Source organism: Capricornis sumatraensis, chromosome 11, assembly GCF_032405125.1.
Source record: "Capricornis sumatraensis isolate serow.1 chromosome 11, serow.2, whole genome shotgun sequence".
Classification (NCBI taxonomy): Eukaryota; Metazoa; Chordata; class Mammalia; order Artiodactyla; family Bovidae; genus Capricornis; species Capricornis sumatraensis.
In genome coordinates, this window is record NC_091079.1 from 57,456,984 (window position 1) to 57,529,072 (window position 72,089).

Here is a 72,089-nt window from a genome sequence, read left to right on the forward strand (position 1 = left end):
ATGTTATCTGCACACACAAAAAACAACCATCTACAGACCTAGCTTGACCACACAGGGACAAGAAAACTCCCCTGCCCAACCTGGAGGAGGAACAGACGATGGAAGCATGATGTTTACTCAAGAAAACAAAGAAATTCTCCTCCTCCCCACTTTTCCTTTGATTATAAAACTGTAGCCCAGTAAGTTCTTGGGTCATGGCACCCCTCACTCGCCTGCTTATAAGCTTCACAAGCAGCCTCGTCTAATAAATCACTTCTTATCTATCACTTTGTCTCTTGCTGAATTCTTTCCATGCTGAGACAGAAAGGTCTCTGGTACCAGACTCTTTGGAGCCCCAGAAACAACATCCAAATAGTTTCACATGTGCTTTGTTTATTGTTTATAAAGTTATTATTTATAAATTATTTGGTAGTTGTTTCATTTTCTTTTAATTCCAAAGCATTTCTAAAATCTCTGTTAATTCTTATTAATAGAGATTATGTGCTTATTATAGGAGAATACCTAGAGGTAACATATAACAGGTAAAAAGCAGTGACTTTTCTTCCATTATTGCAGTGTTTCTCTATAACTTATCTAACTAAAGTTAAATTTTCTTTAATCTCTCTCATTAGCTAGTGAAATAATGTTTAACATTCAATGACTACTTACACATATACATGTATGTATGTAATTTTTGTATTTTATAATTATATAAAACTAATTTAATTGTAGATGATATAAATTTTCAGGAAAAAATCAGGGATTTTCATTTTTTTCACTTTTGTTAAATGTGCTTCTTTAAAATTGCCATTAAAAGTGGGCTGTGAGGCTTTTGTCAACTATTTCTTCATGGGTTAGTTAATGTTGAGGAAGTTTTCATCTTCCTTTTATAAGGATGAAAAGCCTGTCTCTGACATTAATGCTGTAGATGAAAGAGTACGTATTTTTCCTTTTATAATGCGTGCCTTTCAACAGCCCTTCCAGGTAAACCTGAAAGGCAACCTCTAACCCAGGCACATTGTGAAGCACTTCTGCAGATCTCGAAAGAAAAGTCATCATCAAAAGATGAAGCTGCAGCCAGAGTTCTCATGTCACCCTGAATGTACTTCAGAGATACTTCTCCAATTTAAAAAGAGTTTAGTTTTACCTACTGGTGGCTCAGCAGTAAAGAATCCACCCACAAACGCAAGAGATGCAAGTTCAGTTCCTAGGTTGGGCGGATCCTCTGGTGATGGAAATGGCAACACATTTCAGTATTCTTGGCTGGGAAACTGCATGGACAGAGGAACCTGGCCATGGGGTCTTAAAAGAGTTGGACACGACTTAGCAACTAGACAACAATTACAACAACTGTTATGGATATTCTGATTTAAAGAAATTAAAATGCAGTGTTTCAACCACGATGGACAGTTATATCTTTTCGGTTTTGCATCTACAGTTCCTGCTATGATCTGCAAGTTGCAGATGCTAACAATATACAGGTGCCAGATTGTCATAAAGAGGCTGACAGAACATAAGCCATCAACAGATAAAAGTGACAAAGTAGAACATCAATCACGTAGCGCGATGTTCTGAAAAATACTGTTTGACAAATGTTTGACTTCTTTTTTACTTTAGGAAACATCACTTTCCTATGAATTTAAAAATGATAAATTGAAAAGAATAAGTGGTTTAGAAGTGGGTTGCATTCTTTTTAAAAAAATGTTCACACAAAAATTTTGTCAATAAGTGGTACAGGGCTGTACTCAAACTCTTCCACTGAAAAATGGTTAATGGTAATGGGTCTGGAGATATTGTAGAAAACACTTATGCCATGCCTGGTTTTCATTTTAAAATTAATTTGAATTACCTGTCTGCTTCTGAGATCATTTATGACATAAATGGCAATTTTTTTTTCAATATTAGATACTTTCCCTCAAAAGCAAAATTCCTAGGTGAAGATCATCTCTAGCATGATGTGGAGTTTTGTTGATTTTGTGATTTTTTTTTTTGCTCCTGTCCACAAGCTTGTACATCTAGGCACATGGGTGCACTTTTCTGGGCAATATGGAATATTCCAAAAGTCCAAACTCAATTGTTCATTTAACATATATTATCATGTTATATGTATATATTATATGTATATGTTAGTATAAGTAATACAAAAGTCACATAAACATGATCTCTTTTCTCAAGGAGCTTTTAGCATTGTTGGAGAGATAAGGAAATATATGAATAGTTATAATTTATATAATTGAAATTGATAAGATTCAGAGGAAAATAGAAGAGAGAAAATACGTCTTTGTGGAGAAGAATGATTCAAGTGTGACTTTTCAGAAAAGACTTTGACAAGTGAGAACTATGCCAAGAAATGTACAAAAGCATATGCAGAAGTTACTGAACATTTTATTTTTCAAATGCATAGAGGTAGTATTGGTGGTAGTAGATAACTTAAAAATGAATCACTGCATTTAGTGATTGCAGAGCAAACTTGAAATGGATGACAAAAAAATAGATCCTCTGCAAATCTAAAAAGAAGCTTAAAATAATTACTTTCCTAACATCAGGAGACAGATTAAGGACTTTTCAGGTTATGGCATCAACATGGACCTCAGCATTTATATTTCTAAATAATCTGATTAAAGCATCATAACTCTGGATTAAAGAACAATGAGATTTATCTATCTCTTAATTCTGAAATTTATATTCTTTCCAGAACAAATTCATAGAGTTTTATAGTGATGCTTATAAGATATGCAGGCTTTTAATTTAATCACTCAAATATTTCTTTAAAAATTCAATCACTTTCTTGTCATAACATAAAAAGCCATTCCAGATGGAACAAAGATCTGATTGTAAAACATAAAATAATAAAGCTAGAAGATAACATAGAAGATTTTTCTTTATCATTTTGAGATAAGCAAATATTTATCCTATAGGTCACACATATCACTAACCATAAAGGAAAAGACTGAAAAATTGGACTTCATTAAAATTAGGACATTCTACTTACCAAGAGTGTCCTAATTTTAATGAACTCCAATTTTTCAATCTTTTCCTTTATGGTTAGTGATATGTATGACCTATAGGATAAATATTTGCATTCTACTCATCAAGAGTGGAGAAGGCAATGGCAACCCACTCTGGTACTCTTACCTGGAAGATCTCATGGACGAAGGAGCCTGGTAGGCTGCAATCCATGGGGTTGGTAAGAGTCAGTCATGACTGAGCGACTTCACTTTAGGAAATGGCAACCCACTCCTGTGTTCTTGCCTGGAGAATCTCAGGGATGGGGGAGCCTGGTGGGCTGCCATCTATGGGGTCACACAGAGTTGGACACGACTGAAGCAACTTAGCAGTAGTAGCACTCATCAAGAGACATGATTAAGAAAGTGAAAATGCAAAAAAGTGAAAGTAATTAGAAAATTAAGATATTTTTAAAAGGAAATACAACAGTTACAAAAGGTTGCTACAAATCAATAAGAAAAAGGTATATAATTCAATTTATCTACTCAAGTTTTACATAGATATATGTTAGTACCCAGAAGTTCTACTCTGAGCTATACAGCCAATAAAAAAAAGTGTGACTATATGTTCAAAAAGGCATGTACAGAAATGTCTTTAGCAGAATTATTTTAATAGTCTAAATTAGACTATTAATATTCAGCAACAGAATGGGTTTAAAAAATGTAGAATGCTCATCAAAAAAAAAAAAAACAGAACAAAGTGTTGCTACATACAACAAAATGGATAAATCTTGTAGACATACTGAATAAAAGAAAAAAGACACGAAGCCAGACAATAAAATTGTCTAGTATATGATTCCATGCACGTAAAGATGCAAAAAACAGGCAAAACTAATTTTGAATAAGAGATTAGAATATTACTTACCTTTGGAGAGAATGCACCAGGAAAAGGCATTTGAGTGGTTTTCACGTTGTGTGTTCTGTTCAGTTCAGTCGTTCAGTTGTGTCCGACTCTTTGCGATCCTATGAACTGCAGCATGCCAGGCCTCCCTGTCTATCACCAACTCCCGGAGTCCACCCAAACCCAAGTCCATTGAGTCAGTGAGGCCATCCAACCATCTCATCCTCTGTCATCCCCTTCTCCTCCTGCCCTCAATCTTTCCCAGCATCAGGGTCTTTTCAAATGAGTCTGTAAAATTTCCTTGAGCTGTACACTTAACATTTTTTCACTTCAATGCATGTATGTTACATTTAAAAACTAAGGTTTAAATAATTATTTTCACATTTGTAGTTAGAGTAGAAAGATGTATATGTAACTTTCTTGAGGTGGGGACAAGTTGCTACTTTGGATAAAAATGGGAACTGTGTCCTACCATAAACAGAACAGGATCCTTTATAAGCTGTGAGAGGAAAATCCGCTGAGCATTGCCAGAGACATTACAGATTGTTTTCATCATGTTTATGACCAGTTATTTCAATCTTCTACTTAAAAATTAATCTCTTACATGGCACAATACTTTGATTAAAGCCCATTGAGTTTATAAAATAGCAACAATAAATCCTCTACTTTAGTTCTTATAATAACAATAATATTTAACTCTTCTTGAGCACTCTCTATGCATCTGTTTCAAGTGCTTCCATGTATTAATTCATTTTAATATACAAAGTGACAAAGTGAGATAGCTACTGTTATTTCTTCCCTTAAAGGGAAAAGGATCCAGGGCTGGTAGAGGCCAAGTAGCATAAACAAGTTCCAAGGACCCAGTGACACTTCAGGTATCTAATTCAGGTACCTAATTCAGGTATCTTAATTTAAAATTGTGTGTGTGTATGTGTGTGTTAGTCGCTCAGTCATGTCTAACTCTTTGCAACCCCATGGATGTTAGCCTGCCAGGCTCCTCGGTCCATGGGATTCTCCAGGCAAGAATACTGGAGTGGGTAGCCATTTCCTTCTCCAGGGGATCTTCCCGACTCAGGGATTAAATCCAGGTCTCCTGCATTGCAGGCAGATTCTTTACCATTTGAGCCACTAGGGAAGCCAGATTTAAAATTACATGTTTTAAAACACTGACTACATTGATTCCATCTCCCAAAACACACCACAAATTCTATTCCTACATCTCCCCAGCAGAGGATGGACTTACTAACAATATGGTGATGAAACAGCCAGTGTGCCTGTTTGAGATTGAGTTTTGGGGCTATGAAACTATGCAGTGGGTTAAATACCTAGGGATGAACATATACCCAGTTTTGAAACATGGGGATAGAAAAGCCACAGACGAATACACTTAAGATAATTCCTAAGTATGCAGGTGAGCAGAACATAATAGCAGCAGCACAGAGAAAAGACAACACTGTCAAAGGAAGGTATCCTCTTTGTAGAAATAGATTTGTTAGAATGCTCTGAGCTGCAAGTAACTGAATTCCCAAGTCGGTGTGACTTAAACAATACATTTCCTGTCTTTCAGGGTTAGTAAAACGGAGGCTACGTATTCAATGACTGCTCAGTGGCAGAGAGATCAGGCACTGTCTGTCTTTCTGCTCAGCCAAGATGATAAGCCTGTCTTTAGGCTTGTCCCTCTTTGTATGATAACAGGTGCATATTTAAATTTCACAAACTCATACATTAGCACCTGAGGCACATTTTCTCTTTTTGTATCTCTTTTTATTACAAAATAAAACCCTTACCAACCTTTGTCTTCACCCAAGCAGATTTCTTCCTTCCTTTTAGGATCTAGGGTTGCAAGTCATATATAGACTAAGTCAATTACTGGTAGCTAAGTTATGAGCAACCTAGACGGCATATGCAAAAGCAGAGACATTACTTTGCCGACTAAGGTCCGTCTAGTCAAGGCTACGGTTTTTCCTGTGGTCATGCATAGATATGAGAGTTGGACTGTGAAGAAGGCTGAGTGCCGAAGAATTGATGCTTTTGAACTGTGTTGTTGGAGAAGACTCTTGAGAGTCCCTTGGACTGCAAGGAGATCCAACCAGTCCATTCTGAAGGACATCAGCCCTGGGATTTCTTTGGAAGGAATGATGCTAAAGCTGAAACTCCAGTACTTTGGCCACCTCATGTGGAGAGTTGACTCATTGGAAAAGACTCTGATGCTGGGAGGGATTGGAGGCAGGAGGAGAAGGGGACGACCGAGGATGAGATGGCTGGATGGCATCACGGACTCAATGGATGTGAGTCTGAGTGAACTCCAGGAGTTGGTGATGGACAGGGAGGCCTGGCGTGCTGCGATTCATGGGGTTGCAAAGAGTCAGACACGACTGAGCGACTGAACTGAACTGAAGTCAACTACTGGTAGAGTGTGAGGATTGCCTTTCACTAGTCAACATTCATCTTCTGAGGATAGTGTGACAGAATGTGAGCACGTGAACACCCCCAGTAAATTGGCAGCTATGGGCTTGGAAGAAAAGGGGTGGAAGGCTGGTTTTGGGTTAGGCGACCACAGTGTCTGCCACGAGAAAGTAGCAATGCTAAAAACAACCGTGGCTTTACAAGTATCAGTCTTAGCCGCAAAGCAAAGTGCACCTTATATATGAATTCTCTGACATTTTCTTAATCTCCACACAGATTTCCCAACAAAAAGTTGAAAAGTGAACAGTATCATCTTAGACTATTCCAGAACATTGTGTTTGATTACTCTTTAAAATGACATTCCCAGCATATACATGAGATATGACATATTATCAAAGTGTTAATGTTTGGTATTGCTAATGTTTAAATCATTCCCTTTATATAAAAATATGACCCACAGGAGCAGATTAGAAGCCAATAGAAACACTAAGACGAGGAATGCAAACTTTTATTTTTTTGCCTGGAGAAAGTTTGGGAATTAAAATCTTAAAACCAAAGTTAATTTTCTTTAATGTAAGCCTTTAGGTGTGTGATCTGTGTATTTTGTGGAAAGTTTTATGACGGAAACATTCAAGAGTCAATGCATTTAACTTCATTTTTAACATCTTAATTCCGTTTTTCCCAACTTAAACTCTTTGAAAATGTTTCAAGTAATGTTATTACTCTTAGCTGTTTTTTATATGATACTCTGTATACTTTTCAACAGGGCTTCCCAGGTGGCTCAAGTGGTAAAGAATCTGCCTGCCAATGCAGGAGACACAGGTTTGATTCCTGTGTAGGGAAGATCTCCTGGAGTAGGAAACAGCAACCTGCTTCAGTATTCTTGCCTGGAAAATTCAATGGAGAGAGGAGCCTGGTGGGCTGCAATCCATGGGGTTGCGAGAGTCAAACACTACTGAGCGACTGGGCATACATACAGACATAATTTCTGGTACATTAAAATTGCAGTATATAAAAGTGTTCTTCATCTGATATGACAAATGAAAATTCTTGTATCACATACTTTGGGGTCTTTCATCAGTATTCAAGACGGAAAATCAATGTAAAAAGTTATAAATATTTGAAAAGTGCAAGTGTAATAAGTTACTAAAAATGACACCTTCTATGAAACTGGTTATGTGCATCAATGCTTTTCACCTTCTGTGTTCTTCTGCTAGGCCATATTTCATTTGAGAGGAAGCAAGTTCTCATGTTCACCAGAGGCATAGATTTGACTTTTTTTGGTTTGATGAAGTAATTGCGTGGTGGGATTTGGGAATTACTTTCAGAGTTTTACGTTATTTGATCATATGCTATAGACTGTAGCTTCCCTGGTGGCTTAGGTGGTAAACAATCTGCACACAACGCAGCAGTGAAGTTGCTCAGTCCTGTCGGAATCTTTGCGACCCCATAGGCTGTAGCTGACCAGGCTCCTCTGTCCATGGAATTCTCCATGCAAAAATAATGGAGTAGGTTGCCATTTCATTCTCTAGGGGATATTCCCAATCCAGGGATTTAACCTGGGTCTCTGGAATTACAGGAAGATTCTTCACCATCTGAGCCACGAGGAAAGCCCACAGAGGGAAAGTAAAGGTAAATAAATTAAATAAACGCTTAATAAAAAATGTACTTGTAGCACCACATTAATTATGGTGAGCCTTTATAAACTTAAAATTAGTAATTTTCCTACTTCGAATTTTACCATGAACATCTAGGAGACTGACTCTCATTTCACTATCACTTCTAGGTTTGGGTATTGAATTCCTGTCAAGGTAGCTCTGATAAATTGAGGCTACTCTTTGTATCAACTCCATAAATGTTTACATCATTAGAAAGAAAAAAAAAAAAGGGCTGCTGTCACTTTAGGAAGCGAATGCAACATATTTTAAGGATGAAGTGGGGCTCTCAACTGTCAGCCAACCCTGAGTCACAGATCATCCGTCACTCTATGAATCCTTGTCCCATTTGTTCATCATCATCAATGTTCTAACGCAGCAAAAAAAAAGAAAAAGAAAAAAAGAACTTTCTAATTCTAGACAACCGGTCTTGGTAATGGAAGTGATTCCCTGGAGAAAATAAAAGGCTACGCGCGCTCTCTGGGACAGCTCCTTGTTTAGCATCGAATCTGCAACGAACTAGGAGACGGCTCTCTTGAAAGTTGGCGGAACTGCGAGGGGGCGTTGGGAGTTTGATCCTCCTTGCACATGGCCTCTCACGGGGTCCAGACCTTCCACTCTGGTCCCTGAAGCCAAAGCTACCGCCACAAAGGCGAGGCGTCCTGACGGCGCTGGGCCGGGGGGCGGGGTGCGGGGACGGTGAAGTGGGTGGTGAGAAGCCGGGCGGCCTCTCCTCGCTCCCGCCGCGGGCACGCGTCCAGGGCTGGGCAGAGGTGGGGGTGGGCGAGCAGGGGCGCTCACGTCACGTGCGCGCGCGCGGGGACCGCAATAAATGCCCGGGCGCTCACGGGAGCGGCGGAAGCGCTCTGCGCCTAGCTCTGCGCGCCGCGGCTGCACCGAGCGGGAGCGCGGGGTCGCCTGCAGCCTTCGCCGCCCAGCCTGACCCGAGTCCCCGCCCCTCTCACTCCTGCAGCTTCTGCTCCGAGACGCTCGGGCGCCCACCCTGCAGAGCTAACCAGGCCGCTGCCGTTCCACCCCAGCCTCGGCCTCCCAACTTCGCCGTGCTTTGCCCAGCTCCGGCTTTCAGGTCCGAGGGGAGCCGCCGAGGCCGAGGATAGCAATCCCACTGCAGGCAGCGCCGGAGGACGTGCGACGCTCGGGTCCTCCCGAGCCGGGCCGTCTGTGTGCAGGCTGCAGGCGGCTGGGGAGGCCGGCCGTCTGGTTCGGCTGATCCATCTTAGGGAACTTCACACTGGAGAGGTAAGTCGTCAAGCCCCCACCCTCTTCTATCTACTTTTTTCTTCTTAAACTCTACTTAAAAAAAAAAAAAAAAAAAAATCCGCTTGCAGAGAACGGTCGATCACGGAGGGGTGGGTGTGTACTCGGAAAGCAGCCACGATGGAGAACTCTGGGCGCCCCTGCTTCTCAGTGAGTTTGTGAGTTTCACCTCCTTTGGTTTGGGTGAACGGTGTGCGCCTGCGGCGTGTGGCCGGAGAGGCTCCAAAACCGCCCGTGGGCTGTTGTCTTCATCGGGTGCGGGCTACAGGTTAGGCACAAGCTTTCTAGGAAATAATGATTTTTTTCTTCTTGACCTGTGCCTGTATGCGAAGATACTTCCCCCAGTGACCTTAACTGTTCACTTGCATTAATTCTCTGGTCCCTTTAGAAGTCTCCGTGGACATATGTATGCGTAAAATTTTGTACTTCTTTAAAGCATTCGCCTTCGATTTCATAATTTTGTTGACATTCTGAATGTTTGAACCAGAGATGGGGCAGTGAGATAAAATAATACCTTGAAACAGAGAGAGAAACCTGGACCTCTGGATTGCCTGATAAAACATTCTAGGCTAAAGCATTCTAGGATCCTTTGCAGGCTCTGTGCCATAAATAGCCATTTAAAGATTTGTAATTCAGAAATCTCTTTCAAGCTTTAATTCTTCTGGGTTGCTTTTGCCATTTGTTTTTAGCATCATGTACATTATCTTGGAAAATGCAGTTTTTTGTTTTGTGGAAAAGGTGCACTGTGAAAAGTCCTCTGGAGTAAAAATGGATTGGAGAAAATTCATTTCAAAATTTATTCCATTTCCTGGAATTATGTAAACAAATCAAACTGGCTCCATCCCTTTGGGACTGTTGTATTATTTTTATTGTTAGAAAATTAATGTGTGCCAGGATTTTCACCCTAATTGCACTACATGTCCTTATAGCCAAAAGGAGTGGAAGAGCCGGTGTTGGAGATTTTCCCGGGGAAATCCTGAGAGCATTCATTATGAAGTGTACCGTGCGGGAGTGGTTCAGAGTAACCACAGTGCTCCTCATGGCCCGAGCGATTCCAGCCATGGTGGTTCCTAATGCCACTTTATTGGAAAAACTTTTGGAAAAGTACATGGATGAGGATGGTGTGTGGTGGATAGCCAAGCAAAGAGGGAAAAGGGCCATCACAGACAATGACATGCAGAGTATCTTGGATCTTCATAATAAGTTGCGAAGTCAGGTATATCCTACAGCTTCTAATATGGAGTATATGGTAAGAACATTTTTCAAATGGTGTGTACATAGAAATGTTTAATGATGCTTTTAGCTTCTGTGGTTAAAATCCATCCTGCTGGTATTTAATATTTTAACATTTGTCCTGTATAAAACTTTTAAAAAGATTTTCTTCAAGAGTATTTTCTTCTGCATATTCCTTTTTTTTCATTTTTTAAAGTTTTATTGGACTATAGTTGTTTTACAATGTTGTTAGTTTCTGCTGTATAGCAAAGTGAATCACTTATATATGTAGCTGTTCTTTTTTAGATTCTTTTCTCATATAGGTCATTACAGAGTACTGAGTCAAGTTCTCTGGTACCACCGTTTTTTTATCCATCTTTGATTAAAATCCATCTTTGCAATTTTCCAATCTTGTTATGCCCACAAGCAGTGGTCTAGTCCTGTATATTTGTTTTTTTGGCTATGCCACAAGGCTTATGGGATCTTGGCTCCCTGACCAGGGATTAAACCTAGGCCCTGGACAGGAAAAGCATGGAGTTCTAACCACTGGACCACCAGGGAATTCCCAGGTCCTATATATTCTTCTCGGAGAAGGCAATGGCAACCCACTCCAGTACTCTTGCCTGGAAAATCCCCTGGGCGGAGGAGCCTGGTAAGCTGTTGTCCGTGGGGTCGCTAAGAGTTGGACACGACTGAGCGACTTCCCTTTCACTTTTCACTTTCATGCACTGGAAAAGGAAATGGCAACCCACTCCAGTGTTCTTGCCTGGAGAATCCCAGGGACAGGGGAGCCTGGTGGGCTGCCGTCTAAGGGGTTGCACAGTCGGACACGACTGAAATGACTTAGCAGCAGCAGCAGCATATATTCTTCTATATATTCTATCAGTGTTCCTTTCATTTTAAGAGCTCTTTAAATTTCAGAGTAAAATAAATACCTTCAGATATAATGTTCTAACTAAGTGCTTTAAATTCTGCTCTTAGGAAAAAGATTCCTGTCCCAAAAATGCTGAACAGTTGATTTATTTGCTTTTAACTGACTTAGTAGAAAAATTGTTTCCTAATTCCTAATTGATGGAATCTTCTTATGAATGGTGGACCTGAAAAAAATCAAGGATGAATAATTTGAAGACACTTTCCAGATGACTGATGTGTGTGTATATATACACACACACACATATGTGTATGTAGACAGATAATAGATAGATAGGTATAGGGTCTCCCAGGTGGTGCAGTGGTAAAGAACCAACCTGCTAATGTAGGAAACACAGAGTCACAAGTTTGATCCCTGGGTCGGGAAGATCCCCTGGCTGAGGAAATGGTAACCCACCCCATTATTCTTGCCTGGAAAATCCCATGGACAGAGGAGCCTGGTGGAGCTACAGCCCATGGGGTCACAAAGAGTCAGATGTGACTGGCATGCACTCATGTTCATAAAGTATATATATATATATATATATATATATATATATGTAGTTTCTAATGGGCCATTGTTTCTTAGAAGTATGCAAATGACATGTTGTAAAGTATGCATTTCTGTGGTTGCTTTATGTTAAGGAATACTTTGGCAATAACTTTTTACCCTCTGAATTTATTTGTGAACTTCAAAGTGTGAAAATACGTTTGGGTAAAGGATTCAATAAAAATGCATAATATACTTAATAACCTTATATGAATTCTGAGAGTAAATCAGTAAGTTTGAGAAACAAAATTACTTTTTAAAGACTGTTAAATATTACTTTTTCAAGACTGTAACTCATTAATATTAGGATACTTCATACCCTAAATACATAGAAAATTTTTCAAAAATCTTACTACTTATTAGGAATGCACTAGCAAAGACCAATAATCTTCACTGATGACAGCAAACTTAATGAACATTAATGCTAACATTTCTCCTTTGGACACATTGCAGGGTCCCGTCAATTTTAATATATTCTAGTTTTTCCTTTTTTTTTCCACTTACATTAGTTTGGATAGATATTCTCTATTTAAGTAACTTTGATGAAACATGGAAATTCTAAGTTCACATTATATATTACAAAATATTTCCTTATATTATTTTAACTTTTACTAGAAAAATATTTTACCCTAAAGAATGTAGGTAGTACGCAAGAGAAGTCATCAGAGATAAGGAATCAGTCCCAACCATCAGGCTGTAGGGGTTTAAATTCTGGCACTGATACCCACTTCTGGCTTCTCAAGTGGCTCTAGGAGAAAAGGACGCTCCCCCAAATGTAGAAGATATAAGAGATATGGGTTTGATCCCTGGGTTGGGAAGATCTCCTGGAGAAGGACATGGCAACCCACTCCAGTATTCTTGCCTGGAGAATCCCGTGGACAGAGGAGCCTGGCGGGCTATGGTCCATAGGGTTACACAGAGTCAGACACGACTGAAGCAACTGAGCATGCACGCACGCACCCACTAGCTGTGTGACTTTGGGCAAATCCTAAATTGCCCTCTACTTCAGTTTCCTCATGTCTAACACATGCTCTTACCTCAGAGGGGTGTTGTGAGGATTATGTAAGAAATGAGATGATCTGTGTAAAGTTTAGCTTATTATCAACCATGTTGCAATTACAAGGTCCCTGTAAGTATCACTAAGACATAAAACCAATATTATATTTCCTTAATACCGTTTAAATAGCCCATCTGAAATTTGTTTGCTCTTTTCAAAATTCTGTGCCATGCATGATATGACATCAGTAATGTCTCCATTTTCTGACTATTTTAAAACGTTTGTTCAAAGTACAGGATTCTCTGACTTCTTCATCTGTGAGCTTTCAAACAGAAAGAGCCAGTTAATTATGGAGTTTTCCCAAGTAGGCCACCCTATGCTTATTCCATGTTGATAGGTACTCAGTTGCATTTTATTCAAAATAAGGAAGAACTTGGGAGTTCAAACCCGCAAAAAGAAATCTGAGAATATTTGTGTGTGTTTTAAGTAATATGGAAGTAATGAAAGAACAGTTCTGTGATTCGTTTTCTATGTCTGACTTCCAAAGAAAATAAGTGCCTATTGTATGATGTCTGGTCTAGAATGTTTATATGCATTTCTTTTCAATTTCATTGCTTTCATTCTATCCTTGAAATGTAGATTCAGAAACCAGCCAAGGTTTATGTTGTGTTGCCCTTAGATACTATGAACACAAGAACTATGTCTTGGCTAATAACTTGGCTGCAGAGGAGTTTGTTTCCCGATGGTAACACAGGAACACATTTTCTAGAATACACAAAGAAGGGGAAGTCTAAAAGAACGATACTGCTTTATTTGAAACACTGTTGATTTATATTTTATATAGTAATAATGTAAGTACAGATGTTGCTCGACCCATGGAAAGAAAATTGGTTCAAATAGTTGACTGAAGTGTATTTTTGAGGGAGAATGGATACATGTACATTATATGACTGAGTCCCTTCACTGTTCACCTGAGCTATCACAGCATTGTTAATTGGCTATGAAGTGAAGTGAAAGTCACTCAGTCGTGTCTGGCTCTTTGCAACCCCATGGACTGTGCAGTCCATTGAATTCCCCAGGCCAGAATACTGGAGTGGGTAGCCTTTCCCTTCTCCAGGGAATCTTCCCAACCCAGGAATGGAACCCGGGTCTCCCACATTGCTGGTGGATTCTTTACCAACTGAGCTATCGGGGATATCCCAATACAAAATAAAAAGATTAAAAAAAATTCTTTCAGGGGACTTCCCTGATGGACCAGTGGCTAGGACTTCATGCTTCCAATGCAGGGGGCCTGGGTTCAATCTCTGGTCAAGAAACTAGATCCCACATGCCTCAATTAAAGATTCTACATGCTGCAACCAAATATTTTTTAAAAAGTGTGTTTTGATAAAATGAAAAGCTAAAGAGCCACTTCCTATAGAATCTGCAGTGCCATGTGGTAAGTGCCGCCGCTTTTGGCCACTTACACTCCCCTTCTCCAGGAGATCTTCCTGATGCAAGAATGCAGCCTGGGTCTCCTGCGTGGCAGTCAGATGCTTTACCAGCTGAGCTAACACAGAAATCCTATACCCTGTTATACTGCATTAAAAGTTCGAATAGCCAGTTACCTTATGTACATTTGGTGCTTATTTTAGTCTGTTTTTTTGTGTTTGAATACCGCAGCCAAGCCACATCCATGTTTATTAACATCATAACCCTGCCCCCACTCTAAGGCTCATTAATTAATAGGGTTAAAAATGACCTCCAGAAGGTCACGTCTTCGCTGGAAGAGCTTATAGGCTGGTTGAGAAGAAAGAACAGACACATTTGAACATTTTCAAGTAGGCAGGGACACGAAATTCTTCGTTCACAAGTGTGATTGATGGCAGGGGATCACAGAATATTGGAATATTCCTACAGGAGAGTTAATCAATGGGGAAGATGACGTGTATGTTGCTTCTGGCAGATGGTCAGGACCACGAGCTGTGGCCAAGAGTGAAGGGCATGTCTCAGCTGGAAGAGGAACCAACATGTGGAATCTAAAAAGCAAAGATACAGAGTAGCTTATTTACAAAACAGAAACACACTCAGAGACCTAGAGAATGAACTTACTGGTTGCCAGTGGGGAAGGCTGGTGGGGAGGGATCCCTAGGGAGTTTCGCATCACATGTACACCCTGCTATATTTAAAATGGATAACACACAGGGACCTACTGTATAGCACAAGGAACTCTGCTCAGTGTTATGTGGCAGCCTGGATGGAAGGGGAATTTGGGGGGAGAATGGATACATGTATATGTCTGGCTGAGTCCCTATGGGGTCCACTGAAACTATAACAAAATTGTCAATTGGCTGTATTCTAATGAAGTTAAAAAAAAAAAGAGAGGAATCGACAAAGTGGAGTGGCTGACTGTTTTTGTAGGAAACGAGAAGCAGAGTAGGTTGATGAAAGCAAAGCCCTGTGGTAGAATCAGGGAAAGGAGAAATGCATTAATTACAGAAACCAGTAACCTAAGCAGAGGGATTATCAGTGTTTAATTCAGGGTACATTGAAAAACTGAAGCTTTTAGGTCATCAAATGAAGCTGTTACTGAAGAGGCAGTGGATATTTGAGGAGGAAACATTGCCTTTAGACCTGTGTTGTCTCTGCTGCTTACTGGCATGTGAAGTCTGACAGCAACGATTTGGGGCATTGTTTTTGTCGTTGGTAGACTTGGTATAGGGATACCAATTCTATACCAGCCCATGGGCTATATATTCCTATGTATATAGATTTAGGAATATATAGCCTATGGGCTGCAGTGAGATAAGAGATTTGATCCTGTTGAGTATACTGTTATTTTTCTTCAAGCCTTTTCTTTTTGTGGGTATTAGGCCCCATCACTTGGTTCTTTTATTTATTTATTTATTTTTGGTTATTTCTTCATCATGTTGTTGTTGTTGTTCAGTCGCTAAGTCGTGTCTGACTTTTTGTGACCCTATGGACTGCAGCACGAGAGGCTTCCCTATCCTCCTCTGTTTCCTGGAGTTTGCTGAAGTTCATGTCCATTAAGTCGGTGATGCAGCCTAAGCATCTCGTCCTCTGCCACCCTCCTCTCCTTTTGCTTTCAGTCTTTTCCAGCATCAGGGTCTTTTCCAAGGGTCTTGCTCATCTCTTCAAACTTTACTTTTGGCCCCCATGGTTTTACTTTTGGTTTTCTCCCTTCCTGGGGAATTTTATCTACTCCTTTGACTTTAAATGCCTTCTGTCTGTTGATGGCTCCGTGGTGACACTCCATCTGACAGTCTTTGAGCATTGTTTTCATGTGTCCTACTGCCCACTGGGTCATCTCTTGAATCTTAAAGTAATATTGTAATATTGCTTCAAGTTTACGATGTCTAAAAAGAAAACGAGCTGCTTTTGTTCCGCTCTTGCCCATGGTCCTTCTTGCCTCCCTGCATTCTTTCTCAGTGAATGTCATAGACATCTGCTACGTCCTGTCCAAACAAAAACAGATCGTCAGGGACATCTTCAACTCTTGCCTTGCTTTCATTCCCTCTGTCCACTTCCATGTAATATGTACACACAAATACAAATACACAGTTACTCGCCAGAGTCTTAGATTCTGTCTTAGAAATGTTTGAATCCATCTCTTCTATTTCATCAAAACCTGTGTTCTTTGTCTCCCCGAGATGGGCATCACAGCTTCCCCAGCAGAAGATTATACCATCTAGTCTTAGGTTATTTCTACTTTAATCTACCTTTCTCACTGCAACACAATCTGTCTTTTCCCTCAAACAAATCTCTGGTGCTTACTTAACTGTCCAAAGCTTCTGTTAACTTCTGGCTGCTCACAAGTTAAAGCCCATCTTGAAGAACTTTCAAAAGGAGGCAGGTCTAGTCCAATAAGCCCCATAGCCCTCGACTCCCTTTGCTGCTGTTGTTCAGATTCATGTCCATTGAGTCGGTGATGCCATCCAACCACTGCATCCTCTGGCGTCCCCTTCTCCTCCTCCCCGCAATCTTTCCCGGCATCGGGCCTTTTCCAGTGATTTGGCTCTTTGCCTCAGGTGGCCAGAGTATTGGAGCTTCAGCTTCAGCATCAGTCCTTCCAATGAACATTCAGGGTTGATTTCCTTTAGGATTAACTAGTTTAATCTCCTTGCTGTCCAAGGGACCCTCAAGAGTCTTCTCCAGCACCACAGTTTGAAAGCTCAACTCCCTTGCATATAATTGAATCTGTGTTCACATTAAGCTACTGTTCTTTCTTTTTTATTTATTTAAAATTCATTTTGCTGTGCTGGGTCTTTCTTGCTGTGTGTGTGCTGTGCTTAATTACTCAGTTGTCTCTGACTCTGTGACCCCATGGACTGTAGCCCACCAGGCTCCTCTGTCCATGGGATTCTCCAGGCAAGAATACTGGAGTGCGTTGCCATGCCCTCCTCCAGGGGATCTTCCCGACCCAGGGATCGAACCCGCATCTCTTAAATCTCCTGCATCAGCAGGTGGGTTCTTGACCACTAGCGCCACCTGGGAAGCCAAAGTAATTTATTTAAGCCTGTTTATAGTATTGAAGTTTTGTTACAATTGAATATATACATGTCCATTTTCCTTTCAAGACTGAATTTCCTGGAAGGATAGGATTTTCTTACCTTTATAACCGTATGTCTGATGCACAGATGTACCCAGTAAATATTAATATTTGTTGATTGAATACTTTTGAATGTTCAGTAAATATGTGTTGAATAAAGGCATGGATGGAAAATAGATAAAATTATATGAGATAAATATAAAGGACAAGAAAGATGAATTAAAATAAGAAAAATTCTATAAGCAGGATGTCATCAACACCAGAGATAGATGGAAATATCAGAGATGAAGAATAAATCAAGTAATTCAGAATTATTTTTTCTGTTTTTAAAAATATTCATGGTGTACTAAAAATTGTCGTATAATATAGAGCTGCTGGACAGTGGTAAAGATGTTCAGATGCTCTGGAATTTAAATAATAAATTAATGCATATTTATCTCTTGTAACAACTCTTTAATAAGTCTCTTAAATTATAGATTGGCTAAAATCCAAAACAGCTCACTGTGATAGAAAGTGTATCTAAGTCTAGAATGTCCTTTAGCAACACTAGGCCATATTCCCTAAAAATTTTATATGTGTCATTTGTCTTTGTAAATGCTCAGTCGTGTCCAACTCTGCGACCCTGTGGACTGTAACCTGCCTAGCTCCTCTGTCCATGAGGATTCTCCAGGCTAGAATACTGGACTGGGTTGCTGTTTCCTTCTCCAGGGCATCTGCCTGACCCAAAGATCATGTCTCACAATGACAATTATACAAGCTATTTCCCAGTATTATAACTATTTCCATGTCAGTCACAGAACAGTTGACAGACACTTTGCTGGGAGGGTTGATGGCTGTACCTGCTTGCTGTTACTTCACATATGATGAGACTAGGGACAGAAGTTTTGCACAGCATTTTTCCGAATGTAGAACAAAATACATCTAGCTACCTGTCCTTCCACTGGGCAACCAGAGGCTCCAAGGCAACATCCAGTCATACTTGCAGTCCATGGTACATGTTTTGATACAAACAACAGCTTAGTACCAGTTTGTCACTTAAATTCTTTATATGGCCATGCTTTACACTGGAAATGAAGTGATTTTTCTTCTGTGCAGATTTTTCTTCTATACAGCAGATAACTGCAGAAACTGGTCAAGGGACAATGTAGCCCCCATCCCAGGGTGATGTTAGTCAGGGCTACTAGCTGTAGCCCTGAGTCCAAGCCTAAAAAATGTTAATTTTAGCTTGTGAGTTGCTCTCACAAAGCAACTCTTACAAATATACATTTTCTGACATTATCTGCCACCAATGACATATATCATTGTCACTGAATAAAATAATATATGGATATTGTATTATCCATATAATACCCTGATGATGGGAAAGATTGAAGGCAGGAGGAGGAGGGGACAACAGAGGATAAGATGGTTGGATGGCATCACTGACTCAATGGACATGAGTTTGAGCAAGCTCCGGGAGTTAGTGATGGACAGGGAGGCCTGGCAAGCTGCAGTCCATGGGGTTGCAGAGTCAGACACAACTGAGCGACTGAAATACACTGATACAATATCCAGAATAAATGCAATTAATAAATTGATGGCCTCATAACTCATTTACCTAGAGCTTAATGATGACAAATTTCTTACCTTGCTAAAAGTGGCAGGAATTCACTGCAAGTGAGGTTTTATTTCAAGTGTTGATTCCTAAAATGATTATTTTTCTATGTACTGGCACTTGCCTGGTAGTTTTCAAAGTTAAATATTTACATCTTTTAAGGGTATGCAGTGTAATCTATATGCACTTAAAGTTTCATGAAATATCTGACTCAATGTTAGTCTTATTTAAAGTTTTTAAAGTTTGTTTCTTCTTGATTTACAATAACATTTAATTTTCTTAAACAGTTTTTATTTTACTTCACTAATATTATTTAGATATAATAAAGCTTTTTTTTTGTTTGTTTTGGTTAATTTGTCTACAGAGTGGAAAAGTTTTTAAAACCTTAATTTGGATACATAGCTTTTTTTTTTTTTTTTAGCATTGCCATTTCAAATTAATGTAATTTTCTTTTTGAAAGTTGCACTTGTAAATGGCAATACCTGTAGGAAGAGAGTGACATTACAGCTCGGTTCTGTTGAATTTGTTAGCTACCCTATAATTCTGGGAGATTAAAGATTCCTCATTAAATGAAAGCAGCAGATCTAGGATCTTAGAAAGGCAAGACATGAGAAACAGTTTCATCAGGAGAGTGCAATACCCAGAGCCAGAAAAGTGTCACAGAATTTTTAAATTGTTATTGTTGTTTATTCCTTCGTTTGACAAGTATTAGTTTACCAAATGCCGGGCACCATTGAGGGCCCAGCTGTAAATACAACAAACATTCTAACTTGCCTAGTATAGGTGTAAAAACCCTAACTCTCCCAACTCAGCAAGTGGCCTGTGTGGCTAACACGAGTGTGAAAGTCATGTAGAAAAAAGAGGTCCCAGCTTTCACTGAGGAGAACAGATACACGTCACTAGTCATTGTAAACACTCCCTCTGAGTCCAAGTGACAAGAAGTCATTTGAACAGAGGAATATCATGATCTTATTAATACTTACACTACTCAGAATCAACTTGAATTTGTTGAGAATAGACTTTACATGGTTGGAGGTGGGGCCATAGTATGGGCAGGGATTCAAGGCTATTGCAGTAACCAGTCCAGTAGTTGATGGTGGCTAGGAGTGGGATGGTAGCCTTGAAGGTGATCAGAAGTGGTATAGTGTGAATCCACACTAAATCTCATTTGTAGTCATGACATCAACTTTGATAAGTTCAAGGAAACCTTGCTGCAAGACTTGTGCAATTGGCTTGGCCAGCCAGGCAGCCAAGTTCCTTCATCTAGTGCAATGCCTAAATCCACCCGAGCCTGGACTGCAGTTTTTGAACACTGGTGGTACTTTCCATCCTGGTTTGAATATCAATGGGGAAAAAAAGGAAAGAAAAAAAAATCAATGGGGAAATTTCAACTTGTCCTGACTTCTGGAATGGTTACAGAGATTCTGGAAATCCGCAGGTTACCCGTTGACATTTTGCCCACCCAATTCCAAGAACGGAGAAGAGATGGAAACAAACTTTGTCTTCTCACTTCCCAGGGTACCAATGCTTGCTGTTTCCTCACGTGGTCTGCCCTCACTTCCACTCTACTCTCCCATTCCCTCTAAAAGCAAGAGGAAGTGAGAACCTTAGCAGAAAGAGACAGTGACCTAGTTCCTGCTGTTCATTAAACACCCATTGCACCATCGTGGGGTGTCTCACTGGGATTTGATTCCATCTTGGAGGTAATATAGACATATTTTGGATGCTCAGTACAGCTGAAAAGATTTTACCTGAGAAACTGGAAAGTATTGGAGTTACCATTTTTTAAGATATGGAAGAATGTGGCTTGAGCAGCTTTTGGTAGAGAAAGCTAGAGCTCAATTTTGGATAAATTAAACCTGAGATTTCCCTTAAATATCCAAGTGAACTTTTCATGTGTGCAACTCGATGTATGTGGTCTAATCTGGACCATAAAGTTAGGATTCATCAGAATTTAGATGATGATAAAGCCACAGGAGAGAAGTCATCAGGGGAACGAGTATAGAAGGAAGCTGTGCTTGGTTGCTCAGTTGTGTGACTCTTTGCAACCCCATGAATTGCAACTTGCCAGGTACCTCTGTGCATGGGGATTCTCTCGGCAAGAATACTGGAGTGTGTTGCCATGCCCTCCTCCAGGGCATCTTCCCAACCCAGGGATCGAACCCAGGTTTCCCACCCTGCAGGCGGATTCTTTACTGTCTGAGCCACTGTAGAAGGAAGAGATAGTCACAAAGTGATCCCGTGACATACTTAACAGTGTAGAGTTAGGGAAGGAGAGGAGGAACATCAAATGGAGTTGAGAATTAGGGAAAAAACAGTGAAGTAAGAGGTCCTGAAATCAAATGAAGAAAGGCAGAAAGGATGATCAACTCTGTTAAATGTTGCTTATAAAGATCAAGTAAGATGAGGACCCTTGAATTCTGAGATATGAAGGCTATACCGGAGGTCTCATAAAACAGTTTGGGTATCATCCTAGTAGTCCAAGGATGGTTCAGGGAAGAATGGATGGGAGACACGATCAAGCTTGTTCACCCACTCATTCATCAAACATGAACTATCTCCTCTGGGCCAGGTGATATCTGCAGCCTTAACTCTTTTTTAATCCAAAGTTTTCAGCTTAGTTTTAGAAGATGTAAGTCAGTTTGGGAACATATCCCAAATTTATAATTATAGTTGGTAGGGAAATGCAGTTTCTTTGCTTAATTGTTTCTTGGCTACCTTTACTGGGTGCCTCCATTAAAAGCAACATGGTCATTTATAATCATTTATAATAACAATTAAGAATGACATTTAGTTCAAGAACATTGTTTGCTATTGTTCACCTGTGTTCTCTCACATACTTATCTTAGGAATTTATGCAACCGAGTAATTATACAGGATTTAAAACTTAAATTCTCATCTTTTTAGTGATTTTTACTAATTGAATTTAAGTTTATAAAACTAACATTTTATGGTTTTCTGTGTTGTCGTGTATAATATATAAATTGTTGTTAAGTCACGTAAGTTGTGTCTGACTCTTTTTGAGGACCCCATGAACACAATATATGCATATGTTACATAGAGTATATAGTTCATTGGAAGAAAGTGTGAAAATTCAAGTGGTAATGAATTGTCTGGTGAAGGTGTAACAGTAAGTATGTTTAAGTAACCCTTTCTTTATTTTCCTAAGTATCTGTTGCTGTCATAATTTCAAGAAGGTACAGAAAGGCATTTGTAATTGAGTAAAACAATTTTTTATTCTAATTGATAAATTTGTGATTTACAAAAAATTTAATTCAACAAATACTGATTGAGCATTTTTGTACCAGGCACTGTTTTTGAAAAAGTTCAACAAGTTAATGAAAATAAGCAAAGTGAGATGATGGAGCATGACAGATGTGGGGCCTTCCGAGGTGGCGGTAGTGGTAAAGAACCCACCTGCCAATGCAGGAGACATAGAAGACATAGGTTTGATCCCTGGGTCAGGAAGCTCCCCCGGAGGAGGACATGGCAACACATTCTACTATTCTTGCTTGGATAATCACACGGATAGAGGAGTCTGGCAGGCTACAGTCCGTAGGGTCGCACAGAATTGGACACGACTGAAGTGACTTAGCATGCATGCATGATAGAGGGGGAGCTAACATACTGAGTAGTTGGGGAAGACCTCTCTAAATTAATGACTTTTGAGCTGAGAGCTAAATTAGAATAATGAGTCAACTAAACAAAGCTATAGAGATCTAGACAACAGGAATATCAGGTAAAAGGTCTTTAAGTCAGAAATGAGGTGGGAGTCTTCAGGGACCACAGAGAAGGCTAGGACTGACCTTTGGTCTTATTTCCAGTTTTATATAATTACTCTGTGCCTTGGGGAATGGGTTGCAGGAGGATTCATAGTGAAAGCACAAAGAAATAGGTAGGAAGCTATTGGTATATTCTAATGAGAGATGATGATGGCTGGGGCCAGGGTGACAGTGGTAAACATGGAGAGAGGTGGGTGGTTTCAAGTCTGTTTAAATAGCATTGCTGATGGGTTTTTGATAAATTTAATATGAAGGGTGAAAGATAAGGAGGGCTTTTTAAAGATTTTTACTTAAGCATAAAAGTGAAAGTGAAAGTTCCTCAGTCGTGTCCCACTCTTTGTGACCCCCTGGACTACATTAGTCCGTGGAATTCTCTAGGCCAAAATTCTGGAGTGGGTACCCTTTCCCTTCTCCCGGGGATCTTGCCAACCCAGGGATGGAACCCAGGTCTCCTGCATTGCAGGCAGATTCTTCACCAGCTGAGCCACAAGGGAAGCCCAAGAATGCTGGAGTGGGCAGCCTATCCCTTCTCCATGGATCTTCTCAACCCGAAATTGAACCGGGGTCTCCTGCATTACAGGTGGATTCTTTACCAACTTAGCTATCAGGGAAGCCCAATATGCTTACTTAAGCATATTGATGGATAACAAGCATTTACTGAGACAGGAAGAGAAACAAGAGAAGGTAAGGATGAAATCAGGGGTTTCCTTTTGGCAAAGCTTATTTTGCATTGCCTTGTTATCCTCAGCTGAGTTTAATGGTCAGTGGAGAAGTGGGACTTGAGATAAAAGTGTGGAAATGATGTATGGATGCTGTTAAGAACCATCTTAACTGACTGGATAAAACCATCCAAGAAGATTTTTATGGATGAAGGTTGAATGCTTTAAATTGGGCCATGGCCCAGCAATATGTAGAGGTTGAGCAGAAAGGAGAAATAAGCAAAGAAAGCTAAGAACGATTTGAGGAATGGAATTAGGTAGCACTGTATGGGTATATGGCAGTGTTTTTGGTTTTGTTTTTTAAAGAGTGTGCTTGGAAGTTGATGGAAATACACAAATTGTAAAAGCGCTTGACATGAGAGGGAGAAAATATAAATGCAGAGTCAGTTTTTTCCTTCTGACAGGAAGGGCTGAGGCTGTAGGTACATTTGATGTATTTAGTGGAAAAAGAGAATTTTTGTATGAATAATTCTGTTTTTCCCAGTGAAGTATGGAGCAAGATTGTCAGCTGAGATTGAGAGCGTAGGAATGGAGTGTGGTGTGAGGATGGGATATTATGAAAAGGTATTTTTGGGGTTATTACATAAAGATCTCTGTGGAGTCAAATGCATGAGATGTTTTGAGGTACTTTGTATTCATTTATTTCACTATGATTTAAGTTACAAAATCTGATAGGGAAGTTTACTATAGTATGTATTCCTATCATATGTGGAGTGGGGTGCCATTGCCTTCTCCCCTATCATATGTAGTAGTCAAGAATTTCCAAAAAGCAGGAAGATTTAAAGTAATAATTTTTCTGGTTTGCCATCGGTCACACCACTCTTTACAGCCGTTGCACGTGGTGTCACCTGCTTGACCTCTGAGGGCATTTGACTAGGCAGCTCCTAGAGACCTGAATGAGATTAAAGTCATGTTAGCCAGGGTGGGAGAAGAGGGCTGATTTTAAAACTGTTCAGATATTCTGTAATACAGTCAAGTACAGATACAGACCACATAATGTGTTTGAGGTTCAAATTGCAGACTGGAGGTTAAATACAACTAATTGTATGGGAACTCCAAAAAATAAATTATGGGAATGACCCAGATATGTGACTTGAATTAGTGGGTTATTAAACTGATGAGTTTAATATAAGAACCTAGAACTAGAAGCCAATGAATCTTACTTTTTCTTTTCATTGATTAACAGAATCAATAAAATACAATTAAGTTAACTAAGTCAACTTTTTCTTGATAGCTTATTATGAAAAAGGCAGCAGATTTTCTGATTAGAAGCTCATCAACCACAAAGGCAAAATATGAACATGGATATTATCTAATAGGCTAGACGGGTTTTATGTTTTAAGTGTTTAATCAAAGAAAATTTTCAATCACCAGAAAATTAAGGGTAGCAAAAATGTTTTTCATGAAAAAGCAGCTAGGTATGGTTTGGGGAATAGAAATCAGGTGCTTTAGTCCAGGGTCACTCAAGCTTCACTGTGCATATGAATTCCCTGGGAATCTTGTTAACATGCAGATTATGACTCAGGAGGTCTGGGTGGCCCCCAATATTCTGCATTCCTGCCAAGCTCCCAGGTGATGTGGCTGCCACTGTGGCGGTCCCACAGCCACTTGAGTAGAAAGCTTGAGGCTGTCCAGAGGAAGTGAAGTCTAAAAAAAGACATTAAAAATTGACGCTAGGATCCAGATCCTTTTTCACCTCAACTCTCACATTCACTTTCTCTTTTTTCTAAGGGAGCAACTCTTAATTATTAGTGCAGGAAGATAGAAATCACTCCCTTTCATGAAGTGCTTAGAAACCAAAAAGATAGAGAAGCTTAAACAATAAGATTTCCCAAGACCCACTGTTTAAATCTATCTACTTGGAGGAGTGGTGGAAAATGGAATCTCAAAATTAGTTAATGGCACAGTTCTGTGGGATAGTGAAAACAGGTGCAGTCAATGACAGGATAAACTCAAAAAGCCGCATGAATGAGAAGGAAGGAAGTAGAATTCAGAAGTGAGCAAGAACAGAGGTGAGGGGTGGGGGTAGAGGTGGGGGTATAGAAAAGGTCAGCTAGATCAGATAATGAGCTGTTAGATAAGACCCAAGAATGAGCATGGGAGTTATTTTTTATAACTCTCCCCTTTGTGTTGCTGTTGCAACTCAAACAGTTCAGGTAACCTTATCTAAACAGGAGACAATCCAATAAAGGTGCTAGGAATAAAATATGAAACTGTATCTTGTGTTTGTTCAAAATGTGGCAAATCCAAATCTGAAATATTGAATGATTGACTGATGGGCTCAAAAAAAACTATAGTGATATCAGGTGTTGTCCAGAGACAGGAAACTAAAGCCAAAAAAGAAAGAGGTGGGGGAGGGGAGGCTTTTGAATGAAGATGAAGTAAGAACCTCAGAACTCCTGTCTAGAAAGAAAAGGCTGAGAGAAGAGTTTTGTTACTTGAGTTCGGTGAATGCAGTGAATACATCTAAACAAATGAAAAGCAGTGCTCTTTCATAAAATCATCTGCATCGTTATTCCATATACCTTGGGCTTTTTAGGCTGTAGGCATCTTGCCAAGCCGTTGCTTTTGCAGATGCTGGAATGACTTATGTGCATCTTGTTTTTTCTCCAGTGAATTTCTGCTCTTCCTTCAGGACTCACCTAAAGACTAATCTGCTTTTTTTGTCTAAACCCACCTGTCCAAAGTTAGGTACACTCTAACCCCAGTTCCTTGGCTTTTACAGCATTTCATACCTGTCCCTGCCTCTGTTATTTACATCCTTCTCTTTCTCTTGCCTTACCTTCCTTTGTGGGAAGGAACTGTGCTTTAGTAGTTTCTGCATTTCCTCAGCTGAGAGGCTGACACGTACTCTAAGCTCCATTTATGTTAATTGGAAGGGGAAAAAATGGAATGAATAAAAAAGTAAAAAGATGACAAGATTTTCAGCAGTGATTCTAAAATGGGTGGAATGAAAAAGAATTTGATTAATTCTATTTCAACAAGGAAATGCTGTTAGTTTTAAAATGCTTTCTAGGTTGGTCATAACTTTTCTTCCAAGGAGCAAGTGTCTTTTAATTTCATGGCTACAGTCATCATCTGCAGTGATTTTGGAATACTAACAGATCAAGACTTAGAAAACTGATAGATGATATTGTACTTTCTCAATTACTAAAGGATTTCCTTAAATACTGAGGTCTCTTAAATATAATCTTAAAGATTAAGTGAAAGAGGAGAGTGAAAAAGTTGACTTTAAAGCTCAACATTCAGAAAATGAAGATCATGGCATCTGGTCCTGTCACTTCATGGGAAGTAGATGGGGAAACAGTGGAAAGAGTGTCAGACTTTATTTTTTGGGGCTCCAGAATCACTGCAGATGGTAACTGCAGCCATGAAATTAAAAGATCCTTACTCCTTGGAAGAAAAGTCATGGCCAACTTAGAGAGTATTCAAAAGCAGAGACATTACTTTGCCGACTAAGGTCCATCTAGTCAAGGCTATGGTTTTTACAGTAGTCATGTATGGATGTGAGAGTTGGACTGTGAAGAAAGCTGAGCGCTGAAGAATTGATGCTTCTGAACTGTGGTGTTGGAGAAGACTCTTGAGAGTCTCTTGGACAGCAAGGAGATCCAACCTGTCCATTCTGAAGGAGATCAGCCCTGGGATTTCTTTGGAAGGAATGATGCTAAAGCTGAAACTCCAGTACTTTGGCCACCTCATGCGAAGAGTTGACTCATTGGAAAAGACTTTGATGCTAGGAGGGATTGAGGGCAGGAGGAGAAGGGGACAACAGAGGATGAGATGGCTGGATGGCATCACTGACTGGATAGACGTGAATCTGAGTGAACTCCGGGAGTTGGTGATGGACAGGGAGGCCTGGTGTGTTGCAATTCATGGGATCGCAAAGAGTCGGACACGACTGAGCAACTGAACTGAACTGAACTGAAAGATTAACAACTTCTTTCCTAAATGGCAACAAAAACAATGAAAGCATTATAGCCTTGAATTTATCACAAAGTCAGTAAATAGATATGGCCTTTACAAAAATAATCCATGTTCAACTATTCAAAAATTTATCTTTAGCCTAGCCTAGGTATGTCAGGAGTTGGGCTTCCCTGGTGGCTCAGTGATAAAGAATCCACCTGCCAATGCAGAAGAGACAAGTTTGCTCACTGGATGGGAAGATCCCCTGGAGAAAGAAATGGCAGTCCACTCCAATTCTTGCCTGGGAAATCCCATGACAGAGGAGCCTAGAGGGCTATAGTACAGGGGATTGCAAAAAGACTTAGCTAATAGCTAAGACACGACTTAGCTAATAAACAACAGCAGCATCATGAATACTCTTTCACCTGATTTTATAGCACACTAGTATGTTTGATGCAGGGTATTAGGTTCCGTATTTGTGATCCAAGTTATTGCCCAGGCCAGGCCAGCTGAGGCTAGAGAAAATCAATGAGTACGTATTGGTAATATATTGTATGTCATGTTTTATATTAGGCGACATGGAAAACACAGAAAAGGTATGAGACAGTTTTTGATTTAAAATTCTGCTTTGAGAATTAAAATCCAAAGTAGAAGCAGATGTCAGAGAACACATAGTGATTGCTGTCTTTAATGAGACAATTCAGAGAAGGGTGAGGATAAATAGAATACGTATTGTGGTTGAAATGACTTCCGAGAGGAGAGAGACTGTTAACAGGACTTTGGAGAAAGGATAAAGTTTAAGTAACCAAGGAGGGGAGGAAAGAAAGAACAGTCTCATAGGGGAACATTTCTGATGGCTTCAGTGGCCGAGAAATATGAATGGACAGGTACTAGAACCTTGCTTCTTGAAGTATGGTTATTCACTGTATGCTTCTGTTAGAAATGTCATAACTTGGATTTCTCTCCTGACCTACTGAGTCAGAATCTGAATTTTAACAAGATCTCCTGAAGATGTACAGGCATTTTAATGTTCCAGTAGAGTCAGCAGTAGAGTCAGCTCAGGTTGAGGAGGGGTGGATGGTAAGTGAGGTAGGTAAGTAAGTTATAGCCAGATTTGGGAGGGCCTAAGCAACCTGGAGAATCCCAGGGACGGGGGAGTCTGATGGGCTGCCGTCTATGGGGTCGCACAGTCGGACACGACTGAAGCGACTTAGCAGCAGTAGCAGCAGGCAAGGAGATGAAATGCAAATGAGCAGACATTCTGGAGAAAAGTAAGGATTTTGTTGATTTCACGGCTCTGCAGCGTCACAAGGACAATTTGCCTTACATCATGCGTTCAGTCTGTCTGTATAATGTCAAAACAGTGGGTGTAACTAAAATGATCTTGTGAGTTCACCCACACATGAAATTTTCATTCCAAAAATTATTTTAATTTTAGTAAACTGAAGAGGCAGTTTCCTCAATCATTAAGTCGCACCTTTGCTAAGACTTCCAAGGCTTTGTTTTGAAGTAGATTTTAGGTAAAACACTGCCACATCTGCCTCACATCTCTGTCATTTCCAGGAGACCCTCATATGTGCCTTGCCCTGGGGTGATCCTGCTATTTTCTCAGTACCTGGCAAAGCCTCTCTGTCCAGAAACACAGGTGTTCCCTTTGAAATCTGAGCCTCGTGCATTTTCCCTGTGACTACAAAGTCTTTTCAGAGCAGGTGAAGCACAGGAGTTAAAACACCTGAGATAATTTCCGAGTTGTAAGGAATGTACTATTTTCCAGTGCTTTTTGTACCAGATGACTTTGTCACAAAAACCTCATAGACTCTTTTAGCATAGATTGAGTGATTGATTGATCTCCTTGATGTCTGGCTCTTCATTATAGTTCTGATAATACCACCATCAGGGTGAAAAGAAGGTGGCTAAGATTTTACAATGAGGCATTATTTTTGGAATTTGAAGCTGAAGCATTGTGAACAGTCAACTATGTTACTTCCATTGAGAAACAAGTTCTTTCCTAGAGCTCCAGTTAATTGCTGTTGAGCAGATCACCTTGACGGCTTATTCCATCAGATTTGGGGATTGCACTTTCTGATGTAAATAGAAAACACAACAGTGGTTTGAGAGGGATTTCTGTTTTGACATATGATGGATATTTATAAATCTGTTTTTCCAGAAGGGCTGGCAAGGTAAGAATTATCTTTTAAAGGTGGTGTTTAGAAAGAGATTGGAGAAGGCAATGGCAACCCACTCCAGTACTCTTGCCTGGAAAATCCCATGGACGGAGGAGCCTGGTAGGCTGCAGTCCATGGGGTGGCTAAGAGTCGGGCACGACTGAACAACTTCACTTTCACTTTTCACTTTCATGCATTGGAGAAGGAAATGGCAACCCACTCCAGTATTCTTGCCTGGAGAATCCCAGGGACAGAAGAGCCTAGTGGGCTGCCATCTATGGGGTCGCACAGAGTCGGACACAACTGAAGCGACTTAGCAGCAGCAGCAGCAGCAGCAGCAAAGAGATAGTTCTATATGTTTTTGATTTTCTTCAACTGCTTGTACATTCACGAGCTGGGTAGAAAATCCTGATCATCCTTTTAGCTGTGTAGAAAAATTGCATGTGAAAGTCTCCTTACTTCGAAGATTTATCATTGGGTTTTCAGGACTAAGCTTGAAGAGATACCTGGTGTTAACTGTTTATTGAGAATAACTTCTTGTCTTACTCAGATACACTGAAGTTTTACTGGGAAGTTATATTGAAGGTTTTCAGTTTTATTTCTCTGTTTGGCACAGTATTAAAACTTTATCCAATAGCGATGATTCAGAAACAGTTCTCTAGAATCATAATTAGGCTTCTCTGGAGGCTCACATGGTAGAGAATCTGCCTACAATGTAGGAGACCCATGTTTGATCCCTGGGTTGGGCAGATCCCCTGGAGAAGGGCATGGAAACCCACTATAGTATTCTTGCTTGTAGAATCCCAGGGAGAGAGGAGCCTGGTGAGCTTCTATGGGATCACAAAGAGTCAGACCTGACTGAGCAACTAACACTTTGGCTTTGCAGTCTTGAAATTCACAAATCAACTTTTGCTTCTTAGTTAAGAAATAGCTCTATTGTCATCAGAACACTGGAGTGGGCTGCCGTTTCCTTCCCCAATGCATGAAAAGTGAAAATGAAGTCACTCAGTCATGTCCAACTCTTCATGACCCCATGGACTGCAGCCTACCAGGCTTCCCCATCCATGGGATTTTCCAGGCAAGAGTACTAGAGTGGGGTGCCATTGCCTTCTCCATCGATATGCAGAAATATACATCTAAAACAGACAGATGTCCATGGAATTCATTTTCAAATTTTATAGTTTCATTGTAATTTATAGTTTTCGGTAGGAATATAGGACCAGAGGTTTCAGCCAAGGTCTAGATGTCCAGTGTAACTGCATTTTCAAAACACTATTGTGCTTTGATGTTGTTACTTTGCCAGACAGCAGTGCATATTTTAAAAGTCCAGTAAGATAGTCAAGGACCATTTTTTTTTTTTTTGCATTTATCTTGAAAACCCATGGGTTTTCCAGGCAAGAATGTCTTCGAAAAGATTTATGTCTTTTCATGTCTCAGCATATCTTCGAAAAGACTTATCATAGCTTAAGCCACTTAGACGGGGTTTTCTGGAATGGTAGAAAATCTTGCAGTCATATTTCTCCCTGTTTAGAATGACATTAAACAGTTGCTAAATTATGTGAGACTTTCCAGTCAGTAGATTATTTCTATGTGCATTTAAAGGTGTCAGATCATGCTGGTCAATTTCTTATTAAAATTTATTTGTTTACTCATAATATTTTTTTCATTGGTGATTCTAAACTATTGAGTAGGCCAAAAAGTTTGTTCAGATTTTTTTCTGTAGCATCTTATGAAAAAACCGGAACAAACTTTTTGGCCAACCCAGTATATGAAATAAAATAGTTACATCTTCAGTGTCATTTAGAATATTTCCTTCGGTAGACTTAAGTATCATGATACCTTCACCAGTGTCATCAGTATCTTTGTGGATAAAGAGACATATGTCATCTCCATCCCTACCACTCATCCTTTTTTTTTTAAATTAATTAATTTATTTTAATTGGAGGCTAATTACAGTATTGTGGTAGTTTTCGCCATACATTAATGTGAATCAGCCACAGGTGTACATGTGTCTCCCATCCTGAACCCCCTTCCCTCCTCCCTCCCCACCCCATCCCTCATGGTTATCCTGGTATACCTGCTTTGAGTGCTCTGTTTCATGCATCAGACTTGGACTGGTGATCTGTTTCACATATGGTAATATATGTTTCAGTGCTCTTCTCTGAAATCATCCCACCCTCACCTTCTCCAACAAAGTCCAAAAGTCTGTTCTTTATATCTGTATCTCTTTTGCTATCTTGCATATAGGGTCATCGTTACCATCTTTCTAAATTCCATATATATGCATTAATATCCTATAGTGGTGTTTTTCTTTCTGACTTACTTCACTCTGTATAATAGGCTCTAGTTTCATCCACCTCATTAGAACTGATTCAAATGTGTTCTTTTTAATAGCTGAGTAATATTCCATTGTGTATGTGTACCATAGCTTTCTTATCCATTCGTCTCCTGATGGATATCTAGGTTGCTTCCACGTCCTAGCTATTATAAACAGTGCTGCAATGAACAGTGGGGTACACGTGTCTCTTTCAATTCTGGTTTCCTTGGCCTACCACTCATCTTTGAGGATTTATGTGTGAGGAGTCTAAGTACAGAAATCAAGCAGATAATATCACAAAACTTTACTCCATGCACTTTAATACAATCTTTAGTACTAATAATTAACTAAAAAATTCAAATTAATGTTTGACTTTTATTTGAAAAATAGTCTACTATTCTCTTTAGTTTTTGTACTAACAATTTTGAAGCCTCAATTATAAGAAAACGCTCTTCAGGCAGATTCCTAGTGACTAATTAACATTGCGTTCAACTCTGGTTTAATGTACTACAACAATAATTTTGACACTGCAAAATGACAGTGATTTCCAGGACAAGAATTGTAAGGTTACGTAAATGGACTTCCCAGGTGGCTCAGTGGTAAAGAATCTGCATGTCAATCATGGAGATGCTGGTTTGATACCTTGGTTGGGAAGATCTGCTAAAAAAGGAAATGGCTACTCACTCCAGTATTCTTGTCTGGAGAATCACATGGACAGATGAGCCTGGTGGTCTATAGCCCATGGGGTTGTAAAAGTTGGACACAACTTAGCGACTATAAATGTACAATAGTAAAGAAAATATATTTGAACATCTTTTGGAAGAAAAACTGTGACCAACCTAGATAGCATATTAAAAAGCAGAGACATTACTTTACTGACAAAGGTCCATCTAGTCAATGCTGTGGTTTTTCCAGTAGTCATATATGGATGTGAGAGTTGGACTATATAAAGAAAGCTGAGTGACGAAGATTTGATGCTTTTGAACTGTAGTGTTGGAGAAGGCTCTTGAGAGTCCCTTGGACTGCAAGGAGCTCAAACTAGTCAATCCTAGAGGAAATCAGACCGAGTATTCATTGGAAGGACTGATGCTGAAGCTGAAACTTCAGTACTTTGGCCACTTGATGCAAAGAATTGACTCATTGGAAAAGACCCTGATGCTGGGAAAGATTGAAGGCAGGAGGAGAAGGGGACGACAGAGGATGAGATGGTTGGATGGCATTACTGACTCGATGAACATGAGTTTGAGCAAGCTCTGGGAGTTGTCGATGGACAGGGAAGCCTGGCGTGCTGCAGTCCATGGAGTCGCAAAGAGTCCAACCCAGCTGAGCAACTGAACTGAATCCTTTTTAAGAGAGGAGCTATTCTTAGTATCAAAGAGAAAGAGTTATGTTACTAATGATTGTCTTTGCCTCATGTATAGGGATGCAACCTCTGGTAAGCCAGCAATATTAACTCTATTAAAAACTCCACTCCTCAACGATTTGCAGCTATCATTGACTGTTATTATAATAGCATAACAGGTATTCTGGTAGGAGTATGAATTGTGTATGCTCACCACATTTCACAAAGAAGAGCAGTCAATGGAATTTTCTGTATATGTCTAGATAGCTACATAATTTTCAGATTTTACAACACATTGTTTTAGTGCTAAAGTGAAGTAAAGTGAAAGTCGCTCAGTTGTATCAGACTCTTTGCAGCCCCATGGACTGGAGCCTGCCCTGCCAGGCTCCTCTGTCCATGGAATTCTCCAGGCAAGAATCATGGAGTGGGTAGTCATTTCCTTCTCCAGGGGATCTTTGCAACCCAGGAATTGAACTCAGGTTTCCCACATTGCAGGCAAATTCTTTACTGTCTGAGCCACCAAGGAAGCCCTTTCAGTACTAAAACTACTATGAATTTCAAGGTTTACTTTTAAAAGTCCTTTGTCAAGGTTTAAGGTTTCTCATATACATAACATACAGGAAATGATAGAGCCATTATGTTCAACTGGTTGAAAAATGACCCCGGAGACAAAGTATGTTAATAATGTTCTAAATGTTTCTTTTAGTAATAAAACTTAAATTGAAGACTTTTCTATGTTCTCAGAAGGAACAGCTTATTCATGTAGCTGGAAAATAGAGTGGTTTTTATTTCTGCACACCTCAAGTACCCGTTCTATAAAGAAATGGTAATTTTAAGTGTGGCTTGGCTTTAAATTAGTCCTGGGTGAATAGTTCAGAGAGAAAAAAATGAAGCTGGTTAGGCCATCTTGATTTAATTTGCAATCCTGAATTTAAATAGAAATGTATAGAGAGTAACCTGCATTTAAATGGGATGGGTATGAATTATTGCCTGTCTTCAAACCTGAAATATTATGTTGTAGCATAAAAATATATATTCTGCGCTGTTGTCATGTTATATGATAGTATTTCTTCCAGGACAGCTATATTTTCAGTGATTTTTTTTTTTAAGAATGTTCTTGATTCCTATTATTGAACTTATCCAAAATAGCAGGGCTTCATTAGATTCTTCAACTGATTACTTTCAAAATTGTCACTAATATTTATTAAATATTAATAGCAAATTTTAGCTGCATGCTCTTTGCCTCAGTTCTCGCATTAAAATAATGTTTGTCCCTGTTTTAGCATTATCATAGTTAATTTGATATGTTCCACTCCCTATTTTATTATTTTTAGTGAGTGTGATTTATTTTTAATTTTGGCCATATCCTGCAGCATGTGGGGTCTTAGTTTCCCAACCAGGGATCAAACCCACACCCCCTGCATTGGATGGTGGTATCTTACTACTGGACCACCAGGGATGTCCATTTTTAGGGATTAAATAGAAGAGAAGTCATGCTGTAGAAACAACTTGTCCATAATATATAGTCAACAATTGAATTTTAGTCCTTAAAGGAACCTGAATTGTCTTCTATCTCAACTGACATACTTTACAAATAAGAAAACATAGCCTGAAGCATTTGAATGATATGTTGTAGATTTTATTCCAGTTTCTACACAACAGATATGTAAACAAACTTTGGATATACAACATATTTGTGAACTTGGAAATAGTTGTGTATCTTCTCTCGAAAGAATCCATCAATTTTGTAGGAAAAACTGACGTCTAAGATTGTAGAATTTGTGTGTAACACAAGAGTAAATTGACCTTGAATAAGGGCCTTAAGAACGCCCTTAGCTGGGTGGTTCTTCTTTTGGGGCTTTTACCTGTGTAGTGACCTGGACAGGCAAACTTACAAGTCCCATGTCTGGGCTAGGAAAACACAAACAGTAGGGACTCCTCTTGCATCTCTCTGTCTGTTTCTGTGTGGTCTCTCCATCTTATTTTTTTAGCTACCTCTTCTGGGTAGCTGAAATCCTAATTTGTTGACTCAGGTCTTTTAAGATGTGTGTCTTAAAAGAGAAAGAATCAGATAGAGGCTTTATTTCCTAACCTAGCTGGGGAAATCTCACAATGCTATTCTGTTTGTTAGAAGGGAGCCACTATCTAACTCAACTTGAAGGAAAGGGGAGGGAATTCAACTCCACCCTTTGTGGGAAGAGTGTTTTAAAACCATTCCAATGGTTTCAAGGCCTTTTTTTTTTTTTCCTTCTCCATCTAGGAATGTTTGTGTTTTTCTTCTGGTACCTAGCTGCTCTTTGTGAGGTTGCTTTGTTGCTAGATTAGAAACCTATGGATAAATATATTTTCACTGTGGTGGTGTTGTTTAGGTGCTAAGTCGTGTCCAATTCTTTTGCGACCACGTGGACTGTAGCCCACCAGGCTTCTCTGTCCAAGGTATTTTCCAGGCAAGAATACCTGAGTGGGTTGCCATTTCCTCCTCCAGGGGGTCTTCCTGACCCAGGGGTTGAACGAGTCTCTGCATTGGCAGGTGGATTCTTTACCACTGAGCCATGAGTATGACTAAGATATTATGCAAGAACCTGATTTTCAAGATTGAAGGCGAAAATTTGTTTGTCTCTTAAGGACAACCTACTAATCAGCAAGAAGTAAGCTTGCTTTTGAGAGATGACTGTCTCTCTGACCACCTGGATACAAAAGGAAATCAGCATCTTGCTGATTTTTTAGGACTTCAGCCAAATTCTTTGTTTCTTACCTAATTTGTTTGGGTAAATAATGACAGTAATTTGAATTATGCCTTTGCATCATACATAATATGTAATTATAAAATTAGGTCTAATTTAAGTAATGAATTTAATTAATAGTATGTTCACATTTGGCAGTGTTTACCCGATGCTTATTGATAGCATACGTTTCTGATGTCTATGCCACAAAACCAGTCGTCTTGAACATTAAATATTAATTCAAAGTGAAATTCAAGTTTTTATGAAATCCAGATACTTTTATGCTGTTAATTTTTTTAGTGGCATGTAAATAGTCTTTTTTTGTGTGTGTTTTTGGTAGATAATAAAGATGTCTAAGTCTAAGTCACTTCAGTTGTATCCGACTCTGTGTGACCCCATAGACGGCAGCCCACCAGGCTCCCCCATCCCTGGGATTCTCCAGGCAAGAACACTGGAGTGGGTTGCCATTTCCTTCTCCAGTGCATAAAAGTGAAAAGTGAAAATTGAAAGTGGAGTCGTCCAGTTATGTCCGATTCTTCGCGACCCCATGGACTGCAGCCCACCTGGCTCCTCTGTCCATGGAATCTTCCAGTATTCTCCTAATTTTGTATACTTTTTCTTTTTCTGGCTTTGAAAGCATGATTTTATGTATTTCAGATCCACAGTTGAATTAGCAAGAATGTTTGTTGCAAGATTATATGGAGACTATACATAGAATGAAGAAACTTCCCTTCTTCACACATACTTTTTTTTTTCCTTTTGTTTTGTTTTCTAGTATCTTGTCCTTTTGACCTATAAGCATGGTTAGGTTTCTTCCATCCTTTAAAAGGAAATTCCCTGGTGGCTCAGATGGTACAGAATCTGCCTGCAATGCAGGAGACCCAGGTTCAATCACTGGGTGGGAAGATTGCCTAGAAAAGGGAATAGCAAACTACTCCAGTATTCTTGCCAAGAGAATTCCAAGGACAGAAGAGCCTGGCAGGCTACAGTTCATGGGGTTGCAAAGAGTGGGACATGACTGAGTGACTAACACTTTCATGTGAATTCTCAGCTCTCTGGCCAAGGATCAGACCCATCTCCTCTGCATTGCAAGGTGGATTCTTTTTTTTTTTTTTAATTTCCCAACAAAATTATTTTTTATTCTTTGTTCCTATATGAACCTCCAACAATTCTTAAACACTGAACCAGCAGGGAAATCCCTTAAGTTGCTCTTAATAATGAATTAGTACCGAGCTGACCTCATCTTCTTCGACTTCTCTGTAACATTTGAGCTTAATTGCCCACTCTCTACTCCTGGAATCTCTTGTCCTGTGCCTTTTATTATTTAATCCTCTTTCAGTTTTCCCTTAGCCTTTCTGACTCCACTTTCCCTTGTTCATTTTACTTAAACTTTTTTTTTTCTCCTCTTCAATTTTGATAACCCCAGAGTTTTCTTTACGTTTTTTCTCATTCTGTATCATCTTCCTGAAGGAATAACTTCATGTCTTTGGAGTATATTTCTTTCCCCAGAACCCCAATCGTCTATCTCCACTCTCCACTTGACATATATACTGTGTGTATCACAGACACCTCACCCATCAGCCTTGAAATAAGCACTGAAGTGCAGAGACATACACTTCTATTACAACAATCTATTTCTCTTTCTGTTTTTCTTTCTCACAGTTTGGTAATCTCATCAGTCTTCACCTTTTTTTTTTTCTTTCCCTCACCGCCTGCCCTTAGTCATCCATCAACTTCTAGGAATTTAAATTCCTAAACATTATTTCAGCCTGTCTGCTTTTCTCCAGTTTCACTGCTTTCACCTTAGGTTGTGTCCTCATTTTCTAGTTCCAGGCCTATTTTTCTATCCTCCTAACATGCCCAGAATCCTATAATTGTGCCAGTATTGAAAAATTCTTTGTTTCTACCACCCCATTCACTATGCTGCCTGATTTTCAAATTAACAAACTGAATATTAAACTCGGGACATATGAAATTATTTTGGTAATGATTTTGTAATTGTAAATGTTTCTTTATCAAGTATTTTTAAAGTGTGAGTTAGTCACTCTTGTTGAATATTTTGCATACAAAAATATATTTCTATTTTATGGAATTCAGATTCATTAACCATTCATTTATTCAGCCAACATTTACTGACCACCGTGTCCATATGACAGACATAGATAATAAGCTGAAGTTACAAACATGAGTTAAACAACTGTCCCCAAGCAACTCACAGTCCGTGACAGAGACATACAGATGAATGCTAGCATCTCAGTGCCGCGCTGAGTCTTTTCAGTCGTGTCCAGCTCTTTGCGACCCCATGGACTTTAGCCCACCTGGTCCTACTGTCCCTGGGCTTCTCCAGGCAGGAATACTGGAGTGGGTTGCCATTCCCTTCTCCAGGGCATCTTCCCGACCCTGGGATTGAACCCATGTCTCTTAAGTCTCCTGCGTCGGCGGGCGGGTTGTTTACTACTAGTGCCACATGGCAAAGAGCATAACAAAGCTCTAGAGTCCAAAGGAGGAAATGGCTTACGTTTAAGAGAAATGAAAATATGTCAAGAATGTATTACATAAAGTTGGACCATGATAAGAGTAAAGATCTGTCTGACAAATAATTGGGACAAGGATGTGTTCTGCAGAGGAAATAGTGCTAACAAAGGCAAGGAATAACAGGTTTTATGACGGGATATTGCGAGCGAGGATTTGGACTTTATGTGTACTGGGATTTGTTCAATGGGATTAGACAGAAGAATCACTTAAGTGTATTTGTGTCCACTTAGGCAATTCTTAACACTTATAGAGCAGATTGGAGAGATGTGGGATGGATGAAAGGAGATTCATTAGGAGGCTAGCGCAAAAATCTAGGTGAGAGATGGCGAGAACCCAGATTAAGATGCTGTCTTTGCATAGAAGTCAGAAAGAAGAAAACATAACTGACTAACTGTATACTCTAAAGAAATGTCCAAACTCTCTATATACATTATCCTTTCCTGTCTGTATTTTGTTTTTGTTTTGAATCGTAGACCTGGGATGTAGAACTGGAACGGTCTGCAGAATCCTGGGCTGAAACTTGTTTGTGGGAACATGGACCTGCAAGCTTGCTTCCATCAATTGGACAGAATTTGGGAGCCCACTGGGGAAGGTAGCTTAAAATATAACTTTTTATTTCTGAAAACAGAAGAGTTTGAAATGAAATACTTACTAATGCATCATTGTAAGTTTTCAAAGGCTTAGTGCCTAAAAGGAAAACAAGCAGTCACACCAAGACAAATAAGAAAAAAATAAATATTATAGGAGAATGATCAGCAGTATCCTAGATGTGTTTTTGTTTCAAGTAATTGATATATTAGGGACGTAATGGGCAAAAGTGTTTAATATGAATAAATTCCACAGAACTGCCTCTCTGCCACATTTTATCAGTGCTTTCAGCAATGTTTAGTTTTATATTTTCTCCAGCCTTACTTGATCTTTGTGGTTATTTTCTTTCAAAAAGATACAGGCCCCCAACCTTTCATGTGCAAGCATGGTACGATGAAGTCAGAGACTTTAGCTACCCTTATGAACATGAGTGTAACCCGTATTGTCCATTCAGATGCTCTGGTCCTGTATGTACTCATTATACACAGGTATGTCTAGGGTATCTTATACCCTATTCCTCTGAATTTGTGTAAACTAACAAAGTTTTCTTTGTTTTTTTGTAGGAGAACTTATAGAGTACTGAGCATTTGTCTTCCTTATATCATTTAGTATGGCTGTTACAAATCTATAGATGCATGTAGAATAGGCTTATAAATTTTTATAAACAATAATAGAGAAATGTATAGACATTTCCTTAAACATATTATTTCAGTGATTTTACATTTAAAATACTTTAATATAGCCCTGATAAATGCAGATGGAAGGAAATTTACCATCTTTATATTCAGATGTCATTATTTTTTATTTTCCAAAAATAAAAATACAGTTTTATTTACCATGACATTCAGTATATTTGATGCATGCAGCATTTATCTTTTTACAAAAATTCTCAGTGTTCCCATTGGATATGTCCTAAACTACTAAATCAACCAATTAATGGCAGATTTGACTAGATAAAACTCATCACAGATCTGAGTTTCTAGACTTTCTATGACCAATTATTACCGAATATAAAGCATGCTTCTGTATACCTTAGCATGTCCAAGATTAAGATCAGCAGGAGGTTCCCTAATAGGCAGTGACGCATTAAAATGTGAGAAATTTGAACACCTAAACTTTTGCTCCAGTACTTTCTGATTTAAGATGAGAATTTCTCTTCCTTTCTTTGGTAGGTTTTTTCATAAAAAAAATTAATATGCCATTTAGGCTTGTGAAGGTGTGTAACATTTGAGATTTTTATGTTTTATATATGAAAATTGGAGAAGGGAATGGCTACCCACTCTAATATTCTTGCAGAGAATCCCCATGGACAGAGGAGCCCGGTGGGGTACAGTCCATGGGGTCACCAAGAGTCGGACTCGACTAAGCACCTAACACTTTCACTTTCAGAGTTATTATGTATCTCTCTCTCTTTTTTAAGTTAAATTAAGGACTTCCCAAAATCTCTAGAAAAATATCCTTTTGGACATTGCCTCATTTCATTTTGAATGGTAACAGCTAGTTCTCGAGTTCACTTCTATACATTTTCTCTCAGATATGTTGTTGTCTTATTTCATCTCAACCTGCTTTCTCTGAGCCTTTTTCCCCTCTGATGTAGGTGGTGTGGGCAACAAGTAGCAGAATAGGCTGTGCCATTAATTTGTGCCATAACATGAACATCTGGGGGCAAATATGGCCCAAAGCTGTTTACCTGGTGTGCAATTATTCCCCAAAGTGAGTAGACGAAACATTGCTTTTATATATAAATATTTCTTAACAATGTAGATATACCTTTATATTCTTGACTTTTTTTCTCATTTTCAGTGTGTGTTATGAAGTAAAGTACACTGGTTTTACTCACTTTACTTAATATGGCAACAATTATGGTTGCCTGATGCATAAATTGGTGCTTAAAGGGAATGTGAAAATTGAAACTATGATCTTTGTAAAGATAAGAATCATATTTTTAGGCCTTCAGTTTTATTTATTGCACTATTGTGTAAATATTTAATAATTTGGGTTTATTAGATATGGGAAACTATAGACTGAGAAATGTATTTTCATCTGTGTAAAGACCCTTCAAATAATTACATTGAAAATGCTATACAACTAAACTTCAGTCAAATGTAAGTCAAAAATCTCTTTTTATTAAGACAAATGGAATATAGATGAATATCCCATAGCAGAGGTTAGTGTTTTGCAGAAGTTTGGTTTTGTAATTCTTAACAATACATATAGCACATTATTTAGAATATTTTCAAAAGAATGGGATAGCAATGTATGTTTAAACTTAGTAACAATGAGATGTCACTTCACATTTGTCAGAAATACTACTATTAAAAAGAATACAAATAAAAAATGTTGGTGAGGATGTAGAGAAAAGAGGACCCTTGTACACTGGTGCTGGGAATGTAAATTAGTGCAGCCACTGTGGAAAACAGTATAAAGATTTCTCAAAAATAGGAAAAATAAACTACCATTTAATGGAGTGAATTATCTTTTTAAGGGGAAACTGGTGGGGCCATGCCCCCTACAAACATGGCCGGCCCTGTTCTGCTTGCCCACCGAGTTTTGGAGGAGGCTGTAGAGAAAATCTGTGCTACAAAGGTATGTGCTGTTGTAATATTCAGTTTGATTTATATTTTAATCCAACTTCCACATTAATTTGTGTTTAAAAAGCCAAAAAGCACATTTAATTATTACATGAAAAGTTTTCAGAACTCTATTTCAAATATTCTGAAGAAATCATTTAACATATTTTAAGAATATTTATAACATTAATAAATCTATTACACTAATTTATATTTAAAGGAAAGTTGCATGATTGCTTCAGATGACCACTTAATTTTACTTTGAAATTATCCCAGAGTGATGAGTATATTTACAGTCTTAAAAACCATCTTGATATAGTGTTGGCCAGAATTATTCCCATGAATGTCAATTTTTTTGAAGAATTTAGTAATTTAACACAATTTATTTTAAGTGCTCTAAAAATTTTTGCCTAAATACCTATCCGTGACTCTTATTGAACCACGCCCAATGAATTATACTAATTCTCTGCTTCTTACTGCAAAAGTATATAATTTCTCATGCCAAAATAACAATATATGTGCATATATATATATATACATAAAATATATTATAAAACTGTTGCAAAAAGTGCTGTCTCACATACATTGGATGTCCTCAAAATTAAATGTAAAGTAAATGCATGGTGTCTTATTTGTAGCACATGAAGATAAAACTTACCTGACAAACCTTTGTGAAGGTCATCCTCTTATTGGGTATCCAAGTGAACATTTTACTCTCTTGTACTACTTTATTCTTAATGATGACTAAATGAAGATTAATGCAGACCAAGTGTATTAGAAAATATGTGTAAATGAAGCCACTTTTCAGGACTCAGAGAGAGATCTTTTTTCCCTTAATGATTGGGTGCTCATTAGGTATAATAAGTAGACAAGAAGTAACCATATATTTCACTCTATGAGCCATTTTTAATTCCTAAAAATATTTTTCTTTGTGTGCGAGTCTGTTTTCCATCCATTCTACCCCTAAACCTCCAACCTGCTTGCTCCATTGTCAGTGACCACAATGTTTTTTAAAGCTGACTTTCCTCTGAATTCATACTTCCTTTTTTTAGTTTCTGAATTCTTGGACATAGATGAAAATAGCCACATTTTCAAAATGTGCCCATCAATTAAGCCAGCCTCGGAAAAAATATTAAATTCAATGTTTGCATATTTTCCATTGTTAAATTAAAATTTCTGCACATTGAATTTCTTTCTGCACATTGAATTTCCTTCTACAATAGAAACTTTTCCATGGAAACTGATATTGTGGTAAATAACAAGGAAATATCAGTTCTTCTTAGGCTGAATTTCCTTTCAGGAGACTTTTAAATGTGATTCTTTTGAAAATATTAAGTGTTATCCTCCTAAAAATATGGTTTCATTTGAGAAAAGAAATGAAAATTCACTAAGCCTCAACTTCATTTAGATCACTGTATAGATTTCACGGTGTCATTATGAAAGCAAATCATTGATTTCACTTTAAAATATAAGGAAAGCTTAGAAATGATTCCATTTGATATTAGCCAAATGGTAGCATAAATGAATCAAGGGCTCAAAAGTTTATGGACCTGCTTTATTTACTCCAATGCAGTATGTAAGGTCACTACTGTAAGTCAAAACATGTGCCAATATACCGTATGGATTTTTCTAGTTTTATTAAATGTTATACAGACATATAAAGATGTGTCATTATTGATAATTTGTGCACATTTAAGATGAACTCATATTTCTTAAATCCTTTCCTCTAACAGAAGGATCAGATAGTTACTATCCTCCTCAAGAAGAAGAAACAAATGAAATTGAACGGCAGCAGTCACAAGTCCATGATACCCACATCCGGACAGTAGCAGATGATAGTAACAGAAATGAAGTCATAAGCACACAGCAAATGTGTAAGACCTCCACATTATTTACAAAAATTGTAAAGTTTACATTGCTGACATATTCAACTGTATTTTATTAATCTTGAACATTTTTAGAGTGGCAAAAACTTGCCATTAGACTGTATGGTTGAATCAGAGCAGCTGTACATCAACTAAATTATTATTATCTTTTAAATTTTAGCTCAAATTGTTTCTTGTGAAGTAAGATTAAGAGATCAGTGCAAAGGAACAACCTGTAATAGGTAATATTTATGATTGCACTCAAAATTAATTGACAAGATACAAAAATACTTTCATTTTATACAGACATTCAGAGAGGCTAAATTTTGTTTCCCATTTATTTCTTTCATTTAGATATGAATGCCCTGCTGGCTGTTTGGATAGTAAAGCTAAAGTTATTGGCAGTGTACATTATGAAATGGTAAGTAGTATAAATTTGAGGATAGACTACTTTCAAATAATATTTGATTTTTAATGGGAAAATAGTTTATGTATTTATAGATATTTTGCTAAGAAATGTTTAAAGCCATAAATAGTAAAGAGTGGTATCCCATGCAGAATTCTTATTTTCACCGTCTTTTCTCTTTCTTTTCTCCCAGCAATCCAGTATCTGTAGGGCTGCAATTCATTACGGGATAATAGACAATGATGGTGGTTGGGTGGATATCACTAGACAAGGAAGGAAACATTATTTCATCAAATCCAATAGAAATGGTGTTCAAACAGTTGGGTAAGTACCTGAATAATCTTGTGACCAGAGATTTTAAGTTGCAACAATGAGTTACTTTCTTTTAGAACAAAGCACAGAAGAATTTAACTGATAAAGAGAGAGGATAGAAAGGCTTATTTCAGCTACATAATATCCATGGGCAAAAGAAGGAGAAGTTTCTGAATTCAGTTGAACCCTTTTGCTTATACATGCTTAGTAAGTTGCTTCAGTCGTATCTAACTCTTTGCAGACTCTGTGGACTGTAACCCACCAGGCTCCTCTGTCCATGGAATTCTCCAGGCTGTACTGGAGTGGATTGCCATTGCCTTTTTGAGGGGCTCTTCCTGACCCAGGGATCAAATCTGTGTCTCCTGCATTGCAAGCGGATTCTTTACCATTGAGCCAACTTATACAGATAATGGCTAAAACTCTAAATTTTAAATTTCGTGTCATTAAGAATGTAAAAATTTATAGTTTTTCCCATTGTGAAACAATACATTTTTCACCTGTGATAGAAAATGCCCAAGAAAACTAATTGATTTGCATATTCTTCCTTTCTTGTTTAAAGACAATTATTTATTTTATGCAACACTAACTTTGTCAATAAGATAAATTAAGTACTAGATAAAAGATCATTTTGAAAAGTCTCTAAATATGTAATGTATCATGTCACTTGTCTTCTGCTTAAAATGTAATTTGACTCCGCATAAAAGAATAATTCCCTGGTGACTTCCCTGGTGGCTCAATGGTAAAGAATCTGCCTGCCAGTGCTGGAGACATGGGTTCGATTCTTGGGTCAAGAAGGTCCCCTGGGGAAGGAAAATGACAACCCACTCCAGTATTCTTGCCTAGGAAATCCCATGGACAGAGGAACCTGGCGGGCATTATAGGCCACAAGGTCACAAAGAGTTGGACACAATTTAATGACTGAACAACAACAAAAGCATGGATTAACTTTTGAAATGTTTGTCACATTAAACATAGTAAATATATTATTCTAAAACAAAATATTTTCATATAGTCTCTGTAGAAAATAGAAAAATGTAGACTTTTGAAATGGAGGATTTGTAGTTTCTCCTGTGTAAAATAATAAACATTGAATCTCATTTTGGGATACCTTTTCTTAGGAAATATGACATAGTCGCCCTTTCTTTGTAACTATACAATTGCAAAAACCTCCACAATAGGGAATTCACAATGATTAGAAATAATTTTTTTATATTAAAGATCCTTAAAAACTGGTGGGATGATGTGGTATATATATAGTTTTGTTCAAAGGCTTGATGTGGGTTTTTTAGGCATTAGCAACTATTCTCTTAAGTAAAAGTTTTATAGAAACACTTATTTATTAACTTATTTACCCAACAGATATTTGTTAATTACCATCAATAAGTAATCAATGTTAAGTATTCACTTTAGGAAGGGAAACACCAGGTGTTGCATTAAAGAACATTTATCCTATTACTAAAAAATACAAAAAACAGAACAAAAAAGAGAACATTTATCCTATTATTTACTTTTTTCCCTTAAGTTGTTTTTTATTTTTTATTTTAGAAACTCTCTTGAAATTTGCAGAGTGTGTCAAATTAAAGTACCCTCACAAATAAGCATTACCTTTTGCAATAGATGTTTTTCTGAAAATCTGATATAGATAAACCAATTAAAAATTTCATATATAATGGTATGCCTTTTCTTTTCTTCCTGCTTTAATAATGCATATAAGGTGTACTAGAGGGAACAAAAAATGAATAATGCACAGTCCTTTAAGGTACTTATTATTTAGCAGTCTTTTTACAGTGCCTTGTATTGACTATTTCGAAAGAATAAATTGGTTCTGTGATGACAGAGCATGAGTATATCGAGAATTTTAATTTTAAAGAAACAAATGTATAGATACAAATGTGTATTATTTCATGCTGTTACCTATAAGTTTTTGAGATTGATAATAAAAAGAGGTCATTCTCTGATATCAAGAATGGTATCGACTTGGTTCATACTTGAAGGTCATATGGGTTTGGCATAAAACAGAGGATTAATTCTTATACTACTCCTTGTATAGATATTTAAATAAAAATGTTTAAGGTGAAATTAAATTTCACAGACTTAAAAAATTTAAGAATTTATGTTGATGTCAATGCATGTAAGATGATGATTGAAATTTTTATATTTTTGTCTTTAGCAAATATCAGTCTGCCAATTCCTTCACAGTCTCTAAAGTAACAGGTGAGCACTGTTTTTTCATCTTATTTTCTTATCACTCTGTTGCATATTATCATTTCTAAAGGATTCACTTATTTTTTTGTGTTTGAATACTTCAGTTCAGGCTGTCACTTGTGAAACAACTGTGGAACAGCTCTGTCCTTTCCATAAGCCTGCTTCGCATTGCCCGAGGTACTGTGTTTTAGATTTTCTTCAGTTTTGACCAGTGAATGGGGGACTTTTACCCTGGACAACTGCCTTTGCCTGAGACCCTGGTGTCTGTAGGACTCAGGGGTGTTTGGTCTTGAACTGCTAGCGGTAGGAGCAATGGACACCACACACTGCACGCACTTCAGGCATTCTTAGTGTCCTTTGTCCAAAAAATGTAGGTTTAAACATTTTTTTGTCTTTATCTCTATGAAAAATATTTGTTTCCACATTGGAAAAAAAGACCCATATATTCATTCTGACAGCTTTATGGAGGCTTGGCCACCCAGTGAGTGACAAGTTACACACATCAGTCACTTGTCAGGTCATGGCATGACTCTTTCACAGATCCAGATCACATCAGGGCCAAACATCTTTCCTTAAGATTAGATGTAAAAGGAGATACTGTTGAAATGTGTCAGCATTTTTATTCAAGCTTAATGCAAGTTGTAGTCAAAGGAAAGAAATACTAGATCACTGTCTACATTCTCACAAGTGTATATAATAACAAGGTGTTAAAACCGGAGATCGGAACACAAACAAGCAAAAGGCTCCTACATTCTTTCTTTGAACTGAAATTACCTAAATAGAAACTAACTCAGTTTGAACTGTGTTTGACCTGGGTCTTCCACAAACCAAGTGCTAAGTGTGGTCAAGGCAGAGCCTGCACAGCCTGGTCCTAAGGGCAGAGCAGGTGGTTTTGTCCCTGTAGGGTGGACAGGAAATGCCCAACAGTTCTCAAATACAAAAACAATTTTGTTGTCAGTGGGGATACCCTTCCTCCAACAGAAGGCATCTTTTATTAAAATCATCCCTTTAATTCAAAGTTATAAAAACTCAGATTCACATATTACTTATATTTAAATGGCTCTGGTTTAGATGCTACAGGAAGTATATACACTCTGGAGTCATACAGACTTTAGGAACATGAAATTTAAATAAGAATTGTAGCCATTTCTTAAAAACTGCCTTGCAGAAGACCTGCTTCAATTGGTAAAGATAGTTGCAATTGAAATATTTTTTACAATATTTTTAGGAAAATAACTGATACTTTCATCAAATAATGATTTTCATAGGGTCATTTTGCTGAGCCCTGGAGGAGGGCAGGGCAACCCACGATAGTATTCTTGCCTGGAGAATCCTGTGGACAGAGGAGCATAGCGGGCTTCAGTCCATGGGGTTGCAAAGAGTTGGACATGACTCAGTGCACGTGCATGCATTTTGCTGAGACTCCGATATATATGTAGAATGAATTATGGTTTTTTTTCTAGTCTTAGCTCTGATTTTCTTTTAGTTTATGAGTGGGTGTGTGTGAATGAATTCTGAAGAGCCAATCAATTTTAAAAAGTGCCACTTGACAGTTTCTTAATTTCTGGGAGTGGATTTTTTTTTAATGTCATGTGACTGATTGAACACTGATAATTGAACTCTATGTTTAAATCAAAAACCTTTTGGAACCTTTGAAAAAATGAGCTAAGGTATCAGTAAGTGAATAGGATATCTGGAGAAAGAACATTCCATACAGAGGGGAAGATAAGCACAATGACCCAGAAGATAAGATTATTCCATATGTTTGAAGAATAACTATTAAGCCAGTGTGACTGGAGCTGGGTGAGAAAGTGGAAGAGGGGTAGGATATAATGCCAGAGAGGTAATAAGAAGGAAATATTCAGGGCTTATTGGTCATTCTAAGGATCTTCTCATTTATTCTGAATCAGATGGAAAGCCACTAGAATATTTGAAGCAGAGGAATGATATGATTGGACTTGTATTCTTCAGTATAAGTGTGTGGGGATAGCAGATTGGAAGGGGCAAGAGTGGAAGCAGAGAGAGTATAGGAGAGCTTATTGTAGTGAACTGGGTGTCAGATGATAGAGTCCAGAGTCACAGTGATCATGGTACTTCAGGATGCTCAGAGTTTATTTCAATGTACACCCAATAGAAATTGCTGGTGGGTTGAATATAAGGTTGAGGTAAGGAGGGAGGTTAGGCTAGAATAAAGGTTTTGGCTTGTGCAACCAAATAATGGAGTTGACGTTTATTGTAGGAAGCCTAAAGAAGGAAGATTTTGGGGACTGGAGGAGATTAGGGATTTGGTTTCAAACATGCTGAATTTGAGATGTTTATTAGGCCTAAGTGGAGATAAAATCAACGTGGATGGTGACTGCAGCCAGTAAATTAAAAGATGCTTGCTCCTTGAAAGAATAGCTATGTCAAGCCTAGATAGTATTTTAAAAAGCAGAGACATTACTTTGCCGGCAAAGGTCCATATTGTCAAAGCTATGATTTTTCCAGTAGTCATATATGGATGTAGAGTTGGACCATATGGAAGGGTGAGTGCTGAAGAATTGATGCTTTCAAACTGTGGTGCTGGAGAAGACTTTTGAGAGTACCATGGACAGTAAGGAGATTAAACCAGTCAATCCTAAAGGAAATCAACCCTGAATATTCTTTGGAAGAACTGATGCTGAAGCTGAAGCTCCATATTTTGGCCACCTGATGTGAAGAGCTGACTCACTGGAAAAGGCCCTGGTGCTGGGAAAAATTGAAGGCAGGAGGAAAAGGGGGCAACAAAGGATGAGATGGTTGGATGGCAGCACTGACTCAATGGACATGAGTTTGAGGAAACTCAGAGAGACAGTGATGGACAGAGAAGCCTGGCATGTTGCAGTTCATGGGGTCGCAAAGAATCGGACATGCCTTAGCGAGTGGACAACAACAAAAACAAGTAGAGATATAGAATAAACAACAGGAGATATAAATACAGATTTAGAATTGAGAGACGGGACTCCAACTAGAGATGTAAATTTGGAAATCAGCAGTTTATAGATGACAGTGAAATTGTCAAGAAAACTGTGAAGCTGGATGAGATACCAAAGATACGATCACAGAGAAAAGAAACTATGAGATATATGTGGCAGACAGTGGTTCAGTTTTTCCAAGTTATATATTTGTTAATTTCTGTACCCACATTAGTTACCAAATTCCTAGATACTGAGAGAACAATACTTCCTGATGTATCTTTCTGCTTTGTATTCACAAATTAGAAAGCTTTCTGGCTAAATTTCTTTTGAAAGAGAGAGAGGAAGAAAAAAAGAGAGAAAAGAAACACATTTGTGCCAAAAGCTGGAAGTGGATAAGTAAGTAGAAGTAGTTGTGTCTGCTGTCTGGCTTCTACAATTGACCTATTTCAGAAGGAAAAAAACTATTCAGGTATAAAAAAAGAATAAAAATTTGCCATTTGCAACTACATGGATGGACCCTGAGGGCATTATGCTAAGTTTAATAAGTCATACAGAGAAAGACAAATACAGTATGATATCACTTATATGTGAAATCTAAAAAATACAGTAAACTAGTGAATATAGCAAAAAAAAGAAAAAGACTCATAGATACAGAGAAGAAACTAGTGGCTACCAGTGGGGAGAGGGAAGTGTGTGAGTAATACAGAGGTAGGGCATTAAAAGGCACAACCTATTATGTATGAAATGAACTACAAGGATGTATTGTATAACACAGTGAATATAACCAATATTTTATAATAACTATAAATGGATATAACCTATAAGAATTGTGTATCACCCTATTCTATACCTATAATGTATTTTATACACCATCGATACTTCAATAAAAAAATGAGTAGGGTTTAGAATTCTGAGTTTACTCTTGTGTATGCATATCTGTGGTTTTACTAATAAAGACTAAAATAACCAGCTATTTGGTATTTGTAAATATGTCTTTATTTTTCAGAGTATACTGTCCTCGTAACTGTATGCAGGCAAATCCACATTATGCTCGTGTAATTGGAACTCGAATTTATTCTGATGTAAGTATCCTAACTTATGTAGGTCTTGGTATTTATATATCTGGGCTTTCCCGGTGGCACAGTAGTAAATAATCCACCTGCCAATGTAGGAGACACAGGTTTGATCCCTCGGTCAGGAAGATCCCTTAGAGTAGGAAATGGCAAGAATACTATTCTTTCCTGGAAAATTCCAAGGACAGAGGAAGGAGTCTGGTGACCTACAGTCCATGGGGTTGCAAAAAGTCAAACAGGACTAAGCCTGCAAGCACTAATTTATCTATCCATGCAAACATACTCACATATATATTTAAATGTATATATTTTCATTTGTATACAAAAAAAAGAACAGACTGTTGTGTTGATATACATATTCTCAAAAGAGTCAGTCATGAACAGCAGTGAAAATAAATATCCATATGCAAATATGCATGCATAATTTATGTTGACTAAATTTTTTTTGCATACTGTATTCTATATCAGAAACTAAAATAGCTTGGATGCATTCTTGAGAAGGATAAAGCATTTTGTTTTCTTTAATCTTCCTTTTGGCTCTTCAGTTTTTGAAGTATAAACTGGATAGTTAAGAGTTTGTCAAATTTGTAAACAGTTTCTCCACTGCCAAATGAGTATTTAAAAAGTAGCATAGTATCAAAAACAGGTAATCGTTAAAAGAGACACAAAAGCAAACAAGTTGATAGTGTATTGTAATGGATGCCAGCACTGGGGTGGACCAGGAAGAGTAGCTGTCATGGCTTCAGTGTGGATAAATGGTGCTTTCCAATCCAGGTTTCAAGTGAGGTGGTAAAGAGGAGTAGTGCACATTCTAGATGGGGCAGAAGGCTTCTCCAGAGACATGGAGGTGAGAGCAAGTGAGCTGAAGTGGGCATGGCACGTTTGCCTGGGAAGTCCCATGGACAGAAGAACCTGGTGGGCTGTAGTACATGGGGTCATAAAAGAGTTGGACACGAATTAGCAACTGAACAACAGCAACAAAGCCTGTCTTATTTACAGCCTGGCACACATCAAATTGCGTGGGCATGGCAAAATCTCAAATGGTCATAGCAGGTTTGCTTATATATGAGCTGGTGAGAATTAGAGCTAAAAGTGGCTGTAGCCAGTTTAGTGTGGGATGAAGGGAGAGATCCAGCTTTTGAAACATGTAATTGGAGAATCTAAATATTAATCCATGCTGATTAGTTTAGATTTAATGTGGCAGATGGCTTGGGAAGATCCCCTGGAGAAGGGAAAGGCTACCCACTTCAGTATTCTGGCCTGGAGAATTCCATGGATGACAGTCCATTGGATCGCAAAGAGTCAGACATGACTGAGTGACTTTCACTTTCACCAATATCTCATTCAAAGAGTTTCAAAAACAAATTTAAGAAGTATATTCTTGATGCACTTATTCAATAGAATACTGTGGGAATATGATCGGGAAAAGAGGCCTGAAATGTGTGTGTTACCCCTGTATTTCCCTTGGTGAATTTATTTATGTTCAGGTTTGTGTGTTTGTTTTTTCCTAGTTTGCCTTTATCCCTGAAATTATTCTCCAAATCTAAGTCTCTCTCCAGCTCCAAGTTTGCAGTCATCTTAGTAGTAGTAGTGAAAGTTGCTCAGTCATTTCCCACTCTTTGCAATCCCATGGAGTAGCCCACTAGGCAACTCTGTCCATGGGGTTCTCTAGGCAAGAATACTGGAGTAGGTTGCCATTCCTTTCTCCAGGGGATCTTCCTGACCCAGGGATTGAATTCTGGTCTCCTGCATTGTGAGCAGGTTGTTTACCATCTGAGCCACCAGGGAAGAATTGAAGTTTTCTTATCTGCAACTTAAATCCTGCTGGTGTCTTAATTCAGTGGTCCTCACTGTTTGTACTTAGCTTATTTCTGTTTGTAAACATCCTTTCTCTGATTTTTCTGTCAAAATCATGGTCATGGTCATTCTTTACATCCTAAATTACTGCCACTTTCTCTGTAAAGAAGCTAAGTATGATGTTGCTTTTCTTTAACCGTATTAGTTTTGTTTTTTCCTTTTATTCAGCAATTAACAGGTTCTCATTGGTATTATAAAGTGGGTTGTCATTTCCTTCTCCAGGGATCTTCCCAACCCAGTGATTGAATCTGTGGCTCCTACATCTTGCTTTAACAGAACTTAGAACATTCAGTGATTCAGCAAACACCTTGGATAGAAAAGTTTGTTAAAAAAATAAATTAATAGATATATATGAATGGAGAAATATAAAATCATCAGACATTTCTAAAGAAATCATTCTTCCTGAATTGTCCCTTTAAGTAAAAGAATTTAATTGTATTCATGTGTAGTGAAAATCTTTCAAAATATCCTATACGGTTTTATTCCTATAAGCCATCTATTTGATACAGTTAAGGATTTGTTAGCTTGAGATTATTTTTATCTTATTTCAGTGAAATGGGGTAAAATATTGTGTATTACTGTGCAGAGTAAGTTAGAAATATAAATATTTTTATGTGCTAAGTACAGAATCAACCATTAATGAAATAATCTTCACATTCTCCCTGCAAAATACATTATCTCTTTAAAGATACAAGATATGGACAAATGAGAAACGATCTCCCAACTTCTCTCCCTTCCCCATCTTTCTCTCTCTCTCTTTCCATTTATAGAGTTACAACTTGTACACCCTCTTTCTTTGAGCTTTTATTTCTCATTTGTTAGAGATGAAGTGAATTTCTGCATTCATTAAAAATGTTCCACTGATTTCACAGAGAAAATTTTTTTTTTTTGTGATATATTAGTTCTTAAAAAGTGTCACCAGGAAAAGAAAATCTCTCTGACCTTTGAACTCAAATTGGAATGCCTGCTGACTGCAGAGTTATGGGCAAAACAATAGTTTCAAACCATATTAAGTGCTTGGATTTAGTGAATGTTATATCTAAGCACTTTTATTGCCTTGGGAAAAATGCTGATAATACCCTTTTAACAGAACAGGATAAGTACTGAAATGTGTACAGAGTTACTTTTAATTCCATCTGTTATGAACCCTATTGGACATAAATATTAATTCAGTGAGGGACTTTAAATGGTGAATAAGATGATTCCTCAGAGTAAGGATTCAAGGTTTCAGATGTATGGTATTTTGTGATATAGCGAAAACACGAAAAGGATTAAACAGCTTGGCATTCGGTCTCTCTGATCTAATAAATACTGACTGATGCCGCAGAGTTCAGAGCACAGTAATAAAGCAAGGTCACGTAAGATGCACATGCCTATGTGAACTTAAAAAAGCACATTAAGTCTCTCATATGTGCATAGAGATAAGAAAAGAGCACACCAGTGGGTTCAGGAAAGACCCTTGGGGCTATGGCATAGATTGCTTTGTACTGAAACAGTTTCAGTGTTTCATTTTTGTGGGATTTCCTCAGGCTCTACTCAGCTATTGACAAATTTTGGTAGAACATTTGGATGAAAGCAGATATTAAAATCTACAGAAGACTTATTTGGTCAAAAGAAAAGCGTTGACTTCTAGAATTAAGTTGTGTAAAAAATGAAAGTGTTTGTTGGGCCTGAAACAATTCTCTCCTTTATAGAAATTTCATCCAATTCTGATTATATAGCTGGTAGAATGCGAATATAGAACTTTCCTAGTACTTCATGTCAGAACGTTCAAATCAGAGTGATAGACCTTGCACATCTAGGTAGAAGCTGATTGTTACTTCATATTTTTCTTCTTGGGGTTATTCTTTTGGGCAGGTTTTCTCTGCATAGATTTTATTATCTAATAGGAAAAGCAACCCCATTTTTAATACATGCTTATATGTTGGAAAAGGGACTATCAAGATATCCATACCTATGTGTGAGTTGTTTAAAGTCAAAACTGAATATAAATGGGGTGCAGATAATCCAGCCTGGGAACATTTGGTCAGTGACTGGAGTGGGGACTAGCAAAGGCTCAATTTTTAAAAAATATTTACTGATTGATTTGGCTACGTCAGTTCCTAGTTGTGGCACGTGGGACTCCTCTCTGCAGTACTCAGATTCTGTAGCTGTGATGCGGACTCAGTAGTTGTGGAGCGTAGGTTTAGTTGCCCTGTGACATGTAGGATCTTAGCTCCCAGACTAGGGATAGAATCTGTGTCTCCCAACACTGCAAGGTGGATTCTTAAACACTGGACCACCAGACAAGTCCCAAAGGCTGAAATTTAAGAATAATAAATAGGCCCTTGACGAGATAAAAGGAGCTAATTTGCATTTTATTGCTTGGACAATAGTATTAAAGTTGACAGTTTCCACGGTTAGTTGGTGAAGGGATCTTATCCATTCAGCCACCCTAGAGACTGGCCTTCAGATATCCACTTGCTCAGCATTGGCTTTTTTTAATTTTCTGCTTTAACCTGAAATAATTTTTGTTGATATTTGAATTTCTTTCAATAGGACATTTGCTTTAAACCACAAGATATCTCCAACTGGATTTGTTGTTGTTCAGTCACTAAGTTGTGTCCCACTCTTTGTGACCCTATGGACTCCAGGCTCCCCTGTCCTTCATTACCTCCTGGAGTTTGCTTAGATTCATCCATTGAGTTGATGGTGCCATCCAACAATCTCATCCTCTTGTCATCCCCTTATCTTGCCTTCAATCTTTCCCAGCATCAGGGTCTTTTGCAGTGAGTCAGCTCTTCAAATTCAGGTGGATGAAGTATTGGAGCTTCAGCTTCAGCTTCAGCATCAGTCCTTCCAATGAATCTTCAGGGTTGATTTCCAAATCTATCTGGATTGTCAAAGTACAAAATACCTTCCCTCTCCCCACCCCCAACCAAAACAAACAAACAAAACCCCAAACCCACAACTTAGCTTCAAAAAAGTTTTAAATAAATGAGACTCTAAATATTTACATATGGGTCAAGAAATAAATCACACTATTTACAAAAATACACAAACCAAGTCTTAGATCAAAATTGGCTTTAACTTTGTGAATTTGATTGAGCTTCCCTGGTGGCTCAGATGTTAAAGGATCTGCCTGCTGTGCAGGAAGACCTGGGTTCAATTCCTGGGTCAGGAAGACCCTCTGGAGAAGGGAATGGCTCCCCACTCCATGGGTAGGACAGAGGATCCTGGTGGGCTACAGTTCATGGGGTCACAAAGAGTCGGACATGACTCATCAACTAACTCTTTGTGACTTTTGAAAGATTCCTTTATGCACAAAGCATCATCCTATAGTTGCTCACTGGGAATCCATAGAGAGATGGATGTCAGTGACCTTGTGTACAATTGAAGAGAAGACTGGACAAATTCAGCAGGCATTTCCTAATGATGGTGGGTTTTTCCTTGCTTCCTCAGCTGTCCAGTATCTGCAGAGCCGCTGTACATGCTGGCGTGGTTCAGAATCAGGGGGGTTATGTTGATGTGATGCCTGTGGACAAAAGAAGGACTTACATTGCTTCTTTTCAGAATGGAATCTTCTCAGAAAGGTAAATTAACATATGTGTACATATATATTTATAAACATACATATATAATATACATTTATATATCATCTCTCCCTTTCTGCTGGCTTTACAGCCAAGCTGCATGGCTTTGAGGTTTCGTGTCTAAGCCAGTATGCTTCCTTTGTAGGCTGTAGAATTGTTGGTCTTCCAGGAATGGGAGGAGCCGTAGTACCAGAGGTGCCTGTCTCCTGCAGGCTTATAAAAATCAACATGAAAATCGGATTACAAGTCAGAACCATTCTTTTGTTAACTGATCTTATAAAAAAGAAATTTCTTTCATCCTCTTTCGGATTTTCTAGATTAGTATTTATATGTAATTCTTTCTAGGTGAGCAAGGCACTGAATATTTCTCTAATCCAGTTATCTGACAAAGTATTTGACAAAAACAATGAGTCCAATTTTCTCTGGAACCAAATTCTCTGTTTGATTGGAAGTTGGATGCCTAGTATGGTATAAATGAACCCTTTCAGGTTATCTTATATTTGGCTCATTGGTATTACATATTTCAGTGGTTTGAGAAAAATGCATGTAACTTACTTTATCAAGTAATAATAAAAGTTAAGAGAAAAAACAAAAACCCTGTAGTGATTTTTCAAATCATTGGTACTTATGGAAGTAGAATTAAGTCTGTGCATTTTGCATAGATACAGGAAAATTCCTAACTTTTAAACATTTACTGAATTCTTTAACGGTTTGTTTGCACATATGGTAAAGTTTTTCTAAAGAACACCAAAGGACGTGCCATGCAGGTTATCTGGATTGCCTTCACATAAGCATCTGGGTGCCATTCTTCATCAAATGACAGCTTTGTATTTAGCATCTAGTTTCCAATGAGACTGTATCATCAAGAGGCTATTGTTAAGAAGTTGACTTCTCAACAACCTGGCTTGTCTGGCTCTCCCTAGAGTACTAACTTACTGTTTCTTAAATCTGAACAAAATTGAAATTGTATTGCCATCATACTTCCTAATATTTTTAACATTTATGGTTTCAAAAAAAAACTTCATGAGGAAATTTAATGGTCAAACATGGAATATCCTAAGAATTTCTTCAATAAAATGTTAACAGGCTCATTCCCACACCCTTCCCCTGTCTGTCACCCTCTCTCTATATATCATATCATATACATATATATATTTATTTATTTTATATATATATATGTTATATAAAGTACATTAGGGCTTCCCTGGTGGCTCAGATGGTAAAGCATATGCCTGCAATGTGGGTGATCCAGGTTCGATCCCTGGGTTGGGAAGATCCCCTGGAGAAGGGAATGGCCACCCACTCCAGTATTCTTGCCTGGAGAATCCCATGGATAGAGGAGCCTGGTGGGTGATAGTCCTTGAGGTCACAAAGAGTTGGACATGACTGAGTGACTTTCACTTCACTTCAAAGGAGATTGAGTTAAAGAGAATGATAATGCAGTTTTATATGCTAAATTGAGTAATGTGATCTCATTCACCTATCATATTTTAAAAACTTATTTAGAAACAGTAAGATAGATGATATCCTAAGAAAACTGAGACTATTTTTGAACACCTACCATGAATTTTCCAGATGCTGTTGGCCCTTTAAGTATATGAACTTGGCTCTACCAGTACCCTTATAAAGTTGGTTTTACAAACTCTGATTTACAGATATGTTAATTGAGGCTCAGAGAGATTAAATGATTTGCCCCAGGTCATATAACTAATAAGTCTCAGAAATCAGATTCATCACTAGTTCTGTAAGTTCAGACATAACACATTTTTCCAGTTTATCAGTTTGTACAAAGATGCTTTCTAGGGCATTTTGTCAATTTGTTTCCTACAAATAAAAATGCCTTTCAATTAGCCATATGCTTGTATGCAAAACCTGCTGTGTGTGTGTGTTATTGTGTAAGGTGGTGTGTGCACAGTTCTAACATTCTTTTCTTCATTTTAAAATTCTCCCCTTCTGTAGTACATGAATACATATATTAAAAAATTGCATTTTGTATCCCCATAGCATTTATTGTATTTATCTCTAAAAGCTTTTTTGTATTGTTTAGAAAATAAACTTTTATGCAAAAGTATAGACTTCAAAAGTTTAAATTTGATTAGAATAAATGATGATTAATGGTTTTAACTTGAGGCATTTAAGCAAAACATACCCTGATTAATGTTGTCAAAGAGCATATAAATAATTTATTAAAGAGTAAAAGGAATGATTCTGCATTGCTTTGAAGTTCTGTTTTAAAATATTTCTGAAAAGAGATTGAGTGATTTGTGTTTGTGTTCGTGTTTCCATTTTGGTGAAGAAATACTTAGAACCTTCCAGACTTGACCACTACATTTCCTAAGATTTGTTTTAAACCATATATGTTAAAAAATATTAATAAGTATGCCAGCTACATAGGGCTTCCCAGGTGGCTCAGTGGTAAAGAATCTGCCTGCCTAATGCAGGAGACACAGGAAATGCGGGTTTGATCCTTGGGTTGGGAAGAACCCCAGGAGATGGGAATGGTAACCCACTCTAGTATTCTTGCCTGGGAAATCCCGTGACAGATGAGCCTGGCGGGCTATAGTCCATGGGGTCCCGAAGAGTCAAACACAACTGAGTGGCTAAACACCAACACCACAAACTTTCAACCATGCCAGTTGTAAACCTGGATCTTAGTATTTCCCTAGTAGAATGGCTTAAGAACTGCTTAACTCTACTTTATTGGAACTAAAGGTGGTAATGTATGAAAACATGACCTGGAATCTTTGAAGTTTAATATAAAGTACCAATATTACTTCTGTGCACCTCAAATTTCTTTAGTAAACTTGTAGCCAGCATATGATTTAAAGAATTATGTCATCCCCACTCAAGCTTTCCAAGAACTATAAATTCTAGCAGTTTTGAGAAAGATGACCATCTGGATTCACAGAGCTGTTTTATTGACTGTCATAAGAAAGCATGATTTGTTTGAAGGATTATGCATGGAGATGACATCAGTGTACTTCGTGTATTTTTTTTGCAGCTTACAGAATCCTCCAGGAGGAAAGGCATTCAGAGTATTTGCTGTTGTGTGAAACGGAACAGTTGGAAGAGGATTGTAAAGACTGTTCCAAATACCACGTTTCTTAAGTTTGTATAAAACTGTAACATTACTGTACAGAAGATATCAGCTATTTTCAGTCTCCCAAAAGGGCCAAATGCATATAAATCTTGATAGACTACATCTGTAAAATAAAACATGGGACATTATTAGCTTTGGGAAAAATAATGAATATGTAATGGTTTTTAGAAATCCTGTGTTAAATATTGCTATATTTTCTTAGCAGTTATTTCTACAGTATTACATAGTCATAATTATTTTACATTTCATATATTATGTTATATGGTGCTTTGTATATGCCACTAGTAAGATGAAACTAAACATTGAATGTGAATGGTCCTCAGAAGATCACCTGGTGCATTTAAAAACAATAATAAAAATAGTAACTCTAAGGATGAAAAAGATTTTATTTTACCAGGTTCAGTGCTATGATTACCTACTTCATATAATATCAAATAATTTTCAATGAAATACCTGTATAGTTTTTCTCTTCTATTAAGTTTAGGTATATAGAATATTAAATCCTGATGTTGCACTTATTTTATATAAAATAATTTCTTAATATCCAAGTGAATCTGTTAAAATGTTTGATTCCTTGGGAATGACCTTAATAGTAAATGGAATTATGTCAGAGTAGTGGTACGAAGTCATTTCTAGTGATCCTATAATAGATTAGGATTAAGCATGGGCCACCAGAGCCTTCTATGTATTGTTCAAACTGAGGTCGCACATTTATAGTGTTATCCTGGCAAATACTCCTGCAGGCCAGGAAGTATAATAGCAAAAAATTTAACAAAGATGAACTAATGTATTGTATCACCATTGCCACTGATTTTCTTACTGGCAAATGGCCTTGTGAATAAATGTTGCCATATTATTGTATCTGTAATGGTGATATATTTGTTTGTATGGAAAATGTATTGTGCTTTAAGACTAAAAAACTGTAAAATGTTAATTTTGTTAATTTTTTTCTGCTGGTGAATCTACTCTTTACCTGTAAACATATTAAAATTAATCATGTTTCAAAGTATTTTCTTTAGTCTGTTTTGTATCCTTATTTTGATTTAGAAATTATCTTCAGTTGGCAAAATTATGTGAATCTTTTAAATTTAGGTTATTGACATTAATCTAAGCAACACCCCTCATACCAGCTGTCCTCAAAGTCACTGTGATTATTTAGGTATTTATGAAAGAGAAGACAGATGATTGTATATTATATATTTAGAAGCATTATATCACAGGAAAATTTTGGAAAAAAAATAAAAGGGTTATAAGTCAAAAGGAAATAATTCGAAAGATACAAAGTATTTACAAAAAATTGACAACAAATACTTCAAATATTTTTAGAAAGGAAATGAGTAGGTGTTTAGGAACAGATAAAAGAGAGATAAATTGCATGCAGGGATCAGAGAAAGCAAGAGAGCTGAATAATACCAAAAATGGAAAGAAAAGAAGGGCTCATATAAATAGCTGCTGAAGAGCGAATGATGAAGAAACTAACATCATGATCAGTTATCAAATATTGGCTGTGAATTGGTTCAAAATATAGGTAATCAAAAAGTATCCATTTATTGAGAATTTTAAAGCAAATTTTATAGGATCATCTTTTATCTGAAAGACACATACACCTTCTTAAATATAAATTGTAAACTTCAGTCAGATTCAGCTTCTGTTCCTCACTCCTTTCCCCAAGCAGGGACACTGCATTAATTCTGTCAGTGTAAAAATTTTTATATTTGACTCTGGTTTAGCTACTCATCAGTTTTCTGTACCATTGCAGTGTTTCCATGAGGAGGCTTTTCATTTGGTTCCTCTCCATTCTTTCTCAGTACATCATTAATTTTTTACTGTAATTTCTCTCTTCCATAGACTCCATTATTTAAGAAAACCAAGTCATCTTATAAAAGCATTTAATCCCCTTCATAGTCTTGCTCCCTATCTATCTGTGCTCTTCTACACAGGGTGTGGCCTGGAGTAAGTTATACCCCTTTTTATTCTTTCCTGATAGCTCAGTTGGTAAAGAATCCACCTGCAATGCAGGAGATCCTGGTTCAATTCCTGGGTAGGGAAGATCTGCTGGAGAAGGGATAGGCTACTCACTCCTGGATTCTAGCGTAGAGAATTACATGGACTGTATAGTCCATGAGGTTGCAAAGAATCACACATGACTGAGTGACTTTCACTTCACTTTCATGCTTCAATTACCTCACCTGAAAAATGGGATAAATAATACCTCATAGGGATTGCTCTAAGAATTAATTGAGATGTCATGTATAACCTACTTAAAAGAACATTAAACAATATGTGGTCAATATGTTAGTTGACTAACATATGTTAGCAATACATTAGTTTTTATCACTAGTATTTTTATAATAATATTTGTTGTTATTTAGCCTGGTGAAACTATGCATCTGTCATAATATAGTACTGATCCTTCAGCACTTAACTAAATGTGAAATACTCCAGGAATTTTTCTGCAACTGTCTTGGTAAGAATGAAATAATGCTGTCTAATAGGCCTTTTTAATTTAACCATATTAATTTTAAAATTTTGCCTTGTATTTAGCTCTTTAAATTTTAGGATAATCTCCTGAAAATGGTGATACTCTTAACCTGTCTCTCTACTCCTGAAACAGTATATGTCCTCTATAAACAGTCAGTATTAATGAATATTTCAACAATCCCAAATTTAATTCTTGATTATGTAAGTAGACATTGGGCATGTTAGCTGAGCAGCAGATAAAATATTAAAGCTAATTAAAATAGTTTATTGATAAAACATTCTAAATGTGGACTTAAAACAGAGGTAATGCTTATACAGTAGTATTAATATTATTTTAGCTTTCAAAGTTTACCAGACCACATGTTAACTATTACTTTAATATTCTTCATCTAATACAAAACATTTGTGCATTTCAAGTGGAATAAAGTCAAAATTTTTTTCTTTCCTAAATATGTTGATAAATTATATGTTTTATGTTTTTCTATTTCACTATTGTAATTTGAAGTCTTAACTTTAGCATTTCTACAATGTTCTTAGAAGAAATATAAACTCTTGAAGAACATGGTGAACTAAGCAAAGAAATACATCTATAAATTTTACAAATATACCAACTTCTGATTTGGGGTTTCAGCTAATTTATTGCACACAGAACTACACTGTTTATGTTGATTTAAAACCCTTATCTGATGTGGTATTTCATCCCTGGCACCATAATATTTAGGAGCTAAAGAAATAGTTTAGTGAAATAATCTGAACCTTCTTCACTAATTCGTTGGAATTAAAGGCTAAATTATATGCTTGAGATTTTTAACAGACAAACTTTTTAGAAATCTACTATTTTGCTTAGCAGTTAGATATTCTCATTTCTTCTTATTCTCCAATCCCTGCCATAGTCTGCAAAATAATCAGTGTAAAACAATGCTGATAAGCAAATATCTTTGTACTAGATCATTACATTTTGAAAACTAATTTTTCAGCAATTGCTGAAAATATATTCTAATTGAAACTCTAATTGTCAACTATATTTATGACTACACTGATGAAGATGAAAACAGAGGGCCTACCCAAGACTACATCTGATAAGCTCACTTTTAGAAAGAGAAATGCATGTAAGATGAAATAGAAATCAGGAATACATATTTAAAACTGTATGGGTTGATGTAAAATAACTTTAAAAATGTTAAGTCCCAGCCTGACTGAGATCTTTTGTGGTTGTTCAGTTGCTGAGTTGTGTCCAACTCTTTGCAACTCAATGGACTACATGCAGCATGCCAGGCTCCTCTGACTTCCACTATCTCCCAGAGCTTGCTCAAATTCCTGTCCACTGATGCTATCTAATCACCTCACTCTCTGCCACCCTCTTCTCCTCCAGCCTTCAATCTTTCCCAGCATCAGGATCTTTTCCAGTGAGTCAGTTCTTCGCATCAGGTGGCCAAAGTGTTGGAGATACAGGTTCAGCAGCAGTCCTTCCATTCAGGGTTAATTTCCTTTAGGATTGATTGGTTTGATCTTCCTGTCCAAGGGACTCTCAAGAATCTTCTCCAGCACCACAGTTTGAAAGCATCAATTCTTCAGTGCTTAACCTTCTTTATGGTCCAACTCTGTCATCCATACATCACTACTGGAAAACCATAGCTTTTACTATAAAGACCTTTGTCAGCAAAGTGATGTCTCTGCTTTTTAATATGCTGTCTAGCTTCATCATAGCTATTCTTCCAAGTAGCAAATATGTTGTAATTTCATGGCTATGGTCACTTATGCTAAAACAAATATTTTTTTCAGTCATATGAGAACAACTTCGTTAGTAACAATACAATGAAAAACAGAAATAAATAAAAGAACAAAAAATAGCACCCCTCCCTGCCTAGCCCCCGGGAAGCTTACTGCTTTCATTCATTCCAGGGGAAGAAATAAAATGTATTGAGCTCTAATAGTGTGTTAGAAACACTGCTTTACATTTCATATGTATTATTTGATTCTCACAACAAACCTGTGAGGCAAGATTACTTTTCCAAATTTATGTATTAGAATGCAGATTCTAAAAGATTATATAACTCATCTCCATGAGAACTCTCCAAAGTTACAAGGACTTTATTTCAGATATTAATGAACTAGATTCAATCATTTTAAATCAAATTTATTGAGGTGTAGTTTAAGAAAATGTTTGCACTTATTGACAGCTTCCCAGGTGGTGCTAGTGGTAAAGAACCTGTCTGCCATTGCAGGAGATGTAAGAGGCGTGGGTTCAATCCATGGGTCGAGAAGATCCCTCTGGAGGAGGAAATGGCAAAACACTCAAGTATATATCTTTTTCTTTTCTTTATCTTTTTTTTAATTGAAGGATAATTGCTTTACAGAATTTTGTTTTTTTCTGTCAAACCTCAATATGAATCAGCCATAGGTATACATATATCCCCTCCCTTTTGAACCTCCCTCCCATCTCCCTCCCCATCCCACCCATCTAGGTCGATACAGAGCCCCTGTTTGAGTTTCCTGAGCCATACAGCAAATTCCCATTAGGCTATCTATTTTACATATGGTAATGTAAGTTTCCATGTTACTCCTTCCATACATCTCGCCCTCTCCCCATGTCCATATGTCTATTATCTATGTCTGTTTCTCCCTTGCCACCCTTTAAATAAATTCTTCAGTACCATTTTTCTAGATTCTGTATATGTGCATTAGAATACAATATTTATCTTTTTCTGACTCACTTCACTCTGTATAATTCTAGGTTCATCCACCTCATCAGAACTGACTCAACTGTGTTTCTTTTTATGGCTGAGTAATATTCCATTGTGTATATGTACCACAACTTCTTTATCCATTCATCTGTTGATGGACATCTAGGTTGGTTCCATCTTCTAGCTATTGTAAATAATGCTGCAATGAACAATGGGATACATGTGTCTTTTTCAACCCTGGTTTCCTCAGGGTATATGCCTAGGAGTGAGATTGCTGGGTCATATAGAGGTTTTATTCCTAGCATTTTTTTCACAGAACTAGAACAAAAAATTTCAAAATTCATGTGGAAACACAAAAGACCCCGAATAGCCACAGCAGTCTTGAGAAAGAAGAATGGAGCTGGAGGAATCAACCTTCCTGACTTCAGATTATACTACAAAGCTACAGTCATCAAGACAGTATGTGTTCATGTTTGGGAACACATGTAAGAATTAAAGATTTTAAAATTTAAAAAAAAATGTGAAAAAAAAAGTGAAAAAAATAAAATAAAATTAAATTAAATAAAAAAAAAAAGACAGTATGGTACTGGCACAAAAACAGAAATATAGACCAACAGAACAAGATAGAAAGCCCAGAAGTAAACCTATGCATTTATGGGTATCTTATTTTTGACAAAAGAGGCAAGAATATACAATGAGGCAATGACAGCCTCTTCAATAAATGGTGCTGGGAAAACTGGACAGCTACACATAAAAGAATGAAATTAGAACACTTCCTAAAACCACACACAAAGATAAATTCAAAATGGGTTAAAGACCTAAATATAAGACCAGAAACTGTAAAACTCTTAGAGGAAAACATAGAACACTCGATGATGTAAATCAAAGCAAGATCCTCTATGACCCACCTCCTAGAGTAATGGAAATAAAAACAAAAGTAAACAAGTGGGACCTGATTAAACTTAAAAGCTTTTGCACAGCAAAGGAAACTATAAGCAAGGTGAAAAGACAACCCTCAGAATGGGAGAAAATAATAGCAAATGAAACAACTGACAAAAAGAAAAAAAAAAAAGTAACAACTGACAAAGGATTAATTTCCAAAATAAACAAGCAGCTCGTACAACTCAATACCAGGAAAACAAACAACTCAATCAAAAAGTGGGGAAAAGAACTAAACAGACATTTCTCCAAAGAAGATATACAAATGGCCAACAAACACATGAAAAGATGCTCAACATCGCTCATTATTAGAGAAATGCAAATCAAAACCACAATGAGATATCACTTCACACCGGTCAGAATGGCCATCATCAAAATGTCTACAAACAATAAATGCTGGAGAGGGTGTGGAGAAAAAGGAACACTCTTGCACTTTTGGTGGGAATGTAAATTGATACAGCCACTATGAAAGACAGTATGCAGATTCCTTAAAAAACTAGGAATAAAACCACTCTACTATTCTTGCCTAGAGAATGCCATGGAGAGAGGAGCCTGGTGGGCTACAGTCCACGGAGCCACAAAACATCAGACACGACTGTTGCAACTTAACATGCATTTATTATATACTTTGATGAGTTGTATTAGTTTTCTAATCCTGCTGTAATGAAGTACCACAAAATGAGTGGTTTAAGCAAAAGAAATTTGTTGCTGAAACTTAGTCACAGTTCTGAAGACTAGAAGTCCCAGATCAAGGTTCTGGCAGGGCCATGTTCCCTCTGAATGCTCCAGGGAATGACTTGTTCCATGTCTCGCTTCTATCTTCTGTTCGTTTGATGACACTCTTGTGCATTTCCTTGGCATGTAGCATAAACCCAATATACACATGACATCTCCTTTGTGTGTGCATGTGTCCAAATTTCCCTTTTTATAAGTACAGAAGTCATCAACAATGACCTCATCTTAACTGATGACGTCAGCAATGACTATTTCCAAATAAGGTACCACATTCCTAGTACTGAGGATTAAGATTTAAATGTGAATTTTGGAGGACACAATTAAACTACAGAAGTGTTGACAAATGTATACACTTGCATTTACTACCATCATAAATAGATATAAAACATTTCCATATCCCCCTGCCAATTTTGTGGTGCTTATTCCCAGTCAATCTGCCAAATGCCCCCAGATTCAGCAATCATTGTTGTGCTTTTTATCAAGAATAGATTTAACTTCTCTAGGGTTTCATATAACTATAATTATCTATGTAGTATATACTACTTCATGTCTGGCTCCTTTTGCTCTGCATAGTGTTTGTAAGATTTATTCATGTTGCTACATTCATCAGTAGTTTTTCACTTTTAATCATTGAATAGTACTCTATTGTATGAATATCCATCAATTCATTCATCCATTCATCTACTGCAGATGAATATTCCATGTTTCAGGTAACAAATAACACTCAGGTACAAGACTTTGCCTATACACATATTTTAATTTCCTCTTAGATACACAGGTAGCAAAATTTCTGGGTTACATAACAAATATGTGTTTAAATGATTTCTGTCCCAATTTTTTCACAGTGGTTGTACCATTTTACCATCCCACAAGTAATGTAGGAGAGCTCCTGGTTGCTCTGCTTGTTTGGCAAACTTGATTATATTTAATCTTTCTAATTTTATCTGTTCAACACACATGTAATCCTCTCTCATTTATCGTGGTTTTATTTTGCATTTACCTGATGAATGATGTTGAGATTTTTTTCATGGGTCATTTATATATCTACTCAGTGAAGTGTCTATTCAAAAATTTTGCCCATTGAAAAATTAGATTGGTTATCTTTTTATGACTGAATTATAGCAAGTTTTCTATATATCCTGGATACAAGGCTTTTGTCATATACATACAAGGATATATATCTTAAAGTATATATATATGTGTGTGTATATATAGATACACACATATATATATTTTTTACTTTTTGAATGGTGTTTTGTGGAAAGCAGAAAATATAAATTTGATGGAGTCCAACTTACTCTTTTGGTTTTTGTGTTTTATTACAGATGTTTTCCAAAAGTCCTTATTTTGCCTTAATTTTTAAAATTATTTTCACTGGATATAAAATGATGCATTCACAATTGTTTGCCTTTATCATTTTAAAGATTTCATGTCATTGACTGCTTCTGGCTTAACATATTTTCTGAGGAGATTTTTGTGGTCACTTTTCTGCATAACGGTTTTTTTCTTTGGTACCTTTTAAGATTTTTCTGTTTATCACTATGCAGAGACTGTTTAGTCACTCAGATCTAATCTTTCTCGGGTCTCTGTTAAGTGCGTCCACTGATATGCAAGGTTGATCAGAGCTTGTTTCCTGGGTCCTGGGGAGCTCTGGAAATGGTTTCATTATTCTCTCATGGCTCTTTTTGAGTCAGGCGAGTATTAAGCAAACACTCCAGAAGTTCCATGAAAATTTGTGAATCTGGGCCACTCTTTCCATCCCATTATCTTCCTGGGGTAGATAGCAGTTCCCTCAACTGCACTCTGGAAGAGGAGAGAGGAATGTCTTTGCAGTCAGACTCAAGGCGCGGTACTATGAAGGCACACACACAGCCTCTTTGAGTCAGGCTTCCCAGGTAGTTTTCATCAGTCAACTTCTGGGTGCTGCTTGGGATCCAAAGGAATTCCCCAGAGGCCTGGCTAAAAGTCCCTGTCTGTGGCCTGCTGCTGCTGACAAGTGCTCAGTCATGTCTGGCTCTGTAACCTCATGGACTGTAGCCAGCCAGGTTCCTCTGTCCACACTTCAGTTCAGTTCAGTCGCTCAGTTGTGTCAGACTCTTCACGACCCCATGGACTGCAGTACGCCAGGCCTCGCTGTCCATCACCAACTCCCGGAGTTTATCCAGACTCATGTACACTGAGTCGGTGATGCCATCCAACCATCTCATCCTCTGTCGTCCCCTTCTCCTCCCGCCTTCAATCTTTCCCAGCATCAGGGCCTTTTCAAATGAGTCAGTTCTTCGAATCAGGTGGCCAAAGTATTGAAGTTTCAGCTTCAACATCAGTCCTTCCAATGAACACTCAGGACTGATCTCCTTTAGGATGGACTGGTTGGATCTACATACTAACCCATACCCATGAGGTGTGGATTTGTGATGGAGGTGCTTCCCTGATGGTTCAGAGGATAAAGCATCTGCTTGCAACGCAGGAGACCCGGCTTTGATCCCTGGGTCAGAAAAATCTCCTGGAGAAGGAAATGGCAACCCACTCCGGTACTCTTGCTTAGAAAATCCCATGGACAGAGGAGCCTGGTGGGCTACCGTCCATAGGGTCACAATCAGTCGGACAAGATTGAGCAACCACTTTCTTTCCCGAAGAGCCAGGATGCTGAGTCGACAGGAGGCGCATGCGCAGTTCGGCATTTCTCGCCCACGAGCTCCTTTAAGTTCACGCGCGCCCTCAGCCTCAAGCACCCCGCACCTACTCTCAGGCATTCCGGAACTCTAGGACTGTGCGGAGAGGGCCGGGCTAGTCCCCAATCCGTCTTCCTGGGGCCAGTGGTTACCCTCTTCCACACCTGACACGAAGAAGGGAACGTTCCTGGTGCCAGGAAGATACACCGGGGCCTCTGGGAGTCAAGCCTCCCAGGCATCTCTCAGCAACAGAGGATTCTTCCTCACGTGTCCCTGGACAGCAAGACTGAGGAGCTCACCTGAGGTAAGGTTTCGGGGAAACAGGCATCTGTATTTTGAGGTGGGCTGGATCCTGGCAGCGTTTTTTCCCAGAAGCCCCAGCCTATAGGCCAGCCTCTCCCGCCACTGCCCAGATCCGCCCGGGCAACGGGCTGGATCTTGGCCTGTTGGACCCTGTAATCATCAAAATAGGCCAAATCCTGTATTTGCATTTAACCTCGGAGGTGTGTGATCCCCTTATAGCTATTAAATACAAATAACCTTTGTTGTTGTTTAGGCTAAGTCATATCCGACTCTGCGAGCCCATGAACTGTAGCCTGCCAGGCTCCTCTTTTAACTTAAAGAATCCCGCCAGAAGTTTCTAATGGACTTCAGTTATCAAACATCAGAGAAGAAAAGAATTAGGGGACTGTTGTCCCTGCTTAATAGTAAGATTTTTTTACTCCTACTTGTTTCCTTACTCTGGTGCAATGGGGATGTTCAATGGAAGGAAGTAATTATGATAATATTATCCAGAACAGAAGAGCTGGAAATTGTTCTGTAACTTTGGTACCGTTTTAATCAGCAAAACAGAACAAATCTTAGGTTCCTTTGAGAATTATAGTTGGATAACCTCCGCCTCTGTTGTGGATGAATTTCTGTGTGTATACATTTACATTTTTCTTAGATTGATGGTGTGTTGGATAAATGTCTTAGTATCCATTTGTCCTTTCAGTTTTCAGGTGGAAAAATTGAATATACACTGCGTTGGCCCAAGTCTTATAGAGCTTTGACTGATTTTAATATCTTAAGATTTCTAATCACATTTTCTTTATTTCTGTGAGATAAAGCCAGAAATAAGCACACAGACCCAGTTTCAATCAATCAATTCAGTCCCTCAGTCTTGTCTGACTCTGTGACCCTATGAACTGTAGCACGGCAGGTCTCCCTGTCCATCACCAACTCCGGGAGTCCGCCCAAACCCATGTCCATTGAGTCAGTGATGCTATCTGACCCAATTAAAAGTCCCAATGCCTAAATACTTTGAATACAACCTTGAAAACTTCACAAAGTTATCAAGTCAGTGATTATATTACTATTACAAGCACTCTGCCTGTAAGGATGAGCACCACACTAATAATGAATAAACTTAATTAGGTAGTTTAGTGTGTCAGTTTAGAAGCATATTCATTTGTTGCATCAGAACGTATTTTTTGGAGGGTAAAAAAATTACAACACACACACTTAGACTCTAAGACATTAAAAACCTGCCAGACCACTGATACTGCTGTGTGAAATACTAAGAGGCCTAGCAAGTGCTTTTATGAGTCGTACTAGTAATAGCCATTTTTATAGCTATTTTGTGCCATGCACACTCCTAAACAGTTTGTATGTAAACTCACAGGATCCATATTACAATCCAGTGAGGAAAGGGCCATTATTATCATGGTCATTTTATAGATTGATAAGAGGTCAGTAACTTCCTCAAAATCACCCAGAAAATAAATATTGGAACCAGGATCTGAACTCCTAAAATATGGCTCTAGATTCTGTGCTCTTATTAGTTATTTCTCTCCCTCAGTCAGCATCTTCTATTAGGTGTATAGACAGCCTAATCTTTTTGTGCACATATGCTTTTCAGAAGACTTCCCTTTTGGCTCAGATGTAAAGTGTTTGCCTGCAATGCAGGAGACCTGGGTTTAATCCCTGGGTTGGGAAGATCTGCTGGAGAAGGAAATGGCAACCCATTCCAGTATTCTTTCCTGGAAAATCCCATGGACAGAGGAGCCTGGTAGGCTACAGTCCACTGGGTTGCAAAGAGTTGGACACGATCCAGTGACTTCACTTTCACTTTCACTTTTCAGAATGGGTACCAAGTGTAAAGATAACTTTTGTCATAAGCAAATGCCCCGGAAAGTCCTCTGCTGTAGAGGAAGCTTTAATAACCAGGCCAACGAGCTCCTCACTGGGCTGTGAGGGACATCACCTAGACAAGTAAGTTTCCTGTTTTTCTCCCCCATATTTTAGCCACTCAAAAGCTTCTTGTTGTGAGCATCTCCCCCACCCCATGGAAACCTACCCATGCTCTGCCCAGTAAAGTGTATGTGTGCTTCTGCCACCTTGTGGTTATTGTTCCTTGATTAGCTCTGAAATGCCCTACACTTGATACATATTTTCCATTTGATCATGTTTTTTATTCATTATTCTTCATTTCTTGTCTTCTTTTGGATAAGCTGAGTGTATTTAATTTTTCCATTTTTCCTTTTCCATTTTTAGCTCTTCCTCATAGTGGTAATGTATAGGGACTCTAATATGCATTTTTTATTATATTACTGTCTACCTTCAATGAGCTCATTTGTCACTTCTAAATGCAAGTGCCTTCAAGAGTTTAACTTCTTTAACACCAGTCCTGCTTTTTGTGCTCATGCTGTTGTAAATTTTACTTCTGCATTTGTGATTTCTCTTACAGGACATTATTGTTATTCACTGAAGTAGAAAATGTTTATTTGTATTTACTTTTTCCCGTATTTGTGTTCACTTCAGAAATTCTGTGTTTCCATATATGGTTATATTTATTTAATACAAAAAATATAATTTCCTGTAGTATAGGCTGACTGCTTGTGTATCTGCTCAGTTTTTATTTATGTCTTTACTTCATCTTCACTTTTGGAGGACATTTTTGCTAGAGAGAAATCTCTAGGTAACTTGTCTTTCTTCTTTTTGATCACTTTAAAATATTCCATTGTCTTCTGCCTTCCATAGTGATGATGTCCATTAAGTTTTAAGTTTTATTTTTGTTCCTTTGAATGCAAAATGTGGCTGCTCTTAAAATTTTCTCTTTATATTTATTTTTTGGCAGTCAGACTAATAACTAACTGGTAACTAAAATATCTAAATCACCTATAGATTTATCTTTCCCTATTTTTATTTGATCTGGGGTCATGTGTTTCTTTTCTTTTTTGCATTCTTCATATATTTGGATTGGAGGAATATAGTAGAAATTCTAAGTGATGTTCTCTTCCTCCAGGTGGGCTAAATTTTCTTTTGGAAAATAACCAGAGCACCCTTGGATCACCTTGGTCCTATTGAGGCTTGGTGTTTATCTTTGTTAGGGCTATTTTATTTTTCATTTTATTCTCAGTTCAGTTCAGTTCAGTCACCCAGTCGTGTCCGACTCTTTGCAACCCCATGAACTACAGCTCACCAGGCCTCCCTGTCCATCACCAACTCCTGGAGTCCACCCAAACCCATGTCCATTGAGTCGATGATGCCATCCAACCATCTCATCCTCTGTGTCCCTTACTATTAGAATATAGCCTTCCTGGGGTCTCAAATTAAAGCACTGGGTAGTAACCAGAGCAACCCTACCTTGGC

At 38.0% G+C, this 72,089-nt stretch overlaps 1 protein-coding gene across 2 annotated transcripts; it reads left to right on the forward strand.

The window, feature by feature from the left end:
• Positions 1–10,155: 10,155 nt before the first annotated feature.
• Positions 10,156–58,898, forward strand: CRISPLD1 (cysteine rich secretory protein LCCL domain containing 1). 2 transcript variants are annotated; one of them, XM_068983600.1, is made up of 14 exons: positions 10,156–10,413; positions 38,935–39,053; positions 39,405–39,537; positions 40,647–40,762; positions 41,535–41,635; positions 43,353–43,493; positions 43,666–43,726; positions 43,839–43,905; positions 44,084–44,214; positions 46,373–46,416; positions 46,512–46,584; positions 50,350–50,425; positions 55,715–55,845; positions 58,847–58,898. In XM_068983600.1, exons 1-14 carry the CDS (start codon positions 10,156–10,158, stop codon positions 58,896–58,898), a joined length of 1,503 nt encoding a protein of 500 aa, XP_068839701.1. The 2 variants fall into 2 exon arrangements, with proteins under 2 accessions (XP_068839701.1, XP_068839702.1); XM_068983601.1 differs by lacking the exons at positions 10,156–10,413; positions 38,935–39,053; positions 40,647–40,762 and having other exon boundaries at positions 39,470–39,537.
• The last annotated feature ends 13,191 nt before the right edge of the window (positions 58,899–72,089 follow it).

What these genes read in the sequence shown, in the direction of transcription:
- CRISPLD1 (XM_068983600.1), top strand. Translation starts at nt 10,156, where the DNA reads ATGAAGTGTACCGTGCGGGAGTGGTTCAGAGTAACCACAGTGCTCCTC. An exon ending in AATGGTGTTCAAACAGTTGG is followed by an intron (nt 44,215 to 46,372) that starts GTAAGTACCTGA and finishes TTTTGTCTTTAG; the next exon opens with CAAATATCAGTCTGCCAATT. An exon ending in CCTGCTTCGCATTGCCCGAG is followed by an intron (nt 46,585 to 50,349) that starts GTACTGTGTTTT and finishes TTTATTTTTCAG; the next exon opens with AGTATACTGTCCTCGTAACT.